This window comes from Benincasa hispida, chromosome 1 (assembly GCF_027475165.1).
Source record: "Benincasa hispida cultivar pf3 chromosome 1, pf3_genome.v1.1, whole genome shotgun sequence".
NCBI classification, from domain to species: domain Eukaryota; kingdom Viridiplantae; phylum Streptophyta; class Magnoliopsida; order Cucurbitales; family Cucurbitaceae; genus Benincasa; species Benincasa hispida.
This window is the reverse complement of record NC_143478.1, coordinates 87106053-87178141: the sequence shown is the minus strand read 5'-3', so window position 1 is coordinate 87178141 and position 72089 is coordinate 87106053. Positions and strand designations below refer to the sequence as shown.

The 72089-nt window shown below is 34.2% G+C and overlaps 2 protein-coding genes and 1 non-coding gene across 10 annotated transcripts; 2 read left to right on the top strand and 1 right to left on the bottom strand.

Annotated features, from left to right (window-relative positions):
- The first annotated feature begins 16674 nt into the window (after nucleotides 1-16674).
- Nucleotides 16675-16748, top strand: TRNAI-UAU (transfer RNA isoleucine (anticodon UAU)). The gene has a single exon. It is a non-coding gene; the product is annotated as a tRNA-Ile (tRNA).
- Nucleotides 16749-16805: 57 nt separating this feature from the next.
- On the top strand, nucleotides 16806-34747 carry LOC120079619 (protein IQ-DOMAIN 10-like). 7 transcript variants are annotated; one of them, XM_090315480.1, is made up of 7 exons: nucleotides 16877-16929; nucleotides 17513-17605; nucleotides 18776-18871; nucleotides 19653-19871; nucleotides 27371-27484; nucleotides 28959-29262; nucleotides 34541-34747. In XM_090315480.1, exons 1-6 carry the CDS (start codon nucleotides 16900-16902, stop codon nucleotides 29238-29240), a joined length of 834 nt encoding a protein of 277 aa, XP_090171606.1. In that variant the 5' UTR covers nucleotides 16877-16899; the 3' UTR covers nucleotides 29241-29262; nucleotides 34541-34747. The 7 variants fall into 7 exon arrangements, with proteins under 7 accessions (XP_090171611.1, XP_090171617.1, XP_090171607.1 ...); XM_090315485.1 differs by lacking the exon at nucleotides 34541-34747 and having other exon boundaries at nucleotides 16806-17059; nucleotides 28959-29524; XM_090315491.1 differs by lacking the exon at nucleotides 34541-34747 and having other exon boundaries at nucleotides 16814-17059; nucleotides 17531-17605; nucleotides 28959-29524.
- Nucleotides 30761-33812, bottom strand: LOC120087110 (transcription factor TCP3). 2 transcript variants are annotated; one of them, XM_039044029.2, is made up of 2 exons: nucleotides 31178-33812; nucleotides 30761-31094 (listed from the first exon to the last, which is right to left on the bottom strand). In XM_039044029.2, the coding sequence occupies exon 1, from the start codon at nucleotides 32511-32513 to the stop codon at nucleotides 31212-31214; it is 1302 nt and encodes a 433-aa protein (XP_038899957.2). In that variant the 5' UTR covers nucleotides 32514-33812; the 3' UTR covers nucleotides 30761-31094; nucleotides 31178-31211. The 2 variants fall into 2 exon arrangements, with proteins under 2 accessions (XP_038899957.2, XP_038900028.2); XM_039044100.2 differs by having other exon boundaries at nucleotides 30761-31076.
- Nucleotides 34748-72089: the final 37342 nt, after the last annotated feature.

Below are 72089 nucleotides of genomic sequence, written 5' to 3'. Positions count from 1 at the left end.
GCATGGCTTCGACCGCATGAATTCCAAAGCATGGTCGCAAGTGTGTTCTACTTAAGGTTCTTTTCTTATTATCTTTTATGCACTATCCTTTTGAAATTCTATTTGTCTGATTGCGTTCCTTTGCGATGCATCTATGTGTTGGATTTTATGTCCTAAAACTCGTCATTTGTAATATCATATTCTTTTTCAATAAAGTTGTTATTGAAAATCTTTAGTAAATTTAAATTCTATATTCATGGATCCAATAAACTAAGGATCTGAGGCTGTTAAGTTTAATTTGAACTTTATGTAGTGACATAAATGTGGATCAAGTTCAAATATATAGCCAAAATGGTTTATAGTATATGAATAGTTGGGCGCCTTATTCTGGGGACACTATGGATGCGGCCTATTTTGAAGTTAGTATAAATGATGTGATCCTAAACCGTTCATGTGGAGATATGAAAATGGGGGCATCCTATGTAAAGAGTTTACATAAGACTGAACCATGAAATAGTCACTTTTTTCGTTCTAAACGCCGTTTAATGTATAAAACTGACTATTTTGTTAATTAATGACCTAGGTAACTTAATCTTAATCTTGAGCTAACTATGAACTCCTGTTCACTCGAAATTGTCGTTAGATCTACATAGGTGAGGGCAGCTCATTATCGCTGGCCCAATAAGCCTCCCATTTCAGGGGTAAGATCAGGTGCATAGCTGGGAACATAGGGTGCAAGATAGAATTCACTCCTACCCGTTATAGGGATAGTAGATAGGTTGTTCCCTTTAGTACTGAATCCAGGTCTTGAACAAGGGGCCCCACACTCTCCTTAGCCCGAGAGGGGTTCGGTTTATAGGTTGAACCTTAAACCAATTGTTCATTAGAAGATCAATGGATTAAGGCTACTCTCGGGAGGCAAGGAAAGAGATATTCAATTAACCAAGCGAGAACCTAAGGAATAAGATGTAGTCTCGGGGGTAAAACGGTTTTTTATGACCCAGCCGAGATTATGAACAACCTGTGAAGGATTAGCTTACTAATCATGGTTATATCATATGGACACGAATATATCTATAATGAGGGGAGTGCAACTGATAACTTGTAGAAATACAAGTTATTTATGCTGCCTTATTCAGATATTGCAGCCAAAAGAGAAGGAATATGCGTCGATTGTATGAAAATTAGCTCAGAAATACAATAAATATAAATTAACGCAATTACACCCACTAACATCATTAAGATGGTAGAAAATGATATTTCTACTCTGTTTTGCAGGAAACCAAGTCACCGCTTGAGATCAAGGCTCAACGAGAAACTGAACAATACATCTCTGTCACATTGTGCCTATCAATCAACAATGAAGAGATGATTAACGCAATGACGACGCAATGCGACAGTCGATCCCGAGTTGAATTTCAACCGCATGCAGTAATAAAAACAACACCGCATGCGAGCAACCGATCGAAAGATGCAGCTGAGCAACGCAAACGCAAAGGATTGTGACATATGTACAACTAACCGTTGTGCAGATTTGATGGTCTGATTGCATAACAAAAGGAATATTTATTCCTCCATCTTTGGAATTTCCATAACAAGAAATGGGGTCCACAAGCCAAGAGTCAAAGCTTTTCACCTATAAATACCCCCCATAGAATTCAGAGAAGATATACTTGATACGAGGGCTAATTGATGCTAGATTATTGAGAGAAAGGCTGAGCTGAGTACTGATCGAAAGAAATCCGAGAAGAGAAGAGACAAGGTCGAGAGGTGAGTCTCAGTGCGATTCTGCCAGATCCCCGCCGTGAAGCTCTGTGCTTAGATCCTTGCTACCGGTTGAGCAAGCCTGAGAGGGAAGCTCATCCTCCCACACGATCCATCCACGCCGGCAAGCAAATCTCCATCCAGATTGGCGCTAAGACGTTGGTGCTTATTTGTATTTATTTCTAACTCTATTTCATCAATTGTATTTCATTCTCTTAATCCCTTCATTCACAAATCATGTATCAGACATTAAATAGTGTTATGGAATGTCTCGATCACTTTCATTTCCACTTTTCTGTCTATTTCCGTTCCTCCATTAATTGTTTTCTCCATGAAGTTTTCTTAATACCTTGGTAATTAATATGGATTAAACGAGTAACTTAATCTGTGTTAAAGAGATAAATGCGTTTAGCTAAGATGCTAGACGACATTTTCACCTGCGAGTGCAGAAGTGAAGAGTTCATTCTGATCTGTCGAGAGAAGGTTAGAAGAATGCGTTAACTAAAGCAAGTAGTACTTCCAGAGATGGAAGCAACCTTGCGTTCATTACGTTCGTCTCTGTTTCACCACAGAGATGTGGGAACGCGGCCGATCACCGAGAGGTGTACGCCAAGGGAAAAGTGGAACCGTACTTATATCTTTAACGTAAATAAGGAACTTGCGATGTTTGTATTAATTATCTTCTCTGTTTCTGCTTCACACATAAGACTTGTCACTGCATTGCATGATCTTTGTATAATCTTCACAGCCATCCTTGACCTCAGTATCTTGTATCATGAAACCTGTATCTTGTATCATCTTAGCTTAGATTTACTTTAACACAATTTATGTTATTATCGCATTTTTACCGCTTTACTTTAATTTATCGCATTTTTGAATACTTGCTCAAAAATCTTTTATAAATTGAAAAACCCATGGTCGCATATATCACAAACATAATGCAATAACCTCAAACAGTCTCTGTGTTCGACCTCGGATCACATCGAGAAACTTGCGGTGAAATTATACTTAGTTTCAACGCAAGGAAACTTGTGACAACGCATAGCATACTATAAGAACATTCATTAATAACGCATATCTAGAAGTAGTATCACATATCATCGCATAAAATCTATGTCATCAAGTTTATGGCATGGACTTGCATCATACTAAAAAAATATGCGTTACAGCAACTACGGGACTATAATGGAATGACCCGTGAGTTAACGAATGTTGATTAGCTCCATCTAAAGAGTTTAGCCAGCTAATCTTGGATCGTTGGAGCCCATGATCTATAGGTCCATTAGGTTCCCCTATTAACTCATATGGAATAAACTTAGAACAGTATGATCCAATTGTTCAAATTTGGTGAAGAGAGAGAAACCGACAAGTATATGTGATATAGCGGTCGGTTTTTCAGTTTAGAGATACAACTTTAATATTTAAATGTGATTTAAATATCAAGAATATGAATACGTTCATATTCGGAAGCTCGAAAATAATGGAAATGGTCAAAGATGTAAAAAGTTAGAGTTGACTTTTGACTTTGAAAAGTCACTTTGACCGACTTTATATTCAAATGTGATTTGAATTTCGAGAAAATGAATGCGGATTCATACTCGGGAGGTCAAAATTGGTCAACACGGAAAAATCATAAAAAGTCAAAATGTTGATTTTTCAGTCAAAGTTTGACTTTGACAAAATGACTATTTTGCCCTTTGACTAAAGTTAATGGGAAAATCCAAACTTTTATTGGATAATTTCACTGACAAGATAGTGGGTTAGGTGTTGGCTTATAGTGGAGACATCAAACCTACTTAGATAGTGGATTTTGAGGTGTTGGGTTTTTATGAATTTGTTTCATGCAAATTTTGCATGACATTTTTCTATAAATTTGGACTTTCAATTTGGAGAAAAAACTTCTGACATTTTGCCAAAATTGGTTTCTAAATTTGGGCTGGAAAAAATCACTATTTTGAGGAAAATGCAAAACCCAAACCCAACCCAAAAATCCATCTACTATTTTCCATCTCTTTCTCTCTCTCGGGTTCTTCATCTATCGGGTCCCACAACCTAGTTCTGAGTCCAGAGGATAGTAGGTCAGCTCTAGTGGTTGTTCGGTTTGTGTTCGAGCAGAGATAGAAGAGTTTAGGGAGCTTTAAAGGTAATATTTTAAAAAAACCCTAATTAATTAATTTAGGGTTGTTTGTATAATTTGTGCAATTAGAGTAAAATTGATCCTCATTTCCACTACGCATGTTTTTTTTCCATCATGTGGTATCATAGCATGTTTTAATTTTACTCAATTGCATGTGGTGAGTTTCAATTTATTAGATAAAATTGAGATTGGAAACTAAAATGGTTTTTAGGTTTTGGCAAATAAATTAAGTTTTTTTTTTTGTAGTATTAATTTGTAATTACTCACATGTTTATGAGCATTAATGTGTGGCCAAGGGTCTGTAAATTTGTTAGAGTCATTAGAATTGAAATTAGGTTGTAATTGCTCGGTTCCAGGAAAGAGGACATCTTCAAATTTGGAGAAAAAGGACTCACAGACCCAAAATAGCCACCAAACCTGAGAGAGTGCTCTCAGACCCGACCCGAGCAACGCTCCGACCCGGTTTCCCGCACGGACGCTGGCTTTGCACGCCTGCCCCGCTCGAATCCACCTCACGCGTTCGCCCGCCTCTACCTACCCACGTGCTCATGCGCCGACCCAGTTCGCCGCATGCCTGCCTGCGCGTCCGTGCGTTTTCCGTCAACCCGCCCCACGCTTCCATTGACTGCACCAACGCGCATTGACCAACCAGTCCAGACGGTCTGGACCGGTCTGTTTGACCTGGTTGAGCCGGTTTGACCAGTTCAACTTGGTTTTTGGAGTTTTTGGGCTGGTTCGGGGGTTTTTGGGCTAGTTCAAGAGTTTTTTTGGCCGATTCGAGTTGATTCAAAAGTGTTTGAAGCTGGTTCGAGAGCGGTTTTTTTGTACTACACCAAATTATTATTGTAATAATTTAGTTGTTAGCTTAATTTAAAAGCCAAAACCAATCCATTTTAGGGTGTTTAATTAATTATGCATGTTGATGTATGTTTTAATTAAATTTTGAATTTTATTGTGCATATAGTATGCCATATAGATTTAAAATCCCACCATAGGTTAACATGTACATGCATTTGATATATGTTATAATTGTTATAATGTATGTAGTATGCATGTTAAGTTTTTTAATATAAAGTGTTATATTAAAGCATGATCATTAAGTATGAATGTATGTTATAGATGTATGATTCTAGGGTTATAATGGTTATAATTTTATTTTATAATTGTTATAAAATAACCTAGACTTTAAAATCTATAAGGTAAAAGTTGCATGCTCACCTAGGATTAAATTGGTGCAATTTCAATCGGCTTTTCTAAAGAGTTAGCATAGGTCGATTACTTGTTAAACAAAGAGTTGTTTACTTACCCGGGGAGATCTTGTCTAAGGTTGGGGGTTCTTAAGATGACGGTTTACGGAACACCTCCTACCTGGAGATCAAACTAGCGTCTAAGTCAAATAACACTAGTTTTAATGAGCATGCGTGAGAGATGTGAGGTAATAAGATTTGTTTATCACCTAGACATCATAGGTTAAAATCCAGTATAAGAGTTATACATGGATCTATCACCTAGACTTAGGTATGTTTAATTTAGCCAAAATATATCTCTAAGTATTTTTTTTAATATATACCGTAAACCACTATAGAACACTTCAGCTAGAGAGAAGTAGCATACTTTTAGCTCTAGTGTCCCTAAGAGTTCACATTGTAAGGTTCATGCAGGGCTTTGGGCCGTGCTTAGGAGCGGACTCCCTTCGGAGAGTGTTTGCATGGATCAATATCAAGGTGAATAGGGGAAGTAGTTCATAGTAAGTGGGTGAGGGGTATGTAACAACATATCCCACAGTCTCTTCCACTAGGTCGCACCATGAGATTCCTATAATGTGCCTGCATGTCCGCCCTGGAGCGACATTTCCCTTCGAAGGGTTGTATTATAGGATTCAGAACATTGCGAACTCCAAATCTGGATAGGCTCTCTTAGATCAGTTTTCATATTGACTTTCCACTTTCGAGAGCATGTTGATTCTGGTTTCTGAAATCCAAAAATGGAAGGTTACACTTACAAGAATTACTAAGATGTTAGTATATTATCGACCAAAGTAGCGATAACTAAAGTGCTATAAGAATAAAGAGTTATTCTGGGTTAGCATCTAGTCAAGATTGTCTTGGTTCAAAAGAGGAATAATCGATTGCCCTTCGGTGGAGGTTACTCTAAACTTTTGAAATATCGTTGCAAAATTTAATAATGAAGGGTACATTATTAGTTTTTGCTAAATTAAATTGGTTTCTTTGTGATTATAGTTTTTCTAAAAGAATATGTTTATCTTTTTCAGCATGAATTGCTCAATAATTCAACTCTTAGCTTCCGAGAAACTAAACGACGATAATTATTTGGCATGGAAATCAAATCTAAACACAATACTAGTAGTTGACGATCTAAGATTTGCCTTAACTGAGGAATGTCCTCAAACCCCAGCCTCAAATGCTAACCGAACTATTTGGGAAGCATACGATCAATGGGTCAAAGCCAATGAAAAGGCCTGTGTTTACATTCTTGCCAGCATGTCTGATGTTTTGGCAAAGAAACGTGAATCCTTTGATACGGCTAAAGAGATAATAGATTCATTAAGAGAAATGTTTGGGCAACCATCATAGTCCCTTAGACACGAGACAATTAAGCACATTTACACAAAGTGTATGAAGAAGGGGACCTCTGTTAGAGAACATATCCTGGACATGATGATGTACTTCAATATCGCTGAAGTAAACGGTGGACCCATTGACGAGGCTAATCAGGTTGGCTTTATCTTACAATCTCTTCCAAATAGTTTTATACCTTTTGAGACAAATGCGTCTTTAAATAAGATAGAATTTAACCCCATTACCCTTCTTAACGAGCTCCAGCGATTCCAAAACCTTACTTTAAGTAAGGGGAAGGAAGTGGAAGCAAATGTTGCCACTAAGAAAAAATTTATAAGAGGATCGTCCTCTAAAAACAAAGTTGGACCCACTAAAACTCAAATGAAAAGAAGGGAAAAGGGCAGGCTCCCAAGATAAGAAAGGGAAAGAAGGATACAGATAAAGGAAAATGTTTCCACTATAACCAAAATGGGCATTGGAAGAGAAATTGCCCGAAGTACCTTGCAGAGAAGAAAGCTGAGAAAATGGCATAAGGTAAATATGATTTACTGGTCGTTGAAACATATTTAGTGGAATATGTTACTTCAACCTGGATACTAGATTCAGGAGCCACTAATCATATTTGTTTCTCGTTTCAGGAAACTAATTCTTGGAAAAAGCTTGAAGAAGGTGAGATAACCCTCAAAGTTGGAACAGGAGAGGTTGTCTCAGCTGAAGTGATAATGGGTAGAAATGCACTTTATCATAGTGCTAAGTTCTTAAACAATGTTGGATTGCGTTGATGAAATATGTTACTTTACGTCCATTAAGCATCAATTTCGTAATATGGCGGTCGCATGCGTTCAGCGCATTAGAATAGTTGATTTTTGTATTTTTGTGCAAAATATGCGTTAACGCAATGCAAAGATTGCCATCATAAGAATTCATTGGTCGAGCGCAACTTCACCGCAAGGCTTTGCGTTGATCTTGCTTGATGACATCATTTTTAATCTAAGCTACAAGTCCATGTTCTCGTTACCAGTTCCCTGGCAACGGTGCCATAAAATTGACACGCAGATTTTAGGTCTTTATCATCATACAAGCTCATCATAAACTTGTAACGCATGTATGAATATGAATGAATAAAATTAATCCTCTTATGTCATACAACACATGGATGATTGTGATGATATGCGATACTACTTCTAGATATGTGTTATTAATGAATGTTCTTGTAGTATGCTATGCGTTGTCACAAGTTTTCTTGCATTGAAACCAAGTATAATTTCACCGCAAGTTTCTCGGTGTGATCCGAGGTCGAACACAGAGATTGTTTTAGGTTAATTGCGTTATATTTGTGATATATGCGAAGTTTCTCGGTGTGATCCGAGGTCGAACACAGGGATTGTTTTAGGTTAATTGCGTTATATTTGTGATATATGCGACTGGGGGTTTTTCAATTTAATAAAAGTTGTGTACAGGTATTTAAAAATGCGATAATAAATTGCGATAAAAGTAAAGTACGATAAAATAAACCTAAGCTATGATGATACAAGATACATGTTACATGATACAAGATACTGAGGCTGAGACTGACTGTGAAGAATATACAAAGATCGTGTTATGCGGTGGCAAGGCTTATGTGCGAAGCAAAAAAAGAAAGGATAATGAATATAAACATCGCAAGTTTCTTAATTGTGTTAAAGATATAAGTACAGTTCCGCTTTCCCTTGGCGTACACCTCTCGGTGATCGGCCGCATTTCCCACATCTCTATGGTGAAACAGGAACGAATGTAATGAATGTAAGGTTGCTTCCATCTCTAGAATTACTTCTTGCTTTAGTTAACGCATTCTTCTAACCTTCTCTCGACAGATCAGAATGGCATCTTTACTTCTGCTCTCACAGGTGAAAATGTCGTCTAGCATGCTTTAGCTAAACATATTTATTTCTTTAGCACAGGTTAAGTTACTTGTTTAATTCACCTAGGGATTAGGAAAACATCGTGGAGAAAGCAATTAATGGAGGAACGGAAATAGACATAAATGTGGAAATGAGACTGATCATGACAATGAATTATAAAATCAAGCGTCTGATACATGGTTGTGAATGATTTAGACTAAGAATATGAAATACAATGGATGAATAAGAGTTAGAAACAGATACAAAAGAGTGTCAATGTCTTGACATCGATCTGGATGGAGAGATTGCTTGCCGGCGTAGATGGAGTGAACAGAAGGATGAGCTTCCCTCTCAGGCTTACTCAACCGGTAGAGTTGATCTAGGTACAGAGCTTCACGATGGGGATTTGGAATGATTCGCCCTGAGAATCACCTCTCGACCTTGTCTCTTTTCTTCCCAGATCTTCTCCGATCAGTGTTCAAATCAGCCTCTCTCTCAATAGCCTCGTATCAATTATTCCCCGTATCAAGTATATCTTTCAGTGAATACTTTGAGGGTATTTATAGATGAATGCTTTAACTCTCTAACTTGTGGTCCCCACTTTATTGTTATAGAAATTCTGGAAATGGTGGAATAAATATTCCTTTTGTTATGCAATCAGTCCGTCAAAATTGCACAACAGTTAGTTGTACACGTGTCAAAATCCTCCGTGATTGCGTTGCTCATTTGCATCTTTCGATCGTGTGCTTACATGCGGTGTTGTTTTTATTATCGCATGCAGTTGAAGTTCAACTCTGGATCGATTGTCGTATGCGCCGTCATTGTATTGATCGTCTATTCATTCCTGAATGATAAACGCAATGCGACATAGATGCGTTAATCTTTCTCTCTTGAGCCATGAGCGCATACGGTAACTGGATATCCTGCAAAACAGACTTGAAATATTCTTTTTTACCATCGCAATGGTGTTAGTGGGTGTATTGACAACAATTTATAATTATTGTATTTCTTAGCCAATTGACGTAACTTTACTCTCTTTTGGCTGCAATATCTAAATAAAGCAGTATAAATAACTTGTATTTCTAAAAGTTACCAGTGCTCACAAACATTCGCCCAAGAAAGATCGCCGCAACTTGGTCAGCGCAACATGGTGGGCGCATCTGGGTGAAAGGCCAATTAAAAACGATGGGAAAAGCTGATGACAGTCGAATCCAAATTAAGTTGACAGCCGATAACGGTCACAAAGTACATTCAGCTTTATTGGTGATAATTATTCGGTGCATCAATCAGGAATTAAAGTTGTCCCATCTATATAACCAAAAGAGAGAATCTGCCTTTCACCAGGGATGCTCTATAAATACCAGGGGTCTTCTTCAGAAAAGGGGTTAACCAATTGATTAGTTCACCGTTTAGTTCACGCCTCTGTTCATAGTTTCCTTTCCATTTTAAGGCGGGGCAATAGAAGAGTGGTGGCACCAGAGATCGCTCAGGGCAGCTCGAGAGAGAACCGACTCTCGCGAGAGCGAGATTATATTTTGAGCACGAGTAGATACAGTGTAAACGCCTGGCAACAAGAGATTGTTACCAGGCTCTTTATTCTATACTTGCATTGTTATTCTGTACTTCATCTTCATACTTATACAATGGAAGTTCTATTTCTACATCTGTTCACTCTCTTAATATGCATGAGTAGCTAAACTAGTCGAATGGGTTGAGAAGAATTAAGCCAACATGACTTAGGAAGTTCTTTGCTTGCGATTGTCTTGCTTTATGTTGTGCAAAATACCCTTTAGAGTTACTCGAGAGAGAGAGTCTAAAGAAATAACCTAATGTCTCGAGAGAGCTAGGTTAGAATCTGGACTCGAGAGAGCAAGATTAGAACTGCATAAACAAGAGATAGGGACTTAGAGATAAGCTCTGTTTGTCAACCGGCATCGCATGCATCCTAGAAATGGGAATGATATTATGTGGTTGCATATTTGTGCGGATGTCATGTTGTCATCGCATAAATAGAAATAGAGGTTTATGTGTAAACCCTGTAGACTTATCGCATATATCGCATGCGTTCTAGCCTTAGAAGCCGTGGTATTCGCACCAAGAGGAGGTTTACTGTTGTATGCATGTTTCATGATCGCATAGCATGAACGTATTCTAGGGAGTGTTAGCCGAAACCCTTCTCAACCCGTTCACCGCATATTCATCGCATCTCCTGTTTACCAACTCTTGTCAAACTCCGCCGCATTTATTTACTTTTCATCAACGCAAACAACAACCCAATACTTTATTTATTTATCCAGTTACCACAAAGTCTTTATAAAAATTACCAAAGTAATTTGTTTTCACAAGTCCTTGGGTTCGACCCTGAACTTACCAGGAAACTTAGAGGAATTTACACTTGAATTCTGTTGGGGAAACTTGAGTGCACAACGCATATCATCCATATTTCCACTTCATAAATACAAGCATCAAGTTTCTGAAGTTGTTTTTTGAAGATAGATATCTAGTACTTAAAAAAATTTTGTATGCACCTCTTATGAAGAGGAATTTGATATCTATTGCTTGTATTATAGAACATTTATATACAATATCTTTTAATGAAGCGTTCATTTTTTGTAAAGGTATTCAAATTTGTTCTACTACACTTAAAGATAACTTATATAAGTTAAGACCAACTAGAGCAAATGTTATTTTAAGTACTGAAATGTTTAGAACATTAGAAACTCAAAATAAAAAACAAAGGTTTCTTCCAACGCCTATCTATGGCACCTAAAACTTGGTCACATCAATCTCAATAGGATTAGAAGATTGGTCAAGAGTAGACTTTTTAAGTCAGTTAGAAGATAACTCTTTACCTCCATGTGAATTCTGTCTTGAAGGAAAGATGACCAAAAGATCTTTTACTGGAAAAGGTCTCAGAGCCAGAGTACCTTTAGAGCTCGTACATTCGGACCTTTATGGAACAATGAATGTCAAGGCTCGAAGTGGGTATGAATATTTCATCAGTTTTATTGATGATTATTCAAGGTATGGTCATGTTTACTTGCTTCATCACAAGTCTGATTCTCTTGAAAAGTTCAAAGAATATAAGGCTGAAGTTGAGAATGAATTAGGTAAAACAATAAAGACACTTCGATCAGATCGAGGTAAAGAGTATATGGACATATGATTCCAAGACTATTTGATAGAAAACGGGATCTACAAGACTATTTGATAGAAAACGGGATCTAGTCACAACTCTCTGCACCTAGTATGCCTCAGCAGAACGGTGTATCAGAAAGAAGAAACCAAACCTTATTAGAGATGGTTCGCTCTATGATGAGCTATGCTCAATTGCCTGATTCCTTTTGGGGATATGCACTTGAATCTACTGTCCATATTTTGAACAATATTCCCTCTAAAAGTGTTTCAGAAACACCTTATGAGCTATGAAAATGACATAAAAGTAGTTTACATCACTTTAGAATTTAGGGTTGCTCAGCACATGTGTTGGTACAAAATCCCAAAAAATTGGAACATCGTTCAAAATTATGACTATTTGTAGGTTATCTAATGGAAACAAAAGGTGGTCTGTTTTATCATCCTCAATAAAACAAGGTATTTGTATCAACAAATGCCACATTCTTAGAGGAAGACCACATTAAAAATCATCAACCACGCAGTAAAATAGTGTTGAAATGCATATCATCTTAGGCCTTTTATTTAGAATTATGAGGGCTGTTAAGCAGAATATGTGGCAATTATGTTAGGAATTCATGAGAAAATGAGCTTGCGGCATTCAACATTGAAAATCTCGACTAACCCATTATTATGCGTTATTATGCATGAATTGTCTATTTTTGTAGCTAACGCAGGAAGTGGACGCAAACGCGGAAGTCGGACTACCGCATAGACGACCGCATGCGGAGAAACTCTCCATCGCAAAGATGAACGTGTTCGATCAACGCATGGGTGTTGCGATAATCAGCTACAATCATTCAGTGACCGCATTCGCGCATAATAGAGGGATTAATGTAAGGTTGGTAAAATGAATGTATCAACGCACATCTCAGGAAAATCAAAAGTTGATGTTGACATTTCACCTACCACGCCGTAAGCAGCAGAGAATCAGAAAGGACTAACGCATCGCGAATGTCAGAATTAGAGCAGTCCATTAATGTTGTCGGCGACCCAAGCTCTATATAAAAGCTGATGAGCAAAATTTCAACTTGTCCGGGGATTATCCTTGGAATCTAGGATTTTCCCTACGATCCAGACAAATGCGTGAGAAGAAAGCTTGAGAGTTCTTCATCTCCTTCATCCATTCCGAGTGACGACCGGAGCCTTTGACCGAAGCTAGATCTCAGGAGAGTCAGCTTCACTGCCCCTCCATGGCACCACCGGCAGCCTTGACACACTTCCACTGGAAGCAAGTCATTGCTTCCAGTCGGTCATTTCATTTTCTCTTCTTTTCTTATACTGTATTGTATTATGTTTTGTGATTAAGGAATTAATACATTATGTGTTTAATGCATTTCTATGTTTCCTTTGATTCCATCTCTATCTTTCTTTATGTAGTATCCTTAACTTTCATTGCATCACTTAGTGAGATCGCTAGAGTATCGCATACTTAGTCATGTGGATTAGAGATATAAAGCATGTAACAAACCACCGAGAGGTGTGCATTGTGTGAGTGTGTGATTAAACCTTATTTGCTTAGTGTGAAGCTGTAGCAACGCCTATCTATAGGCGAACACTATGCTTGTCTATGAGTAAAGTCAGCAACAACTAATTGCCTGGGAGGGTAAATGGTTGGTCGCATTAAGCAATGTAAGCATGTATTCACTAGAGATAGGAATAATCTTACATCAAACAGGCTTTTGCAGTTACCTTTTCTTATGTATGCACCCATCACACTTTTAGAGCGACTCGAGAGAGAGTCTAAAGAAAGAACCTAAGACTCAGGAGAGCTAGGTTAGAATCAATGCTCGGGAGAGCTAGGTTAAGATTGCATAAGCAAGAATGGAGACTTAGAGATAAGTTTTGTTTGCTAATACAAATCACGTGCATTTGTGGCGGGTGTGTATGGCATGAGTGCATCAGCTTACGTTGGCTAAGGTTGCCCTTGCGATCAAGCTCAGTATTGCAATGAAGAGATCTCCGTATTTTATCTATTTTTTCATCCATTTACTCCCTATCAATAGTTGGCGTGTCTCTACCTCTCATTCATATTCTCATTGTGTTGTCTGTTAGTTAGAAGTAGGAGTTGTGTTAGCATAGAAACCCCTCCATCATTCTTTTATTCAAGCGCCGCATGCACATTACCACATTCATCTAGCTACAAGTCCCTGAGTTTGACCTCGGATCACCCGAGAAACTTGTGTTCGTGTTATACTTGGCGTGAAGGCAAGAAAACTTGTGACAGGAATGCATGGTCATCGCATACATTCGTTAACGCATAGTTCATTCCAACGCATGACCGCGACACATGATAATCAACGCATACATTAAGAACATGCATCGTATATCGTGTTTCACCGGATTTTAGTTGTCGAGTAATTGACATCTAATTTTTCGTCATCAATTACTTTGGGTCTAATGTCTATATTTGCAACTGTCCCCATATAGTTATTTTTCTCTATTTTATGACATTTAATATAAATAATATTTATATTAAATTTAACAACTATGAATTTCATTCATAGAAAATATATTTGAATCACATTCAAATATTTATTCCTCCAATTAAACTAAAATGTATCAAATATATTATGTCAATTATATCATATATAATTAAATTCCCTCTTATTAATTTGAACAATTCAAATTAACCCAAAAATTGATTCTCAGTTAAATTCTTTTGAGTTACCAAGAGGACCTTATGAACCTGTAACTTGAAGCTCCAACAATACGTGAATAACTAATTAAACTCTTTAATTACATTATCCACCATTCGTTAACTGTCGAGCACTCCACTAAAGACTGACAGTTGCACTCTTCGCACTACAGATATATTTTTGTGTCCATTGGATATAACCAATCAACAGTACGATGACCCTTCACAAATTACTCGTAAGTACAGTTGGACCAAATTACCATTTTGCCCCTATAGTTACATCTAACTCCTTAAGTACCACTGATTCCTCTAATGAACAATAAATCATAGTCCCACTATGATTAAAACCTTCTTGGGCCAGAAGGGGTGTGGCACCACATTGTTCAAGACCCGGAATCATCTCTTAAGGGAGTAAGTTATCTACTTACCTCTGCTTTAGGGAATGAGTGAATTCCATCTTGTGTAGCTGAGTTCTCAGCCCCCTAATCAGACGAATCCCCAAAATGGTAGGCTTGTTGAGTCGGCGATCTGGCCACTCTCACCTTACAAATTAAAGGACCGCCCTTATAGGCAGGAGTTCACAACTCACTCAGGATTAAGGTCATGTTATCTATGGTCATCCTAGTGAAATGAAAGTCTCTATTATGAATGGTGTTGTGGTCCGGTCTTTGAAAATAAATATTTCGTGGTCCGGTCTTATACAAACTCCTTTGTAGAATATCCCCATGCGCATGTCTAATACATGAATGATCAGGATCAAATCATTTATAGCACTTTACAACATTTGTAACATCTACAAAGCGGGCCATATTCGTAGTGTTACCAAGATAAGGTACCCAGCCTTATCCATATACTACAAACCATTTAAGTTACCACTTAAACATGATCCACATGTATGTCTCCACATAAATGTATAAGTTACAACGATAACCTAAGATGTTAGTTTATTGGTTTATGGTTAATGCAACTAAAATATCACACATTTCATAGACAAAGTGAATATAATATCAAATATTATTAATCACATAAAAGTTTGTTCATACAAAGTTTACAAACTATAGGACCCTATGAGATTTAAGGCATCAACCCCAACACAAACGACTCCATTGATAAGAGCTCTTGGGAGTTATAAGCCTATTATACCCGATGTACTTTTGATCCACTAAGCGAGAGCCCTTCCGCACAAAACTCCCGATTCACTATGGTCGACTTTTGTCTCTGTACGACCAGTCAGTCCCACAGTAAGGTTGGCTTATACCATTACACTCATGAGCAGAATCTTAGCTTGAGCCTACCTTCACACACCTCTATTACTCTTTAGGAGGCATCTGCCTTAGGTAAACTACCTACCTTGCAGTGTCCTGTGGGGGGGGGGCCCCCCCCCCCCCCCCGAAAACTCAATGCGGCGGTTAGGCATCCTTAGACAAAAGAGTGGTCTTTCAAGATTGGTTGTGTGTCACCACCTCCCACCTATCCTACACATTCGATCAAGGTTGTCACTGTGAAGCTATAGTTAAAGTGCATTGGGTCTTACTGTCTAGCCATTGGTACTTTACATCTTCACAGAGAATTCAATTTCATCGAGCCCATGTCGGAGACAGTGGGGCAATCGTTACACCATTCATGTAAGACGCTACTTATGTGACAAGGAATTTCACTACCTTAGGACATTTAGAGTTACTATTGCCATTTCCCGAGGCTTCCATTCAAAGCTTACAACACTTCTCCTTCTGACCTTCCAGCATCGGGCAGGTGTCAGACTCTATACATCGCATTACCACTTAGTAGAGTCCGCTATTTAATAAATAGTTGTAAAAGTAAACCTATCATAGAGTACTTCTTTAATATATATACCGTTTTTTTTATATACATTTTAAATTGAGTGACAGTCTTTCGTTCTCTTTTTTATGTCCCATGTCTTAGTTGAAAAAAAACTCAATCGAACGTTTTGTACCCATTTCATAAATTATGTTTTTGGATGTTGATCTCTTATACCATGGAAGTGGCACATTAAGTAAGATCACAACTATTACTTAATGGAAATCTCATCATCAAGGCTTCAACAAGGTTGTTCTTTTGCAGTATGTCTTTGTACATGGTATCCTTTTGTTGATACCATTAGTGATGACAAAGATCTCTCATAGCAGAGTATAATATAAACGGATTGATTTCATAAATAGATGAAGTTTTTTCACAATAATAAACATCATCATGTTCCTAGGAAAATTACCTAAAATCTCATATAGTAATTCATACTGCCACGGGGAATACAGATGTGTTACGCTCTTCACCTTTATTATGTTAGTGTGCGGTACAAAAGCCTACATTTGAGAGGCTTTGCCTATAACATTGATAGCGCTGACATAGGACCTTTTGAATGCACACTCTTAGTATAACCATGTATTTCAGTGCCTGGTTTTAATATAACCATGTATTTTAATGCACACTTTTATTATGATCATAAAATGAGATTTTGAAAACTGACTGGTAAGAAAAATAACTATGAAATTATTAATAAAAGATGGTCCCGTAGCTCAGTTGGTTAGAGCGTTGGTCTTATGAGCCGAAGGTCGCGGGTTCGAGCCCCGCCGGGACCATTTTTTCAACATTTTAATTAAATTTAAATAATATTACTTATTTAAGCTAACTTTGCAAACAGCAAATTTCAGCTCCAATGGCGACCTGTTTTCTGCTTTCACACTTCTTCCTCACTCCGCCATCAGAGAGGTGACCCTTCATCTTCCAGAGATGAAACAGCGGCTTCGTTTTGGTTGCGCTGTCAGTTCCAAAACCATGTTCATCGATCGATCCATGTTTCTCTCTATTCCTTTTCTTGCATTCTACTTAACCTTCTATTTCTACTCCCTCCGACACCTCATGCCGGACGCTATCTGTTGTTTCTCCTCTGGTAAACTCTTGTTATTTTTTAACATTATTTTTCTTCTATCTCTCTACATTTTTATGTTCTATTTTTTGAAGCCCAATTCAGGAAGAGCAATCGTCCGGTGTAATGGTGATGACGAGGGAGGCGTATTCATTTAACTGTTGTTTTATGTATTTATTTTATTGTTTCTTATGGTGTCGATCAATTCATGGTTATTGGTTCTTCTGCATTTGGGGATTGGGGGGGAGGGGGGAGGATTGCGTGCATTGTTCATACTTCAGAAAGCACATAATCTGTTTGTTGTAATGTCTGCGAAAGTTATGGATATGTGACTTTTGTAATTTTCCGTTTTGATTAGCATTCATATTGGTTTATCTCTGTGCACCGTACTTTAATCTATTTTAGAATGTCTGTGAAGACTGAAGAGTAAGAATATGAGACTCTAATTTGTGCACTTTGCATTTCCATTTTGATTAGCATTCTGATTGGATACAGATGAGTCCAGCAAATTGTTTTTGGACAATATTCAAGCAACGGAAGGTCAAACATTTTACGAGCAACGGAGAACAGGTAAGCTTTCTCTTTCATTTGTTCTCTTTTGAAGATAGGAATGAAGGCTATAGAAATATTCTTTCAATCATTCTTTCTTGTGGTGGTCCTCCTATAAAGTTGGGAAGGAATTGAGGTTAGGATGTTGTTGGAAGGATATCCATGGCAGAAAACGAAAATAAGAAAGCTGGGAAAGTAGTATGGAAATGTCAAGGAGCACATTAAGAGCTAATTCTGATCAACTAATTCATCTCCAATTCTCCATGCATTTCCGTATATTGCAAAGTTTTACATCTTTTTTTGTTGGGAACTTAACAGAAACGTCGACATAAGAGCATAAAAACAAAAAAAAAATAAAGAAATGAATTGATTAGGTTGGTTATGAAGATTTCTCGTTCAATAAATTTTTTTGGTCATAAGGCTTTAATCTCATACTTTGTACTTCGTCTCTGTTAACTAACTTCTGATGAAGTTCCAAAGCAGGACGATTAAACTTATTCATACTTAATTTTGACGTTTGATACTTTCCAACACTTGGAAGTATAAGCTTCCTAATCTATTAGTTATTGCTCTACCACAATTCTCTTTCAATATAATTTGTACGTCAGTTCTGAATGAACTATGATTTTCTGAAGAGACAAGTTAATACTGTTGTGAGAGTTAAATTTTTTAAATTGTTTCCATGAGAGTTAATTTTCACAATTATTACGAAAAAAATTGTAGCATTTTTTTGCTAGGAATTTTCCCCTTTCTTTTGTCTATTTCATCATATTACTGAAATATTTGTTTCTCATAAATAAATTCATAACAATTATTGAGGTTGGTAGGTTGTTAAAGCTTTATCTGTCTCTTACCTTTCTTTTCACTGAACCCTTACCTTCCTTTTGACTGAACTTCTCGTGAGAACAAATTGAGAGAGAGAATTTATTAGTTTAACAAAAATTTAGTTAAATTTATACATTTGCTATAAAATTCTACGGTAGCCAAATTGAGCTTGGCTCAGCGGTATTGCATGTGCTCCGTCCCTAGAGGTCGGAGGTTCAATTCCCCATTCCGCAATTGTTGTATTAAAAAAAAAAATCTACAGTAGTACAGTGCCAAGCCTTTGTTATTATCAAATTCTAACACTTGAACATGTTTTTGTCAAAGTTCCAGTTACTGTAAGTTGCTCTGTCCCTGTTCTTGGATCAGGTACACGTAAAGACAGGAAAATCCAATGGTTTCCCTAATGAAAAGAGTGAAGATCTAGCTGCAACTCGAATTCAAAATGCATTTCGCACATTTACGGTATATTGCATGTTTTTAGTAGCTTGTTACCCATCAATTTTACTTTTATTTGATTGAGCTGTTTCCCGTAGCTTTACCATTTTGCTTTATGTCAATTACCAGCTCGCTGGATCCAATTTGTTGGCTAACTTTTGCCCTTATTATAATTTATAAACTCCGGAGTTGCTTCCTTAGAGAGCAGATTCCTATTCGTATCCTGTCTTTTGGCAATTTCTCGATACCATTATTTGGAAAGTTATTCGTACTTCTCAGTTCATGGTTTTCAATTCACCAAATAAATTAAGAAAGAGCAAGCAAAAAAAGATATCAGCAACAATAATAAACTCATAATCTTCTTATTTCTTGTGAGCTAGGAAAGAGTCTTGAAACAAACTACTTTGATTCTGATTCATGATAACCTTTTATTGAGGCTTTCTTTCACTCAACTTAAGATATTATAGTTTGAGATGCTGAAACAACATCTTACATTCCAGGCATATTTAGAGTTCAATTTTTCCAAATTTGCATCATTCTAGTTGGTTGATATAGGATTGAACAATGATTTATATTTAAAGATGAATTCTTCAGGCATTATCTTGTCATTTTGGGCCTTCGTTACCCTCAATACTTATGGTTGCCTAACATATAATTTTGTATGATGTTGATGCGGTAGACTTTTACGCTAACCAATGGAGAGTCCAACATTATGTATGATTTATTTGGGATACAAACATGTAACTCAATGGTAATCACAAATGTATCAATCATTTTTGATGAAACGGTTTAATCTTTTGTCGTCCAGGCCAGAAAGGATGTAAATAATTCGAAAGTGCCAGAGAGATGCCAGGATCTAATTCAAGGTGAAACGGCTACAAAACAAGTGTTAAGCTTCATTCATTCATGGAACAGAATGCAGCAAGAAATTAGAGCACGTAGACTCTGTATGGTCACAGAATATCGAGTCAAGCAAAAGAAACTGGAAAATCAGCTGAAGCTTGAGGCTAAAATTCATGAACTTGAGGTAAGTACCATTGACTTTCCTCCTTGAACTATTGAACATTCTGATTGAGTCTCAGTTTCTTCCAATGAAGTTGAACAAAATCTTTTCTGGGTTTGAATCTTAGGAGATCACTGTTATCGCTTTGATTGCTGCTTAAAATGTTCATGCTTACGTAGTTGTTATGGGGAATGACATAATTATGAAATGTTCTACTTGTTATATTACATTTTGTTTACTCACTTATAATTATTGAAAATAAAAGGGTGGAAGAGAAAAATACCAAAGTTACGTGGAAAACCCTAGACCAAGGAGAAAAAATCACGATAAGAGTTTTTTATTAATTTTCTGATTCACAGTACACACTATAGGGACAGGTATAAATAACCAAATAGTAAGAAACCCTAGACTGTAGACACCACATAAAAAGACCAAAACGCCTTTAGGGCTAAACCACAATTTCAACACTCCCCCTGAAGTTGGGGCGTAGATGTCAATGAGACCCAACTTGCTAATACAGGTGTCAAAAGTCTGTCTAGTTAACCCTTTGGTGAGAACATCCGCAACTTGTTGACTGGACGGAACATAAGGGATGCAAATTCTACCTATATCCAGTTTTTCTTTGATTAAGTGTCGGTCGATCTCAACGTGTTTGGTTCTGTCATGTTGAACCGGATTGTTTGCAATATTAATGGCAGTCGTGTTATCACAATAAAGTCTCATCGGGTCATGACTTTCCTGGTGTAGATCTACGAAACCTTTTTCAACCAAATCTCTTCAGAAATACCCAAGCTCATAGCCCTATATTCGGCTTCGGCACTGCTTCTAGCCACGATACCTTGTTTCTTACTTCTCCAGGTAACTAAGTTTCCCCACACAAAGGTACAATATCCTGAGGTGGACTTCCTATCTGTAATAGAACCAGCCCAGTCTGAGTCTGTATAGGCCTCGATGCACCTTTTATCATGCTTTCTGAAAACCAAGTCCTTTCCAGGTGAAGACTTCAGATACCTCAGAATTCATGTAACCGCCTTTAGGTGTCATTCATACAGAGCCTGCATAAACTGACTGACCAAGCTAACTGCATATGATATATCAGGTCTGGTATGTGAAAGATTTATCAGTTTCCCCACAAGCCGTTGATATCTCTCCTTGTTCATAGGAACATCATCTACTGATTCTATCAGATTGCAGTTGACTTCTACCAGCGTATCTGTAGGTTTACACCCTGTTATTCCAGTCTCTCTCAATAAATCTAGAGTGTATTTTCTCTGAGACACTGAGATCCCTTCCTTCGATCTTGCTACCTCCATTCCCAGGAAATATCTCAAGTCATCGAGATCTTTGATCTCAAACTCATCTCCCATTTGCCGTTTCAACCTGTCAATCTCTGTTGAATGATCCCCTGATAGTATAATATTGTCAACATAGACAATCAAGACAGCTATTTTCCCCGGTGCTGACTTCTTAGTGAACAAGGTGTGATTATAATGCCCTTGAACAAACCCTTGAGATTTAACAAAGGTGGTGAAACGATCGAACCAGGCTTTAGGAGACTGCTTTAGGCCATACAAGGACTTTTTTAATTTGCAAACTTGATTGCCGAATTGTGCTTCGAAACTTGGAGGTGGGTTCATATATACCTCTTCTTCTAGCTCACCATTCAGAAACGCATTTTTCACATCCAACTGATGTAGGGGCCAGTCTTGATTAACGACAACAGAGAGAAGAACACGAATAGTGTTAAGTTTTGCCACAGGTGAGAAAGTTTTTGAGTAATCCACTCCATACGTCTAAGTGAATCCTTTTGCAATCAATCTGACCTTATATCTGTCGAGAGTTCCATCTGACTTGTATTTGACAGTAAAAACCCATTTACACCCTACTGTTTTGTGACCTCTCGGAAGACTAACCAGATCCCACGTTTTGTTAGTCTCAAGAGCCTGCATTTCCTCCATAATTGCAGCTCGCCATTTAGGAATTTCCAGAGCCTTGTGCACATTGCCTGGAATCATCACAGCATCCAGGCTGGTGGTGAAAGCTCTAAATCTCGTAGACAAGTTACTATAAGACAAGAAGCTTTTCATAGAGTGTTTGGTGCACGACCTCGTACCTTTCCACAGAGCAATTGACAAATTCAAGGTAGCATCAATCTCACTGATCTTGTCTGTCTGTTCATCTGTTGTTCATTTTCAGTCCCCTGAGCATCACTTGGCGCTTCATTACAACCATCATCCCTGACTTTGCCAGAGTTCACTACATCACCTTTAACATACTCATTATCATTAAGACTAGGGGTACCTTGAGCCTGAGCTGGTTCTGGTTCTGACTCTTGAACACCTTCCGGCGGGGCAACAGGGGGAACAATTTCGGGAACTATTTCCTTTTGGAGATGCTTCCTATAGTAGGTTATCCAAGGCACTTGTTTTGTAGGGAGGACGGGTCTCATTTGTTTCAGGAATAGGTTCAGGAATAGGTTCATGAAACAGGTCTAAAGGAATAGAGTAAGTGGAAGTGTTAGCCTCTTCACTCGAGGTCTCCCCCTGAAGAGTACTAACGGGAAAGAAGGGTTTGTCCTCTAGAAAGGTAGCATCCATGGTGATAAAATACTTTCGAGAGGAAGGCTGAAAACACTTGTAGCTCCGTTGATGGAGTGAATACCCAACAAAGACACATTGTTGGGCCCTAGGAGCAAATTTACTCTGGTGAGGACCGTGATTATGAACGAAAACGGTGCACCCAAACACCCGAAGAGGAACATCTGGGAAAATGCGAGTGGATGAGACAAATTCTTTAAAATGCTCTAAGGGGGTTTGGAATTTGAGCACACGAGAGGACATCTGATTGATGAGATGAGCTGCAGTAAGTACAACATCTCTCCACAGATATGAGGGTAAGAATGCAGGTATCATGAGGGATCGGGCTACTTCAATGAGGTGGCGATTTTTCAGTTCGGTCACCCCATTCTGCTCAGGAGTATAGGCACAGGAATTCTGGTGGACAATACCTTTAGAGTTTAAAAACTCACGAAGGGACTGATTAACAAATTCACATCCATTGTCACTTAGAAGAATGACGATTTTGGTATTGAATTGGGTTTCAACGGTGGTGTAAAACTGTTGAAAGACCGTCATCACTTCAGGCTTGTCGGTAAGAAGGAACACCCATGTAAGACGGGTGTGATCATCTTAGAAGATGACAAACCACCGTTTACTTAACACCGTTGTGACATTCGATGGACCCCAAACATCACTGTGTATCAAGTGGACGGGCCGAGAAGGTTTGTAGGGTTGTGAGGTAAATGACGCCCTAGGTTGTTTTGCACGAATACAAACATCACAAGGTAAAGATGACACATTCACATTTTGAAATAAATGGAAAAATAGATATTTCATATAATGGAAGTTTGGTTGTTCAAGACGAAAATGTCATAATAAGAAATCAGTTTCAGAAATAGTGAGAGAATACAGTAAACTAGTGCTAGATAAACTCCTAGAAGAAGCATCCTCGGAGAGGGAGTAAAGCCCCCTATTGTGTCGGCAGTGCCAATCATCTTCTCCGAGCTCAGGTCCTGAAACGAAACATTATCTGGTGATAAAACGACTTTGCAACTCAAATCTCTGGTTAATTTATTGACTGATAGCAAATTATAAGATATCTTTGGCACATGTAAGACATTCTGTAAAATCAGTAGTTGAATTGGAGATAAGTGACCCTTTCCGGCAACGGGGGCAAATGACCCATCTGCAATTCGTATTCTCTCATTTCCAACACTTGGATAATAGGAGAGGAATTGATCAGATGATTCAGTTACATGGTCCGTTGCTCCTAAGTCAAGAATCCAGTACTCATTTCCCTCAACAAGGAAACTAAAAGACTGAGGAGTACCTGATTGTGCAATACTGTTGGTCCCAACTATACCTGGATCCACATGGCTAATCATCGGGGAGGCATCATCAACTGTTTCATCCACAAAGGCTCGACTGGATTTAGACTTATCATTTGAGGGCGCTGCTTGCCATTTGGTGGACGACTGTGGAATTTCCAGCATTGATCTTTTTTGTGCCATGGTTTCTTACAGTGTTCACAAATCGGTGGAGACTTTCCATTCTGTTTGTCATTCTTTGGTCTAGCTGACTTGACTCCAAACGCAGCAGAGTCCAAGGTGGTGGTTGCGGTACCGTTCATAGTGCTAGTTCTATCCTCTTCTAACATGATTTCTGAGCAAACTTCCATCAAGGACAGCATTGGTCTTTGTCCCAAAACTCAGCTCCAGACGCCATCAAAGTTTGAGTTTAAGCCCGCCAAAAAATCATATATGCGGTCAGTCTCCTCAATCTTCGAATACTGAACCCCGTCGACTGGGCAATTCCAAACTATTTCGCGACACAGATCCATTTCTTGCCACAACAGTGACAATTTATTGAAATAGGATGTTACGTCAAGGGTACCTTGTTTGCACTCGTGTACTTGTTTTCTCAAAGTATAGAGGCGCGAAGCGTTTTGTCTTTTCGAATATAGCTTCTGGATGACTTCCAAATATCTCGAGCTGAAGTTGAATACAATAGGGGCTTTCCAATCTGGGTTTCCATACTGTTTATCAAAATTGAATGGAGGAAAGAGTGCTCCCCCTTCCAAATACGTTCCTGGGGATCCCCAGGGTTTGGTCTTGGTATCTCTCCAGTTAGGTATCCAAACTTGTGTCGTCCCTTAAGGACCATTTTCACAGATTGAGACCAAGAAAAGTAGTTTTAGCCATTAAGTTTTTCTCCAATAGAAATTCCTGTAGAATTACCCACAGAACCAGACATTATGTTTGTAATAGGTAAAGCAAGGTAAGCGGTTACCGTTTTTGGTGAACATAATGGAAAGCCTGAATACGTATCTAGGTGACAGTCAGCCGAAGGAATTGTCGTGGATCTAATGGCTAACCCGAATGCCGAAATCTGCTGCTGCAAGTGTGCCAGTTGTCGTTGTAAACCAATCGTTCCGCCAAAACCCACCGTGGGCTGTTGTTGCCCATAAAAACCCGAATGCATGGACTCTGTTGGTGTGGAAGAAGCGGCTGGCTGAGCAAGGAAGTGGCCCTAATGAACCGGCTGGGCTGACTGAACCGGGTTTGGTTGGACCAGCTGGTTCAGCTAGACCGGTTGGTTCGACGCCTGGTTTGAAGGAGCAGTCAATCACGTGCCTGGGTAGGGTTGTTCGGTCGGTTGGGCGGCGTTTAGCTGTTATTCAATTGGTTGTGATTGCAGAGCTTGGAGATTTTCGGCGATCGACTGTGGCTAAGCGTTTTCGAAGGTGGCTAAGACGCTCAACGATAGCAACTGCTGCATTTAAAGGCACAAGAGAGGTTGTCCGATTTGTGGAATCCTACTGTAGGGTTGTACGATGAAGGGAAGGAGGCCAGCGGCGATTGATGGGCTATGCGACTGAATCTGATCGATGGGCTACACGCGAGTTTGGTTCTGCAATGGCCCAAGTAACGATCGTAAATATTGGTCAACGACAACCCTAATTTCAACACTTTGGGAATTTTCCACTTGATTTGCATCTCCTGCTAGGTTTGACGACTGAATTTCTTCAATCCCTGCCACGATCTCATCACCATGCTTCGATACCATATTGAAAATAACAGGGTAGAAGAGAAAAACACCAAAGTTATGTGGAAAACCCTATACCAGGGAGAAAAAACCACGATAAGAGTTTTTTTTATTAATTTTCTAATCCACAATACACACTACAGGGATAGGTATAAATAACCAAACAGTAAGAAACCCTAGACTGTAGACACCACATAAAAAGACCAAAACGCCCTTAGGGCTAAACCGCAATTTCAACAATAATCCTTTATTTAAGATAGGCTAAAAAAATCATTGGGAAATTCCTTTATAGCCGAATTTTAGGAACAAGTTGGACGATGTTCTTTTCTTTTAAGAATTAGAATGTCTACTTCAACATGTGTGTAACTATCACATTATAGATTCTAGATTGTTTGTTTTTGTTTTTTTTTGTTTTTTGTTTTTTTTATTATTTTTTTAAAAAAATGGGTTTCTAAACGTTCATACAATGCTAATTCACTTACAATGTTTACATTTGCAAATGTTCTATTTTAGTCCTTATACTCCCAAATATTGCTTTAAAACTTTACGTAGAAATGATTTAAGTTCTAATTATTCAAATTTTCTCGATTATTTAACTAAATTCTGAAAGTTTTTTTTTTTTTTTAAGATAAAAGATAAATTCTAAAAGATGTTGAGCTGAAAGATCCATATTTAGTCTTAGGTTAAAAATAATTGCACCTTGGGTAATTGAGTTAGTATTAGACACGTTTAAAACAATTGTTTAAACATATCTGAAAACATGTTTTCATCAAGTCTCTTATTCTCAAATTTTTGTTTTTAGATTGTGTACCAAACATATCCTTAAATATTGAATTACTTAACATTAATTTGATTGATTGATTAGTATTGATTTTAATTTAAAATTAGTACCTGGTGTTCTATTACATTACTTCATCTTTATCAATCAGTAATTCATCCAATTAATAAATTACTTAATTTTTTAATTAATTTTTTCTTTTTTTTAATATTAGTTTCTTTCTTGTTCCAATTATCACATCACGGAGGAAAAGAAAAAAGATCTCAGACCTTGTCGTGTTTAAACATATGTACACATTTTGCGTTTGGGCAATATTATTCATTTTGCATAACAAAATCTTGAACTAAACAGTTGGAGATTCTACCATTTGCTTTTATTTATTTAATTTGTTTTAAAAGGAGATTGGGCTTTTAAACCAGAGTATTTTGTCTTAACCATATAACCATAAAAAGTCAGATAAAATCAATTAGTAAGAAATTGTTATTAATAGCCAAGGATGCGAGTTTTGGTTCACTGTGCATACGTTCACAACTTCTTTTCGAAAATTATAATTTATATCAGGGTTCTAGGTACACATTTTAAATATTTTCTAATTAGTTGTTTTTAGCCATCTGTATATTTTACTGTTCTCGATGTTAAAAATATTATTTGAAATTTATAAATTTCTTGTACCAATTACTATATGAATATTTATCAGAGTCCCTTTTGTGCCTTTTTTATTTCATTATATGTTTTTAAAGTAAGCTCGCACGGTCAGGGTTTTTTTTAAATATATATACACACACACACATAAGAATTTTAGTCAAAATTTGAAGTCTAATTAGTTACTTACAAGAACATGTTTTTTCTAAATAAGTTATCATTCTCCAGAGAGAGACTTTTGATTTTTCTTTCAAGTACTATATTTAATATACACACACATATATAATAATTTTAGTCAAAATTTGAAGTCCAATTAGTTACTTACAAGAACATGTTTCTTCTAAATAAGTTATCATTCTCCAGAGAGACTTTTGATTTTTCTTTCAAGTACTTTATTTACAGGCTATAGCTAAAGGGTATCTTGTAAGTTTTATCTCCAACTTAATTGCCATTTACAAAAGGGACTACATTGCCTGTTATGTGATGTTCGACCATTACAGGCAGAATGGTGCGGTGGGTCAGAAACAAAGGAGGAAATACTTTTCAAGATTCAGCAACGAGAAGAAGCTGCTGTAAGACGGGAGCGGGCTATGGCTTATGCATTCTCTCATCAGGTATGCTACATCAATCACATACGGACCTAAATTGAATAATGCTCTTTTAATTATAGAAAATTGAAATCTAACGTTTATAAATATAGTTGAAAAGTGAAGAAAACATTAGATTTATTTAACAAATTGGTTCTTAACATTTGTTCTTTATAATGATTTTTTTCTGTTATGGTTACTTTTCATTGAAAGTAGTTTATACCACTAAGAATATTCAACTGTTAGTAAGTTGTATCAATTGTTCCAGCTAGGATATATATCAACCATTTAAAACATACGCAAAGAGGCCAGAATCTCCCAGTCCTAAATATCTCAATTGCTCAAAGCATATGATCTTAATCAAAAGGTCATAAGTTTGAATATCCCACTTCTATATGTTGTTGAAAAAAAAAAAAAAAAAAAAAGTTGATTATTAACTTTAAGCTAATTTTAGTAAAAATTTTGGTTTTGAATCATACATCATTAATATACTTTAAACCTTCCCTAGTAAACTATTCAATGACTTTGAGTGGTAAAAGATTGATTATAATTTGACCTTAAGTAAAAATTTTGCTTCGATTTAAATTTTATTTTGGTCCAAAAAGTTGCAGTCATTTTCCTTTGGTCCTAGTATCTTCTACTTTTGTGTTTGTTTTCAATACTTGGAATTTCTTTTGGTGCATATTATTAAATATTTTACATTCTATTTAACAAAGTTCATAAACGTCATGTTTCGAATTTAATGCAGACTCGAGAAATAACCTAAAACATGTCTGCATGGTATTAAGCAATTTTTTTGTAAAAATATTTTAAATATTTGATGATAGGGATCAAAATGAACTTCTAAAGTTTGAGTGTACTGAACAAAACATTAAAAAGTATGAAGGTCGAGATAAAATGAGGAAGAAGTTGTCCTTTAAAAAAAAAGGAAGAAAGTTGAAAGACAAATAATTTTAAACCTTTATTAGTATCTTGAATTAAATCACCTATCGACTTTAAGTTGATTATTAATTTATCTCATATTAAATGTTAGTTTATTGACGGGATTTCTTAACCGACTTAAGTTGCTTAAATTATGCGTGCTCAAATTATCGTATCATTAAAGAGACTGTATTAGATCACCACCACTTTTTAATGCTCAAATCATTCGATGATCAAAAGCGCACTCTAAGATATTTTTATTTATGTAGGTTTTAGTATTATATAAAAATAAAACTGACATTTTAAAAAGAAGTGTTGAACTCATTTCTGTAAGCTGATTTTCTGCTATAAATGTGGGATCAAGTCAAATTTACCAATAATGAAGCAAACTGAGCATAATATAAATCAATGAGACTCCAAATAAGTTGGTAAACAAGAGGCATATTTTACTCCTGTTGGCAAATAAGAGTTCCTCATCAAATTGAAATCAGTTCCTGTATTTGTCTGCAAATAACAAAGTCTTTTAAAGGAGTACTGTGACTTTTCTGTTATATCATTTAATGGTGAACCCCATCTGCAGTGGAGGGCCAATTCCATCTTAGATTTGAGCCCGGCTTCATACAGCCTTGACAAAGAAAACTGGGGATGGAGCTGGAAGGAGAGATGGATTGCTGCTAGACCGTGGGAGATCCGAGCTAATACTCATCCCACCATTCCAAAGAAGGTGCAGACGAAGCAAACAAGCAAACTCAATAAAGTGACATATCAACCGGGGTCGAAGGTCTCAAACTTAGCCAGACATTCTTTGTCAAACAGTGAGGGGAGTTCAAAGGCCAGAAATTCTGCTATACCCAACTGCTGAAACAAGCTACAAGAAGCTGAAGGTCATTTTGTATTTAATCACACAACCCACAAACCACAGCTGACTAATTCAATGATATGAATTTGGTAGTTCTCACTATAATTTCACGCGGCTTGCTTTGTAGTATGAATCTCTACTATTATGCCTAATAAGAGTTTCATATCTTCCATGAAAAAACATGCTTTGTATTCCATCATTTTCTTCCTCCTAGACATTTCCTTGATTAGTCTGCTATTCTCAAGAAAGAAGAATACAAGGTGTCTGAACCTAAGAGGTCTCATTTACACTTCCCCTGCTCTGGGTTTATTACTCTGCATATACTGAATTAAAGAAGCACCAACTAAAGCTGAGCATTGTCACTATCTCCACATGAGACAATTTTTTTATCTAAGAGTCTGCATATAGAGGAGAGAGAGAGAGAGAGAGAGGAACATTCCAGCTAGATTCTGAAATTTAACAGGGTTGGGGACCATAGGCAGATGGTGAAGGAAAATAATTTGGTGGTATCCATCTGTATATTCTTCTATAATTGGGGTTTTTTTTGTGTTCATACCCTTCTTTCTTAGTTGTCCGGTAGATTTACTCCACTCTACCCCACTTGGTCTAACAGCCACGCTATCTATCACGTTCATATTGAATATGGTGCAATATTTCAAATTCCTCTACCACAGGATCTTATTGAGTTCTAATCAGTTTCCTTTTCTCTATCAAAACCTAAAAAACATTGTTTCAGAAGGAAATACTATCCCTTATACCAATACTGAGAAACAGGAATCCAATTCTAGTAACTTGAGCAAAGCCGGATCCCTAAGATTGGTATAAGCTCCAACTTGAGGTTCAGATAAGAACGGAATCTTAGTTTCAATGGGCTTATCAGAATCAGCTTTCTTGTGCTTTCCTGGTCACACTAAAATTCAGATTCTAAGATTATCATTCAAGGAAGCTTAAAGGAATGTTTGCCAAAAATATTTTGCCAATTTTGTGATCAAAATTTCTGAATTTGACGCTCAGTATTAGGAGGCAAAACATTGGACTTGCTGAATTTTTTAGTTCTACAACTGTCTAGCAATTATCTACTGTTCTAGGAAAGTGACTTGTCATTTGCCAATTTGCCCCATAATCCAATCAATGAAAAAGAAGTGAAAGATTTATTCTCATAATTCCTTCTGCAGGTTTTAAGGAAGTTGCTGAGGCAAAACAAGTTTCTCTTAGATTCACTAAAGCAAACATCATAGTTGCAGGAAATAGCAATTAGCTTATGCAATCTAGACAACAGCTTAGCTCCTTTAACCAGGTAAAAGGATACCAACTATTTTCCTATTGTTTTTGGAACAAGAAAGCATCCACCATCTTTAACCAAAGCTGATAAAGCATAATAAGGTCAAGATATGCCTAAACCTTTAAAATCTAGTCTTTTCCCATAGAACTTTGCTGTTAATGTTATGCATAGAATTCAGGGGACGGACCATACCAGAAACAGGCTCAGTTTCCTGCATAAGGGGAAAGTAGAACATGCCAAAGAAACTAAAATTGAAATATCGATTTAAAAAAAGTAATCAGAATAATCATAGTCTTGCTACAGAAACAAATAAGAAAGACAATTCCATCGAAGAGATTCATCAAAGATTAGACCTGAGAGGTTTTTTTTTAACATAAACAACTGACAGAAGCTTAAATAAACCATGGACCATAAGACCTGAAAAGGTACTCAGATTCACTACTTCCATGGTAAAGGCCATTGAAACAAAACGACCCAAAATTCTGCCCTCTTGAAAACCATGCGGTGGCTTGACGCTGGTGCTGCTAACCTTGGCTTTTCTAATTGAAGATGCACACCTGCAATAACAAAACGGTCTAAAGTAGGAGAGATGCTGAGGTTAGGACCAATGGTGTTGAGGATTCAGATAAATTTTAGACGTGGGTTTTGAAGTTAGGACCTGTAAAAGAGAAAATCTTGGGATTTCGATAAAATCAATGGCGAGAATCAGAGGAAGCAGAGGATGGCTTGTCTGAAATGCCATCGTGCTCCTCCTCACCCTGAATTCGTGTTGGAATGTGAAACCCGGAGAATCCGCCTGAGGCGAATCCTAAGCCTGAGTAGGAGGATAGGTGGATTGATGGTGGCATTTGATGCTGTTGATGATCATTGGCTGTAAGTGATGGGTCAATCCAAGCGCGAATTGAAGGTGTGTTACTGGACTGAAGGGGTCCCCTCTGAGAAAAAAACTGGTTTTCTCCAAATAATGGCTGCATAAGTTGCGAAGGCGGCAGTGCAGTTGGCAACTGCGGCGAGTTGAACACATATCCTGCACTCCTAATCCCACCTCCGCCATGACCACTGCCGCCGCCACTACCAGTTTCTGCACCAGATGCGTTCCAAGAAGTTATCCTTGGGAACCGGCTAATCTCCGCCGGATTGAGGCTGTTGTGTTCAGACCAACCAGCGGTGGTCACATCAAACCCGCTTAATGGGGCGGTGCCGGAAAACAGGACATGCTCATTCTGATGACCTTGACTCTGGTGCTGAGCATGATGATGCCGGTGAATAGCTATTGGGTCTTGAAAAGACTGCAAAGAAAGTCGCAGATCTTGGTTCTGGCTACTCGTCCTGGAAAGCAAATCTTGTGGGTAATTCTGGAATTGAATCGACGAAGAAGTCGTCTCTGCCGCCGCCGCCGCCGTGCCTATAGGGAAGAACGACTTGATTGTATCAGCAATGGAATCCGAGTCCAGCGACGGTGGGAGAAAGCTAGAGGTGCTGCTGTTTGGGCCTTCACCCATTTGGCTATGCTGCAAGTTTTGCAGAGGAAACTCTGAAACTCTACTGTCGCTCCCCAACACCGTCGCTCTCCGGTTACCGGTTGAATTGAACACATCGCGTTGGACAGAAAGAAGATTCTCGTTCTCGTCATTCAGACTCTGCTGCTCCTCCCGCTGTGTGGATGCGTTTCCTGTGCTCGGATGCCATGCAGGGAGCTCGGCGAGCTCATCAATGGCGGCCTTGGCCTTTTTTATTAGCCAGTCTACAGCTTTACTGGGTCGGTCATAGCCGAGGCGGTCTTGGACGTCGTAGAACTGGATAGCGGTATGGGCAGAGAGACGAACACGGCGGTCTCTTGGACCTTTGGCTGTACAAACTTTGCTGTGACGATCTTTTCTTCCAGTGGAACGAACAATGTGGCCTCCTTGAACCTCCACAATCTCCCCACCGCCGCCTCCGGTTCTCATCCCCAACCTTGACGACGTCGATGTTTGGCGGTGGCTCTCTCCCATTTTTCTCGCATATTCGATGCTCTGCTCGGCGAAGGTGGAGGAAGAGGCGGCAGGGGCCGCCACCGGATGAGGAGGAGGAAGCTGAAAGTAAGAACGTTTTTTGGGAGCTTGCTGCTGGTGGGGTTGTTGTTGTTGTTGTGTCTGTGAATCTAAAACTGCGTAGTAATTCTGTAGATTTTGGTCTTCCTGGTGAGTGTTTTGAAGAAAAAGATGCTGATTCTGATGCACATTGAAAGGATGTGGTTGCTGCTGATGGTGGTGGTGGTGGTCTTGACGGTGATGGGGCGGAGAATCTTGGTCGTCTTCCTCTGCTTTTCCTTCTACATGCCTCGAAATTAGAATCTGGTTTTGATGATGATGACGGCGATTTCCTTGAGGATCCAGACTCGGATTGTTTTGCTTTTCTTCTTCCAGCTTTAAACGGGCAGTGCTTTTTCCTAATCTTAATAGCTTCTTCTATCTTCTCTCTCCTCTCTCTCTCCTTCTTCCTTCTGCAATTGCTGCTGCTGCCACCACTCTGAAACCTGTTGCTTCTGCTGCTGCTGCTGCTGTTGCTGATGAAGCTGCCGCCTCGTCTGCCTCTCCCAAAAAGTTCTGCCATTCATTTTTTTCACTTCCATCCCCCCACCTCGTCCCCCCAACTATTCTGCAAATCAAAAACCAAACCCACAACCAGAAGCCTAAACTCAGTAATTCCAATTCCACAGCCTAACCCATCTCTCTCTCTCTCCTCTCTCCTTCAGCACAGCTTTTGAGAGTTATGTCTCTTTATGTGATAGATACCCACTTGACCAGGCAAACCCCAGATGACTTTACAGAACCCCCCACCCCTCTCCAATTCTCTTTCTACATAGACATTTTATAGAGAGAGAAAGTCTGTTTGTTGCTTCCCTCCCTGCCTATGGAAAATGAATGGAACAGTAACAGTACATCAAAGTGCTATTGGGGAGAAAAAAAAAAACAAAAAAACTAGAGATCCAATTGAGGTCTTTAATGGCGGCAGCAGCAGCAGAGGCCACTCGCAACTTAGCCTACTGTCCTGCTCGTAAAGAAGAATTTAAAGATCTGTGCCAATATCATTACTGAATTTGCTGCGATACTTTGTACTCTTGTACTCCCTCCCCCCAATAAAAGATTATTTTCTCCAAAATCTTCTTTTTTTTTCTATTCAATTATTGGTTTATTTAACTTTATGCTGTCTAATACCCCTTCTCTCTCCCTCTCTCTACAAAACTTGTGTCTTTGGGGCAGTTTATTTCCATTCAGTTTTTTCTTATGCCTCTCTGACATTAGATCTTCAAATTAAATTCCAACTTCAAAAGGGGGTTAATAATTGATAGGAACATATTGAAAATTCTGACATGGGGTTTCTTCACTAGTGGAGAATAATTAGTTCACGTTCAAATTGGAATAACCTTTTATTTTTTATTTTTCTTTTATGTTCTTTCTTTTTTAACCAAAGTAGAACTAAGGTAGAAAGATTTAAATGTAGGCGAGGTAGAATCTTGAAATGCGTATACTTTTAAGTTCTACACAAGTGGCCAAATACTATTGGTTTGATATGGTTCGTTTTTTCAACCATATGGTAGTAAGAATTCAAATGCCTAACTTTTTAGATATAATATCTAAATCAATTGAATTATCATCAGATACAATGTTTTGTACTTCCCTAGTTCGTTTATTTGCATATATGTTATTGTTATTTCGTGAATAATATGTAATGAATGATATTGAAGTTTTAATTCCATTTCTAGCGAGAGTTGCTGAATATTAACTTTTAACAGTGCGTTTTTACCTGTTTTGCTAAAAATGTTGTTACTGACTGTGTGTTTGAATCCACGATTTCAATACTAGTGTGAATAATGGGTGCCAGAAAAACATAAAAATTTGTCTCTTCCATGTACGAGGGGAAAATGAATTGGGCATGCAATTTATTATTGTTATTGTTTAGGGAAAGAAGAGTAAATATTTAGTTAGGTATGGTTGAATAGAAATTAACTGAAATAGTTATTATTTCAATTTTACAGTTAGAAAGATTGGGAAGCATTGGTTGTTAACTTTTTGCTGAGCTTGAGCTTCACAGGTACATATTATGTCTGAATCCTTTGGTAGATTGTGTAGTGTTGAATCTAATTATATTGTGCATTTGCATTGGTTAAATATTGGCCTCTGTTGCTCACTTTCTTACACCTTTTCCTCTCATTATGGTTCTATGTCTATGTCTTTATCTTCTTTCTCTCATCTCTACAACACCTTTAAGTTGCTTTTATGGTTCTCTCTCTATCTCTTGCTTCATTTAAAAGAAACAGTTTGTCTTTTTTTTTTTTTTTCTTTTTTTAATCAAATTTTCTCCTCCCTACTGGCTTTTTTTTAATTTCTTGGTTTCATTGAATTTGAAAGACTCATCTCTACTTAATTCTTTGTTCTTTTTTCCCCTTGTCCATTCTCTTTTTTAATTGTTAAATTAAAAGGGGAACTTTTGTTTAAAAGAAATATGTGTATACTTGCACTAGGTTTCATTTTATATTGTTATTTTATAAAAATAATTTTTATCCCTACACTTTATTTGAAGTAATACTGTAATAGTTTAGGTCTCGTTTGACAATCACTGTTTTTGAAAATTATGTTTATAGACACTACTTCCACTTCAAATTTCTTTCTTTTGTTATCTACTTTTTTCCAATGATTTAAAAAACCAAACCAAATTTTCAAAACTAAAAAAATAGTTTTTTAAGACTTGTTTTTGTTTTTGTTTTTAGACTTTTGCTAAGAACTTCAACTGTTTTCCTCAATAAAGATGCAAATGATCGTAAGAAACGATGAGAAAATAGATTTAATTAATTTTCAAAAATAAAAAACAAAAATCGAAATGGTTACCAAATGGGGTCTTAGCGGTGAATTAGTCTATTTATTTTATAAAGAAAACATTGATGTATATATTACACACACAAAGATAATACATACATATAAAAGAACCCTCTTGACTACGTCATTCATGACACGCAACTAATTGCCAAACTAAGTATAGTTTAATTGGCATAGCACTTGTAATATCAACTTCAAAGTCAGAGGTTGAGTTTTATCTTTTATTTGGCCGCTGAGTTGTTTCTCACATTTTAATCCTTTACATTTAAAAAATAATTCTAAATCTTTGAACGAGTTAAATTGACCAACGGAAAAAAATGAAAATGTTAAATTAAATTAGGGTTTTCAATACATATAGCTAACATACCTAATTATGCAATTGCAGATTTACTTTTTTAGCTCTCAGCATATGAGGGAAGTTTCTATTGGTTTTTAACTTTCTAAAAAAGTTTTCTTTCCAGAATCTATATAAGTAAGAAAAATATCTCAAAAAATCCAAACAATATATTCGATTTATATTTACATTTTTTAATATAATTATAAACACACCAAAAAAATAAACCATGGTATATGTGATGCATATTTACAATTTTTACTATATTACTTGTAAATTCGACATATATCTGAGATCTCAATAGATAGGTAATCGATTTTCAGCTAGAAAGAATAGAAAATAAATTAAATCACCTAAAATAAAGGAAACATTAATTTTAAAAGAGAGAGAATTTAAAAAGATAATCTAATAATAATAATTAAAAAAAAACTCCAAAAGAAAAAATAATTAGAAGCTAGAGAAAGTGTATTTTTAAAAAAATATTATTGTAACTAAACTCACAGCCTCTTTGGAATGATTTTAAAAAAAAAAATCGTCGGTGGAGTCATCAGAAGAGGTGGCCAGAGGTCGGTTGTCGGAATTGATTGTCGGAGGCTAGCTATCGGTGGTCACTAGAGACAGCGTCCGAAAGTTGGCTAACAAATTTCATAGATTAAATTAGGAGGAAAAAAAAAAGTAACTCATAAATTTTAATAGTATATGAAAAAATCGAGTAGGTAGTCTTAGCTCCTAGATCCTTAACCCAAACCAGTGTTAGACTTAGGATGTCTAACCCATTTAATCTCAATTCTCGAAACAAACCCACCTAAAAGGAGAAAAAAAAAATCTATGCTAAAGAAACAGATTGCATTGAGTTAGAAGCTTGGATTAGATTTTCGCTCATAGTCAAATGGTTATAAAATTTAAAATGATTACACTTTTTTTTTTTATTATTTTTTAGTCAGAAACTTTGAGGTAGCATCTTCCTTTTCTTTTTTTTTTCCTTCAAATTTTAAAAAATGATATCCTGAGATGAAAATGCATTTTAGAACCTACCAGTGTCTAAAGAATTTGACTATGACTTCTACCACTAAACTTGCTATTCTTTTTTTTTCTTTTTCTTTTTTTTTTTCTTTTTCTTTTTTTCCTTCTTAAAAAGAAATGTCATAATTAGATAAAAATAAATCAGTTGACCTTAGCTTCGCCTACTGGCATTTAGATTTGTAGCTTTACCTTTTACTAAAAGTCTTTCTTATCTTTTAAATAATGTTTCTATTAGACCAAAAATGCATTCCTTAAAAAAGAAAAAAAAAAAATCTTCTCCTTGGATTTTTATCTATAGTTTACTATTGACAAGTGATCTTTCTTTATTTAATAATAGAAGATTATAATCTTAGTTTAGTTTTTTTAGTTCAACCTAATATTTTGAAGTTAATTACTTCAAACTTTTGACCACTTAGTTGTTGGTGTAAATTTAAGTTATGTGAGTTATATTCAAATCAAACTCAATTGTTTTTTTAAAAAAATTATTTAATAAAAAAATTAAAATATTATTTTAGTTCTAGTTTGGGATATATTTAATGTTCATTCCAATAATTTTTAATGTCCAATTTTAATTTATGTATTCTAAATAAATCTTAAATAATTAGTTTTTATCGAAATTTGTTAAATAATAATGCCAATTTATATGCAAGATGATATACTATGGGGATATGCTTTCAAACTTTACCCTTTAAAGTTTAGGGATAATAAAAAATGTTTGAAAAAATTAACAACAAATTAGTTGTAGATACTAAATTAAAAATAATTGAAATGACATAAAATGAATATTGACATTTTAAAACATAATTATTAGGAGGTATTTGGCTTACCGACATAAGTTGAGTTGAGCTGGTATAATATACAAACTCATTGTTTAGCCCACCAACTTTAAATATTAGTGGAGTTGAGTTGGTTTATTTTATCAACTCACCCCAATTCTCCATTCTTTTCATGTTTTCAATAGCTCCACCCATCGACTACTGTCACACTCCGAGACCTAACTCCAGACTCCAACAACCACCTCCGATGACCAACTCCTTGCTTCGACAACCACCTCCGATGACAAATTCTGGCAACGAAATCCGGACTCCGACAACCACCTCAAATGACAGCTTCGGCGACCAACTTCGAGCTCCGATAACCTTCGTGCGACTAACTCGAACAAACCAATTCTGGCCTCCGACAACCACCTTCGATGATCCAACTCCGACGATCACCTTTGCACTACCAACTCCGACAACCAGTTGGCTCCGACAACAAACTCCGATGACCAACTTCGAAAACCACCTTCGTAAGCTTCGACAACCACTTCTGACTATGAACTCCAATGGAAATCACCTTCGATGATCACCTTTGAATGAGCAACTCCAACGACCAACTTGAGGCTTCGACGACTAGACAAACTCCGAAAATCAACTCTAATATCACCTTCATGCGACTAACTTTGGGCTCCGACGGTCACCTCCGACTACAATCTCTAGCGAAAATCATCTTCAATGATCAACTTCAACGGCCACTTTCGCCCGACCAACTTCGAGATTCGAAAACCACCTCCAATGACACTTCGACAACCAACTCCAATAACACTTTGACAACCAACTCTAATACACCTTCATGTGACCTACTTTAGGCTCCGACTACAAAATTTAGCAAAAATCATCTTCGATAATCAACTTCAACAACCACTTTCGACTAGTATAAAAATGATGACTGTTAAAGTATGTAATAGGGTTGTTGATTATATAAAAAATATTATTTTGTTTACATTAAATGTAATATTTATACGTAATGAATTCACATATCAAATGAGTGTTAAGAATATTTAGACGAAAATTATATATAAAGTTGAAAATTATGTAACATATAACAAAAAAAACCATAAAATGAAATTTTTTCCTGAAATTTTTTCCAACAAAAATTAGTGAAAAATATAAATTTGTTCTATGATGATCCTCCAAATTTAGAGGAAATGAATAATGAAATTCATGGAGAACAATTAGCTAGCATCAAAAGTTTTGATTTCGCTTTAATTTCTCATTTTATTTAACCATATTTCTACAATAAATATAATGAGTTAGTTGTTGTTCATTACCCAAAAGATAAATAAAGAAAGAAAGAAAAAAGTTTTAAAGATAGAAAGAAAAAAGTTTTAAATATTAAAAGAAAAAAATTGCAATCCATATTTTATTCATACAAAAATGAATAGAATTATTAAATAAAAAGGTTTCAAAATAAAAGAAAAAAAGTAATAAAAAAAAGCATTTTAGTTAGAGTTCAAAAAATTACATCAGATACCGAGACATATGAACTTCATTCTGCACCCCAAGCACAGACATATGAACTCGAGATATATATAAACTCTAGACATTCTATTTCAATTCAGCGTCCCAAACAATCTCTTAAAATTATAATTTAATCAAACATCATGAATTGACATAATGGTAAATACGAGACATGATCTTGATAAAGGGTTACGAAGTTGAGGTGGGTTCAATATAGTGTTCACCTACTTAAGATTTAATATCTAATGAATGTTATTGACACCTAAATATTATAGGATGAAGTGGATTGTCAGTCAATTGAGCGTAAATTAACCATCACATACTTTTTTTCTAAAAAAAACCTATAATTTAACCAAAAATTAAAGATTTTTTTTTTTAAAAAAAATGGGTGGATGAAGTTTCCCAATTTGGGAGGACAATGGAGCTCCCATTTCTCTTGTTGTACACGTCATTTCAAGTTTCCCAATCTTACTGTCTTGAAATGGACACTTCAAATCAACAGCCAATAAATGAAAACTTTTTAAAAAATACCAATTTACTTTCCCTATAATTGAATAATTAACATTTATAGATACTCACTCATGTTACTCTATTTTACAATTTTTTTTTTTAAATTTTATTTTACACATCTCCTACTGCCTTTTTCTTTTCCTCTAATTTATCTTAAATTTTCATTCGATTTTTTTTTAATTTTTATATTTTCTTATCTTTAAGGCACATATATAATTTTGGCCTTAATGTTTCCTTAATATTTCAGAAATGACACATTTATCACAATGATATGGAAATTTGGCGATGAAATATATCGATTAAGCCCATGATTAACAAAGTAGGTCATCTTCTACAATTAGAAAAAAAAAAAAAAAAAAACTTTTGAATTAGATATGTTATTACAAATCAAAAAATCAATTATGGGGTTTGTAGTCTTATATAGGTAAGATTGGCATGTAATATGAACTTGGTGATTTTTTTAAAAAAAAATTATATGAGTATTTGTGTCAACTCTTTAAATTAACTCATGAATAATCACATAGTTAATTATATGCATTCTTATATTACATGATGTTTTTTAATTTTTAGGAAACAAGAACTTGATTGGAAAAAATATCGAAATTAAATTAGAAAATAAGTCTTTTAGTATGCATGATTATGTTTAAAAATGTTTGATTCTATTTTTTAGGGTATTTTTTTCTTTTTCTTTTACCAACCACAGTATATATATATAATTTAGGCACACATATATTTGTATATTTGTAATTTTTTTTTTAATTATTAGTAGTGGTATTTTTCATCTAATTAAATGAAGAATGAAACATTAAATCTGAGTCCAATGAAAATCCAACTAAATAGTTTCAATGAAAGAGACTATTCAATAAACATTAACAATAAAAAAAATGCTGAAATCTATTATAGAGAAGTCTATAGTAGACTGGTACCTCAATTTTACCTAAATAATACTTTTGTGAGTCCTTTAATTTTATTAACAATGTTAGCAGAATATCACAGTTATAAACTAATAAATTGAAATTTTTAAATATTCTAGACCTATAAAGTTGTACTCTTGCATGTAAAATTTACTTGTGTCAAAAAACGTAGTTACTATACCATTTTATTTCTTGTTTTTAGTTTTTCAAAATCATGCTGGTTTTCTCATCATTTATTTACAATGGTCTTGTCTTTTATAAGAAAAACATTTGATTTCATGGCCAAAATCTAAAAAACGAATTAAAAAAAATTATGCTTCATTTGATAACTATTTAAGTCTTATTTGGCAATTATTTAGATTTTATTTATAATCATTTTGTTTTTTGTTTTTATTTTTGAAAATTAAGTCTATGGATACTATTTCCATCTCCAAATCCTTTATTTTGTTATTTACTTTTTACCAATTGTTTGAAAAACTAAGCCAAAATTTGAAAACTAAAAAAAAATAACTTTTAAAAACTTGTTTTTGTTTATGGAATTTGACTAAGAACTCAACCATTGTATTTAAGAAAAATGCAAATTATTGTAAGAAATGAGGATGAAATAGGTTTAGTTATAAAAAAAACAAAAAAAAAAAAAAACGAAATGGTTACAAAATGGAGCTTTAGTTTCTTTATTTTTAAAACTTAAGCTTTATCAACACAACTCTACCATATAAGTTTCAAAATTTTGTTATCTACTTTCTTACTATATCACGGATACCTATTACTTTTTATTTTTAGAATTTGATGATCAATTCAAGAGTTCTTTTAAATAAAGAAAAAAACTACAACTAAAAATTAGAGAGAAAACAAGCATAGATTTCAAAAATAGAAAATTTATAAGAAAAATATTAGTTAATGGAGCATTAAAAATTTATTATTATTATTTTTTTTAATTTTCAAAACTTTGTTTAAATTCTAATAGAATATCTAAAAGATAGATAACAAAATAAACAAATCTGTAAGTGAAATAAGTGTTTAAATTTAATAATCATATTGATCGAGCGGTTAACTTACAAATGGGTAAATTATTGTTGTACTAAAAAAAATTGGTAAATTATGTAAACTTGGAGGGTTTTGTATGATATAACCCTGAACAAAGACTTAAATTTACCAAATTGAGAGTTCTTTTATAGTACAAAATTGAAAGTTATTAAAGTTGGGAGCCAAATTCTGTTTATATTATTGCATATTGGATAGTTTGGTAAAAGATTTTGACAATGGTCAATTTTATTAATAATGTATAAATGATAGGTACGACATGTCGGCTCACGACTTAGCAAATCCATTGTAGCATTGCTATTACCAAGGACTACTTGTCGTTGTCCCAATACAATATTTCAGCCTCCAAGAACAAAAAGAACATGAAAAAAAATCCCAAAACCCAATTCACCATATCAATTTATTACATTTTACCCCCTCCCCCTCTTTCAAGTTGCTAAATTTAGTTAATTTCTCATAAAAATTTATAATTTTTTCTCTTTAAATGTCTTCCATTTCGGTTTCATTTAACTTTTTTCTTGAGATTGAATCTATTCGAGACTTGAAATTTCAACTAAAACACCGACCATACATTCAACATTTTGTAGGCCCTTAAAGTATCAAATGCACACAACTATTACTTTCTTTTAGAACTGCATTATTGGTATGTTATTGTCTATCGAAGTAAATGAAAAAAAAAAAAAATGAAAATAGACCCTCAAATGTGACATACTTATTGATAGATAATAAAAAAATGTTTTTCAAATTCTTTTAGTAGATACCCTTCTTTTTTATTCTTGGAAAAAAGAAATACATATATTGAGATATATAATTGAAATTAAATTGCATATGTTGATTAAATAATTTTTTTGCACCACAACCACAAGAGAGTTTATTGATATTGTGTATTTGGGAAAGGATTGGATGTTGCAGCAAAGATTGAGTTGTTTGGTGAAACCTTGCATTGTCCTGTCCCTTTCCTCTCTCTCTCTTATGTTTCTCCTTTTTATTTATTTATTTATTTCAAATAACTTTCATGATTTTTCTTTGAATATCTATTGATATGAATATTTTGTTGATATTTTTCTTGACTGTTTCAAAAGTTTACATAATTTACCAATTTTTTTTGGTTAATTGAATATCAATGTTTTGCATCTTTTAAATTTGTTTGCACTGAGAGACAGCTATGTAATATTTGATTTGTATTTTATATGTAATTAAGATATTGTAATTGAAAATATAATTTATCAAAACAATTACTTTTTTTAAAAAAAAAACCACCTGTAAATATAGACATTAGACCTAAAGTATTAGTAGATATAACATAATGTAAACAAATTACAAATATGATCAAATTTAAATAGTCTATCAGTGATAGATCATATTATTGGTAGGAGTCTATTGGTGATAGACCATATTACTGTTAAACGTTTATCGACTATAGAAGTCTATCACTGATCGACTTGAGAGTCTATCAACGATAGAAGTCTATTGCTGATAGACTCGACTATATTCGTAATTTTTTTTAAAATGATGTTATACACTTGATTATATTCCTAAAAATGCTACCAATTACAATTATCTAAAAAAAATAAAAAAAAAGTTTTTACTTGGATAATGTTCTTTTTTTCATAAAAAAAGAAGCCATTATTTTTCAATTAGGCTTGTTTTCATAAATGACCGACATGTTTTCAGTAAAATATCATTTTTCAAAACCAAAAAAAGTTTTTTACATGTTTCCAATCTTGAAATGTTTGATATATTTTGATAAATATATCCTAATAATAAGAGATAATATAGAAAAAAATTTTCATTACGGATTTCTATTTTTAAATGACACAAAATTAGTGAAAAGTAAATTATTTTAGGATATATGTTTGGGGTGATAATGAAACATATAATTACTTGAAAATTGTTTTATAAAAATTATTTTAAATGTCAAATTACTAAAAATATTTTTAAATATAATAAAAATATCGACATTTTATTAAATTTATAAATATTTTGATTCATTTTTCTATATTTATAAACCATTCAATATTTTGGTCATTTAAAATTAATTTTAATAGTATGAAAATTATGTTAAAAAGTATAAAATATTAATTTATTTGGAGTAATTAAATTTATGTTTTACGGTGATTTTAACTATTTTAAAATTACTTCTAAATATGGAGTTAGATTATCCAATTCTATGAACTTTATCAATAATATTAAAATATAATATGAGAGAGACAAAAAAGAAAGGGAAAAAAAAAAAAAGTAGGGATCCAAATTGATATTATTAATAATTTGTCAGAGAAGGTGAGGGGTAAAAGTAAATATGTTTGAAATAAATCTGCCCAGTGACATGAATTGATGAGAAAGAAAGAGTCAGATGCCTTTGTTGCTATCTACTTTGTTTATGTCTATTTGGAGCTTTCATATCTTTTCTTTCTCTACTATTACTTTCTCAATTTAATTTTAAAGTAGTCTATATACTTGATTTCTTGTTGGCTATTATTTATTTATTTTTTTTTAAGATACTTTATAAATTTTCAAAACTTCCATAAAAATCAATTAATTTAGATAAAAGTTAATTTTGAAGGATTATATTTAAGATTTATAAAAAGTATATTGACTGAAATTAGACAATTAAAAGTTTTAAGGACTAAAATGAAATATAAATTAAATTAAATACTAATTTAAACATTTTTTAGGCATCTATTTATTTATTTAAATTTCACATTATTAGTTCTGACTTCTAAATAGTACAAACAAATAATAATTTTGTATTTTACACATTTAATGCTACTTAACTAGGAGATAAAAAGTGAAGCCTAAAATTGAAAACTACAGTCAGATTTTCGACCACTTCATAAATGATACCAAATTCAATATGCTAAATGTACATTCAAATCTATTCTAAAGAAAAATTTACATTCAAAGCCAAATCGAAATTTGTTTAATTAAAAAAACCCGAAAATCAAGTCATTAAATTAGGAAATTTTACGAGGTCCACACTCACTTTATTCCTATCTTTTTTTCGATTACTACAAGAATGCTTTGTTTGATAACTATTTGATTTTTTGTTTTTCTTTTTGAAAATTAAATCTATTTCATCAACATTTCTTACAACGATTTGCATTTTTCTTAAATGCAATGGTAAATGCAATGATCGAATTCTTAGTCAAATTCCAAAAATAAAAACAACTTTTTGAAAGCGGTTTTTTTAGTTCTCAGCTTAATTTTCAAAAATAAAAACAAAAAATGAAATGTTACTAAACGGGATCTTAATAGTTTGTGTTGGTATAAAAAAATGGGTATGCTTGTAAATTATAAGAGAAAATAAAGAGAGTTAAAATGAATATAGCTCCAATGACATAAAAATTAGAGTAATGATTTGGTGTAGCCTAGGCTGCACCTAACTCTTGACTCCCTATATCTCTACCACATAAGAAAAAAAATAGAAAAAAATATTTTTTAAAAAATAAAAATGTCATGTGACAATATTTTATTAGATCATATTTGGGATGCATAGGTGGATTCAAGGGAGCCCCTAGTTTTTCTCTAAATATTATTAACTTAAAGATTAGAGATTCAATTCTCATATTCCACAAACGGCTACAAAAAAGTCAAGAAACGAATTAATTGAGAGCGTTAATAATTTAGCAATTTTTTCAATTGTGGGTTTCAAAAGTGAAGTCTTAAAGTTAAAATTGACTAACACAGAGTATCTGATTTGATATTATAAGATCTTGAAACACGATTTTACGTGGAAAAGTAGAATAGGGGATAAAACTATTTTACTTCACCTATATTTCTCATCTAAATCAAAATTAGGTTACACAATCTTTAATACAAAATGACAGTTTATTTAGGTGGGGGAGTCCACAAATTGAAAACTATGAGATGCCTATTGCTCTTATTGCATTGTTTGATAATTATTTTTTGGCCACATTATTATGTGTGTACCAATCCGTAAAATATTAATCGTCAAATTTGACTTATGACCTTTTAAAATATATTATATTAAATGGGAAAAAACATTAAATTTAAATACTATTTTGACGTGAATTTCCGTGGATTTATTCATATCTCTTGAGTTGTCTTTTTAAATTCTATTTTATTTTATTTTTCAACTTAGTATATAAATCATTCGTGTTCTTGCTATTATTATTTTTTATTAATTATTATTTAGTTGAAATCTAACACAGACACGTATTTTGTTCGTATATTTTGATTAGTGGATATCCAGTAAATAATTAATAGAAATTAATTGGAAGGATACTCTTTATTTTTATTTTTATTTTTTTATGTAACGTTGAAAGTTTGAATCGGAATATTAGAAAATGAGGGACCAAAAATGGTATTGGTACACAAAAAATGAAGGATCAAAACTGAATTATTATCTTCTTTTTAAAATAGGAAATGAAAACGAAATTATAGTATTTAAATTCGTGCCTATTTTGGTCCCTCAATTTCTGTCAAATAAATTCAATTTCTTTTTAAAACTAATTAATATATTATAGGTAAATTAGAATATTTATGTTTAGTTGGAACCTTAAAGCTCGATAATAATTTCATCTTTTAGCGTTCTTTTCTTTTCCTTTTCAATTAGGGTTTTCGTTTTTTTTTTCTTTAATATTTGAATTCTTAGTCAAATTTTAAAAACAAAAATAAGATTGTGTGAGAATAATTATTTATTTATTGTTATTTTAGTTTAGTTTTTAAGATTTTACTTGAGTTAAAACATCAATAAAAAATGAATAACAAAACTTAGAAATTTACGAGTGGAAAAGATGTTTATAAGATTAATTTGAAATGGAAAAAACAAATGATGTTGAAATGAGGCTTAAGCTACATATTTGCGTAATTTTTAATAATTTGAAAGTCTATTGACTCAACTTGTAATAATTTTAAGATTTTAGAATAAAATAGACACATATCTCAAAGTTTAAAAAGATTAAATTTATTATTTAACCAATAATTTTTTCTTAACGGGAAAAGGAAATAAGCTAAAAATCACATTTGGTTCCTAAAATTTTCACCAATGATTTAAAAAACCAAGCCAAATTTTGATAACTAAAAAGTAGTTTTCAAAAAAAATTTGTTTTTGGAATTTGACCGAGAATTCAACTATTGTACCTAAAAAAATGCAAATCATTGTAAGAAATGCGATGAAATAGGTTTAATTTTAAAAAACAAAAACAAAAATTCAAATAGTAACTAAATGATGCCTTAGTTATTGAACTTTAATATATAACAATTTAGTCTTTATACTTTTAAATTTTGTAACAATCCAGTCTCTAGCACGAAAAATCTCATCAAACTTAATTGTCTCTCATTTTTTTCACAATCAAGATTAAATTGCTAAAAACTCTAAAATTCAAAGACTAAATTGATACTTATTAAAGTTAAAGGACTATTTTGTTACAAAGTTAGAAGGAAAACGAGTTGCCCACTAAAATTTTGGAACTAAATTGATATTTAACCAAATAAACATTATGGTCAGTCAAAGGAAATTACATAGAAAATGTGAAAATGAAACCCCAACACACCCACCAAAAAAAAGGGGGGGAAAAAACTTATCCTTTTTAATTATATATGTCTTACACATGCACCATGTAGGCTGGCTAGTGCTAGCTCATGATCCAAGAAGATTAGTAGGGACCCCTCCCAAAAGGGTAAAAAAAAAAAAAAAAAAAAAAAAAAAAAGAAAAATTCTTCATCTTCATCTTCATCTTCATCCCACCTTTAATAATTTTTAACCTAGATTATTTGTTAAATTATTTGGTACTACACTTTTGAAATTAAAGTTGTTGAAGAATTGTACAATTGATGGGCTCGTAAATGTTGAGAGTGTATTTCGAATAAATTTTTCGAAAGTACTAATATAAAATATTGAAATATAGGTGATCTTTTTTATATATTAAGAGTATGTTTGTGTGTGGCTTTAATTAGATGTACTTCTTATATTAATAATAATTGATCCCTCCCTAAACTCTAAACCCTAATAATATTACGTGCAAAAGTACTTCTAATAATAATCTCTTTCCCATCTAAATTAAACCATTTTGATAAGAAAAACACTTTTGTTTATTATTATTATTATTTTGGGCTTTTACTCTAACAAACTTTCAAGTCAAAAGTTGATCATAATTTTGAAAATTTGTGTTGAAAAACTATGGTTAGGTGGCTTGTAACTGCAAAGAGAAGTATTTTTATTCTTTTAAGTACTTCGATGAATGTGTTTACATATAAATGTTTCTAAATTTTATATGTTACTAAAAGGAAAATTAATTAAATGTATACAAAAGTGAAATTAAATAGCGAAATTGTGTGGAGAGAGGTATTAGAGTAATATAGTATATGCAAAGAGAGTAAAGAAAAATGAATCAATTTATTTATAAATCCAGTAAAATGTTAGTATCTATCAATGACAGACCACAATAGATGTCTATTACAGGCTGTCATGATAGACAATAATATTTTGTTATACTTAAAAATATTTTCAACAGTTTTACCATTTTAAATAATTATTCAATACTATATATAATTGTTTAAAATATTTTTGAATTAAGAGGTAATTTTTATCTATCTATCTATCTATATATATATATATTTTGCAAAACAGAAGTATTGATAATAAATAAAGAAGGTTGGATAAAAAATAATTTTATTATTTAGGCATATTATTATTAGAAAAATATTTTATTCATGAAAGGATAAAATGATCCTTTATAGATAAGTTTTACCTTTAATAGTTGATTGATTAAGTGCATTAAATTCACTTGTCATTGAGGATTGGTTCGAATTGATTTGAGAAAAAAAATATTTTTTTTTAAAAATATTTTTATTTAAATATTTTTGATAAAAATTTATTAAAATAGATTTGAAAAGTTATTTTGACTCCAATTTCTTCCAAAATGACTTGTTTTTTTTTTTTTAAAATTAAACACTTGAAAATGTAACCCAAATACACTCTAAAATAAAGAAGTAACTCAAACTTTAAACAATGTCATTTTACATTAGGAAAATGAAAAAAAAAAAAAAAACATTTCTATTTGGTTTCTAGGTTTTAAAATGTTACACTTTTAGTCTTTTAAGTTTCAACTTTGACTTCAATTTAGTTCATAGATTTCAAAATATTATAATTTCACTATTGGGGTTTGAATTTTATTTCAATTTGGTCAATATATTTCAAAATTTACATTTTTAATCTTGATTTTTCACTAAATATTCACTATTAGTCTTCTATGTCAATGTCTATTAAATATTAATTAATTTAAAAGAATTAATTTTAAAGTTTCACTTCATAATTATATTACATTACCATCATAATTAAAAATAAAGTTGAAAAATATAAATCTTGAAATTTAACCAGGAAATTGAAATAAAATTCCAAAGAGTGTAATAATTTAAAATTTAACGATGAAATGGAAAGTAGAACTTTGGGATTAGAAAGTATTTTTTCCGGAAATCTTAGCTAAATTAACTAAAAAGAAAAAAATCTATATTAAATCTGGCGTAGATATTCCAAAAGAGATTTAAATAGTGAACCGTGAAACGAAGAAAAAAATAATAATAAAGTAAAAAGCTGTTGGCCCAAAAACACAATTTTCAAAAGTGGATAATAAAAAACAAATATCGTTATCGTAATGAATGTGAAGTTCATCAACATGTATACACAATAATGCCAGTATATGTGTGTATATATATATATATATATAAAAGGACCGTTTTTAAATATAAAAAAGTAAAATAAAATATTTATAAAATATAGTAAAATTTTAGAATTATTAATGATAGAAGTTGATAGTTGATAGTTTTAGATATTAAAATTTTGCTATATCTTATAAATATTTTCGATGTTTTTACTATTTGAAATAATTTTCTATTAAAAAGAAAGAAAGAGAGAGGAAAAAAAAAAGGTTGTCCATCATGTAGGAAAACGTTTGGAAAAAAAAAGGTGACAAATTTGTTGGATTTGGATGTGATTTTGAAAAGAAAAATTGATGAGAGTGTCATTTTCCCTTTTTTTTTTTTAAAAAAGAACAATAATCACTAAAAAACAACATAGAGAATGCTCCAAAGATGGCCTTCTTCTCATGCTTCCCCTCTCTATGAAAGCTTCAGTGAATATGTTTCTTTTTTATTATTTTCTATTTTTCATTTTGGTTTTTCTCTCTCTACCTTTATCATTTTGTCCAAATCCTATTTTTTTTTTCTTTTCCTTTTCTATTTGCTTAACTTCCTCTTACTACGTTATTTAAAATAAGAAAATTATGAAGTATGACGATAGTTGTAATTATACTTTTAAACTTTCAATTATAAAAATTAGATCCTAAACTTTTAAAAATGTGAAAATTAGACTCTAAAATTTACAATAAATGTAAAAAATTGGACCTACAAATGGTAAAAATGGAACCTTTAAACTTATAAAATTATACAATTTATACGATGATATAAGTCTGCGGGTCAAATTTTAACCTTTATATAAGTTTGAGGTTCATTTTTAAAATTGAGATTTTAAAGGTATAATGATTTAAATAATATAATGTCACCTGCAAATATTTTTTCTTAAAAAATATGTTTGAAGATTATTTTTCATTAGTTACAAAGTTCAGGTTAATGATTTTATTTGGAAGAATAATGAATCTTGTAGTACATTTCTTTTAATTAAATGAATTTGAATTTTATGAGTCTAGAAATAATTTTCTTATTCTTTAAGTATTCTGTAGGACATGAACGAATTATTTAGGTTTCATCTCATATTCATTTATTTTATTTTTGGTTTTGAAAATGAAGTTTATAGATAATATTACTTCCACTTATATACTTTTTAAATTTTCTTATATGCTTGTTACAAATATTTTCAAAATTTTAAGTCATTAAAAAAAAAATAAAATTATAAAGAACTTATTTTTTTATTTCAGAAATTGACTAAATATCCAAATATTGCTTTAATAAGGGTAAAAAAAAAAACCATTTTAAAGAATATAAGACTAGCTAAGAATGAAGTAGTTATCAAACGATGTTTAAAAGATTTGTTTAATTATCTGCTTTCTTTTTCTTAATCGATTTTTTTTTTTAACAGTTTCAAAGATCATATTAAGCAACTTACAAAATTGTTAAAGGTTGTGTTATACAACTATAGACAAGTTTACAATTTTTGATAAAAGTGTCACTTTAATTATTCTTAATCAAAACATTTTTTATGCAATAAAATTATAGGAATAAAACATAATATTGGAAAATTTACCATCTAAAAAAGAAACTTAAAAAACAATGATTTAAAAGATTTTTAGTCTTTTAGTCTTTTAACTAGACTAGATACATTATTTTACTATGTCATAGAAAACAATGGAGATTTTACACAAGTATTAGAACTAGAAACAAAGACTTGAACATCTTTGTACACCTAACTACCATAACTTTAGGACAAATTTAAACCAATTAAGTATGTGATTTATTAAATTTAATGTGAAAGATAGTAAATGACATGGTAAAAGGACATGTGAAGAGTACTAAGACTATAGTGGTATGTTGCTATCGATGTGGGACTTTGACACATAATCAAATGTCCTTTTACCCTTCCATCTCTAAAACTCCTCAATTTCTTCCCTCTTTTTCTACCATTTTCACTTTCTTTTTCCCCACCCCCTCACTGTTACCTTTTATCAATTCTCGAGATTATAAAATATCTGCCTTATTTTATTAATGTACAAAAAAGGCACATATATATATGCTCAGATACAAAGGAGTTACAAAGTAGTTAGAAAGTAACTCTAGTTAATGTACAATGGTTAAACTAACCAATTGACTAGCAAACTCTAATACTCCCCTCAAGATGGAGTAAGAAATTTTACAACACCCATCTTAGACAATAATGGAAGAAAAAAAGATGGAGAAAGAGGCTTGGTAAATGCATCAGCAAGTTGGAGGCAAGAGCGAACGGGCATCAATTTGATAATGCCTTTAACAACATGATCACAAATAAAGTGACAATCCAATTCAATGTGCTTAGTGCATTCGTGAAACATAAGATTTGATGCAATGTGAATAGTAACATCATTATCGTAAAATATTAAAGATGGTCTCATTGGTGGTGGCAACCAAGGCACTATACTCTGCCTCAGCAAATGATCGAGACACAGTGCTTTGTTTCTTCGCTTTCCAAGACACAAGAGATTCTCCCAAGAATATACAAAAGCCAATGGTAGACTTTCGTGAATCTAGGGAAGAAGCCAATCAGTATTAGAAAATGCTTTAAATTGGAAAGAAGAATAAGCCTGCAAGAAAATGCCTTGTTCAAGAGAAGATTTCAAGTACCTCAACAATGTATGTACAACATTCAAATGTGGCTGTCTCGGCTTAGCAACAAATTGGCTAGGTTTATGGACAACAAAAGTGACATCTGGACGAGTGATAGTTAATTATAAAATTTTTCCAATCAACCGACAATACAAGCTTGGATCCTCTAGTAACATGCCTTCATCACTACTCAGCTTCACATTGGATCCATAGGAAAAGAAGATGGCTTAGATGCTAAAAGACAAAATCTTCTAACAAATGCAAGTCATAATTTTGTTGAGATAAGAAAATGCCATTTGTTGAACGAGCAATCTCTAATCTAAGAAAATACCGCAAAGAGCCTAAGTCCTTCAATTTAAAAACATCATTTAGATGTTATTTTAAACAAGTGATCTCAGTGATGAAAATATCATCAATGTAAACCAAGAACGCAATGAAAGAAGAATCAGAACCACGAACAAAAAGAGTAGTCACTCTGGGACTGTTTGAAACCAACCTTCAGGATAGCATGAGAAAACTTATCAAACTACTATCGGGATGCTTGTTTCAAACCATATATAGATTTCTTGTCACATCCCCTCATGAGCTTACTTCTTAAGTCCGACAGAAGGCGTGAGAATGATAGATACCACACTTTTGTGATACCTACTGATCATTTGAACTAACTCATCTTAGTCGGGAATAAAAATCAACTTCAAGTATGATTAAATTGAAAGATTAAATTGAAATTAAGTTCCATATAATTTAAAAGTTTTTTACAAAATATTTACCCAACCCATTCAACAACTACTTTAATTAATATTTTAACTTGTGGTAGAACTTTTATTCCTATAGCAACTCGGACTCTTCAACTACCTGTGAAGAAAAACATAAAAGAAAAGGGTGAGCTAGAAGTCCAATGAGTGGTAAACAACTTACAGGGTCTCTTTCAACCCTTAGAGACAAATAGCTTAAATAACATCTTCACATGGCGAGGTTACTATATAAACCTCAAGCTTGAACGACGCGTTCCCTGTTTTACCTACACATAAGGTAGATAATTAAACATATCTCTTATATTTCTATGTGCACATAGATTCCCCTTCTATGGGCTTAGAAACTAGACCCATCGGTCCTCTAGCCATCCCATACGAGGTTTTTTTCACAGGCTCAAGAACTAGGTCTAATGACCCCTTAACCATCCCGTGCATTTCTGCCACAGACTTAGAAACTAAGTCTTTTAACCCTTTGACCATCCCATGTTGCGTACTCACATCATCGTAATGAACTATACATACATCCATAACTATAAAACTCATAAGAAACCTTTAAAGAATACCACTCACTGTTTAATTGTAGAGATTTTTCCTTTTTCCTTGAGTTTCCTGGTTTTCTCTAGTTCCTTTCTAGATCTCAAGCAAGTCAATAATCAACTTAGAATCGTATATTTAGGGCTAAAATAATCTTAAAATATCCTTATGACCCTAAACTTAGCTTCCAATTCTAGCTGATATGAAACTAGGCCTTAAAACTCTTTTGGATAGCAGTTGGGCACAGGGTAGGTTTTCCCTAAGTAGTTGGATGCATGGCAACACCTTGTGAACCCATGGATTCCCTCTGATCAACGCATAGACTCAATTTGGATGCATGGCATCAAGATCAAGGCATGGGCACTCCTGATTAACACATAGACCTTACCCCAAAACCCTAATTCTCCCTAATTCTCTCCTTTTGAGTCTTCTTTGAAGAAAATTTGAGTTGTGAGTTGAAATGAAGTTATCTTGGGGTATTTATAGGCCCTCAAGAGTGTCCTCGTCATCCTTCATATGCCACAAATTCATGACACCTCCCTTTTTGAGTGTCTTCACTACTTTGAGCCACCACCTAGTTCCTTGTCACCTTCTACTTGCATGCGAGCTTGAGGTGTCTTCGCCATGCATAACTTCTCCTTGAGATGTCATTCTAACCTTTTGCTTGTCCTACTATAAACCCACCTCATCCTTGGCTTGGCCAAGACTTCACTTGGTTGAGCTATGTACCCCATTTTTTATGGAATACACAAGCATGCAACGGAAGTAAACTGAATTAATAAGCACTCTAATTACATTTAATTTGAGTTCTAAAAGCATGCTTTCACAAGAGGGTTTGAAATAAACATATATTTGATGAAATCTTCCAATTCTAAGCTGCTCTTCACTCCAAATCAGCTCCAAATCGACAGTGAACCACCAAGAGATCTTTTCTACTATTCTCAGCCTTGAATTTGAGTGGTGGAACTCAGATTTGAGTAAATTTGGTGAAGGTTTTTGTGGGTTTGAAGAGGGAAGAAGATGAAGTGCAGAAACCAACTTTCAGCATTCAAAATCTCAGTCCATCCTCTTTTTCTTAGCAAAATTGGAAGTGTTTTATTACTCTTCAGCATGCAGGCACCATCAACAAAAGCTTTGGCTAGCAGCTACTTCACTTTTGAAGTGGGATTTATGTGAACTTATGGGTAGGATACATCCTACTTGCTTCAAATGTGGGAAAAACCCACTTTGAAGTTCAATTTCCAAATTTCTCAATTTCTTTTAATTAATTCTGAAATTAATTAAAACTTGATTTAATTAATTCTTAATTAATCAAATATATAATTACAAAATCCAATTTCGCAAATTGAATTTAAAATTTGAAAATTAATTTGATTTTTAATTAATTAAACACAATTAATTAATTTAATATCAAATATCAAATTAATCACACTCTAAATATATAACATGAATCTAATTCATTTAAATATTATATACTCTCCAATTTTGTTTAATTTCAACCAGCTAAACGTTAATTATATCGAATAGAATTAAGCAAACCTAATTTGATTTTAACTAATTCAAACTCAAAACCCTAGTTTTAATTTGAACAATTCAAATTGATATCACTCCAAATTCACTCAATTTAATAGTTCAAGGTGTTCATGTTTTATGAGCTAGTAGAGGGACCTTATGGACCTACAGATCATGAGCTCCAACGATTAAGATTAATTGACTAAGACTTTAAACCGAATTAATCATTACTCGTTAACTATCGAGTCACACCACGATAGCTAGATAGTTGCACTCTCCTCACTGTAGATATATTTGTATCTATATGATTTAACCATAACCAGTAAGTTGACTTTTCACAGGTTGTTTGTAATACTGACTGGGTCAATGTGCTGTTTTACCCTTGATATTATGTCTTGTTCCTTAAGTTCCAATTGATTCTCTAATGAACAATTGGTTTATGATCCAGTCATTAAATCAGATTCTTCTCGAGCCAGTGAGAAGGTGGGGCCCCTTGTTCAAGACCTGGATTCAATACTTAAGAGAAGAATTTTTTTCCTATCCCTAAATCGGGTAGGCGTGAATTTCATCTTGCACCCTATGTCCCTAACTATCTACCTGGTCTTACCCTTGAAATGGGAGGCTTATTGAGCTGGCGCTATTGAGCCAACCCTCACCTATGCAAATCTAAGGATAATCTCGAATAAACAGGAGTTCATAGTTAGCTCAAGATTAAGATCGAGTTACCTAGATCATCTAAACAAAATAGTTAGTCTTAAACAGTAAACAATGTTGTAAAGTAAGAGTGACTTATTTCTTGCCCGATTTTATGCAAAATCATTGCATAGGACGCCCCCACTCCTCATGTCATTACATGAACGAATCTGGATCACTTCGTTTGCAGTATCTTTACAACAACTTGTAATAGCCACAGAGTAGGCCGCATCCAATAGTATTATCAGAATAAGGTACCCAACCTTAATCATGTACTATAGACCATTTTGGCTATTTACTCAAACTTGATCCATCTTTATGCCTCTACATAAAGTTCAAGTATTCATGTAATAGCCATGGATCTTAGTTTATTGGATTTAGACTCTATTAATGCAATTAATAAATTCAATACCTTTATTGAAGAAATGTTAAATAACATCTTTTATTTGATAATAGAATATGTTTAACTTTTACAAACTATGAGTTTTAGGACATAAAACCCAACAATTTTGTTGTCAATCCGACTTTGCTCTCTAAGTTTCAAGTTAACGCATGGTAACATATGTTGGGCGCATGGTTGCTTCACCAACCATCCTATATGCGTCGAAAATCTCCCCCTATGCGCCCATGTGGTGTAATTAACGCATGGTTCCTTGACTATGCTATCAACTTGTCTTCCATCTTATAATATATTCCTTCTTTGGCTTATAGCAAGGGTATGCACCAACTCTACACTTTTCCCTCCTAGGTATGTGTCCAACTAGGGTTCTTGGGCGTCCTTGGTATAACTATTTCTTAAGGGATTGTCTTGTGCTTCCATCTAGCTTCACATCAACCTAAAATGGAAACCACAATGTGCCCTATATATCAAACCCTAGCCTTATGTGCTAATCCCTAGTCTTATGCGCCTAACCCTAACCTTATATACCAATCGTTCCTTTACTTCCTTCTTCCTTGGTTTCTATCTTCTTCTCAAAGCATAGATTTATCTTTCAAACTCAAAGGCTTAGCCATGTGTCCTCTTGTCTTACGTTTCCTCCAAGCATGTGCCCACATGGTCATCTATGCACCCAACACTCCATCTATGCATCCAACACTTTATCTATGCGCCCAACACTTCATCTATGCGCCCAACACTTCATTCTTTAGGGTTTCCTCCACTTTTAGTGTCCCACTTATCCATCACTTAGCCAAAATCTCTCCTTTGAATACTCTATGCGCCCATCATGCTTTCACTACATAGTCTCCTTCGTTCGTAACATAGCCCCTAAGTCTTATAGCATAATCCTATAGCATACCTTCCAACATCCCCTAAACATCCAAAGTTTATCCAAAATATCCCCTTGGGATGCACCTACTATGCGTTCAACATACGATGCTATGACTTACTATGCTATGACCTACTTCTTCTACTACACCATGCGTTGAACTCATCCAAGATTCTCCATCCTCTCCTATGCTATGAATCTAACCCTTATTCTCATAACATAGTTTGGACACTTAGTCAAATTTTTTACTCTAAACTATTATGCCTCAAACACTTAAAAAATTTTCTTCTTCCCAAGACATAGTTTTAGGTACTTAGTTAAACTTTTCCCTTCCAAAGCTTGAACTCTAAGCTATTCTCTCCATCTAAGGAATCCTGTGAAGGATCGAATGTTACATTAGTGGAGCTTATGAACCAATTTCTCCCCCTTAGGTGCAACACAGTCATGTTTATACCCCAAAGGAAGATCCATATATGCTTCTTCTATAAGATCACTGTGCAAAAATGCATTATTCACATCTAGTTGGACCAAAGACCAGTTCAGAGAAGCAACCACATTAACAATACTTTGGCAGCCACTAACTTGACAACTGAAGAGAAGGCTTCAACATAATCAAGACCTTCTTGTTGAGTGTATCCCTTAACAACCAAGCATGCCTTGTACCTTTCTATGGTTTCACTAACCTTGAATTTAACTTTGTAAACCCATTTGCAACCAATCGAATGTTTGCCAACTGGTAGAGATACAATGGACCAAGTATTGTTAGTTACCCTAGCCTCCAACTCATCTTTCATTGCTATCTGCCAATGCTCATGAGGAGTAGTGTTGCTTTTCAAAATATGCAATGACTTTTGAACCATACTACGATCGATATGCGTTATTAATAATATGTGTCTTAGTGTAATGAGCATGCGTCAATCACGAGTTTTCTTGTTCTCTTGCCAAGTATAACAAGATCACAAGTTTCATGGGATAATCTGAGGTCTAACATGGGGACTTACAGCTAAAGAGGGTTGTAAAGTAATGTGTTTGAGGCGGAATTAAAAAAGAAATAAAGTAAGAAGCATGCAACTAACTACTATGCGATGAATCAACTAATGTGACTAAACTAACTAAACAGACAGTGCACATTTGAAGAATAATTCCGAGAGTCTTTAGGGAAACAAAAACTTTAATGCATTCAGAAATGCATGGGAAAAGTAGGGTTTGAGGAAATCAATGTCACATCTCTAAGTTTAGCCTTATGCAGAATCCTGGCTCGCATCATTCATTTGTCGCACACCTCTCGGTGGCTAGTTACATTTGTCACATCTTTATAACGCATAAATGACGATGTGCTGTGCATAAAGTTATTTCTATCTCTAGAAACACTTCTTACGTTGCTTAGTGAGCTCTACAACTACTTCCTCTCTCGAGCAGTTGGTCATAGCTACTTGACTCAATGAGTGATCAAAGGCAAGCATTCAAATAATTATACATTTAGAAAACAGGAGTGATCTCTAAAGGTATTACTTGGTTCAATGCATTAATCATCCCCCTTACCTCGTGAAGATTAGCAACACATGGTAAAGGAGAAAACGATGGTCAAGATAAGGAAGATAATGAAGATAGACATGATGATAAATAGATAGATGCGTTGATTACAAAATGTATTAATGTCTTAAGCCAAAATGTAATTCAACAAAAGAGATAGGATAAAAAGATTAATAACTAGCTTTCAGCAATCTCTTGCTTCCAACAGATGTGTGTCAAGGTTGCTAGTGATAGAATGATAGTGTGAAGTAGAGAAGGTCTTCTCAGACTCTTACTTCGGCGTAGTTTCGATCGTCAATCGAAGGTGATCTATGGAAGTGAAGAACCCTCAGAGAAACTTTTGAATGTGCTATTTTTTTTTATCACAGATTTTCCGCCCGAGACAGAGTTCCTGGATGCGTTGCCATTGATGTCAAAACTCTATTTATAGAGCCATCTTCTGATGACCTCGGGGACCCACAATGGATAGTCACCATCCCTGACAAGGTAGATGAGGATGTCAGTGATGCTATCATGGTCATCATTCTGAAGTTGCAGTAGGAGATCCGTTGGAATAGAAACAGAGATCCTGGGGCATGCGATCAATGTTTCTTCACCATGATCAGCATATGTGATCAAATCCTGCAATAACTTCGAAATATACACTTTAACGCACGTTAACTCATGGCATATGATCATTAGTGTTTTTGTGTGCACGTCAATGCAAGTAGCATTTTTAGCATGAATTTCTAGCATTATTGACACATGATCTACCTATTTACCCTCATTTTTCTAGATAAAAGGCTACAATAACTTGTATTTCTACAAGTTTTCAAGTAATTTGATGATAAAAATCAGGCTAAAAAATGGATGAAACTGTTAAAGAAAAATTCTTATAAGAAGAAGACAACTTATCATACACCAAATATTTGTGCAATGGGAATTTTGATGTTGAAGGAATCAATGGCTGAGACGGTAAAGACTACAATGAAAGTCTTTCAAGTATGATGGAGGCTTAATAGAGTGAGTAGATCGTCTAGGGGCTGAAATAGTGACTCCATGGAGGGAACAACTGACTGATTAGACACAACATCATTAACAACCACTTGATCAGTGCATAAATCTGTCTCAGGTAAAACAACATCATTAATTGTATTTTTGATATATTGTGACAAAGATGCATCCTCATTAAAGGTATTAGAAGGCTCATGTACATTATTATGGAAATTTTCATATATTACTATATGAGGAGTTTCAACAAAAGTAATAGAGAAGTCAAAAGAGGAAGGCAAAACAAGATAAGGAAACAAATCAACTACATGGCCTTGTTGAGTGATCTTGTGAGAAGGATATATGGTTTCATGAAACACAACATCCCTTGAAACGAAAAAAAAACCCTCTTATTTTCAATGTCATAGAGCCTATAACCCTTTATGTCAGGAGGATACCCCATGAAAATTGATGAAATGGCACAAGGATGGAACTTTGATATGTTGTTAGGGAGTGAGGCAACAAAACTAAGACAACCAAATACTCAAAGCATAGAATAATCATCATGAGATTGATTCAATCGACAATAGTGGGTATGTCAATTCAAAACAGGGGAGAGGGTTCTATTGATAAAAGGCGGTCAATAAACATTCTCCCCAAAATTGAATAGGAATACGAGACTGAAACATCAAGGCCCTTGCAACATTTAATTAGTGTTGGTGTTTTCTTACAACAATTGAATCCTGTTCAGGATGTCCTATATAGGAAATTGATGAATGACACCTTTGGATAGGAAAAAATCAGCGAAAGATAGTTCTGAAGCATTATCAGACCAAAAATATTTAATCTTGATATCATACTGAGTCTTAACCAAAGTAAAAAACTATGGAACAATCCCCGAAGTATCAAACTTATTTTTTATCAGGAAAACCCATGTATATCTTGAAAAATCATCAACGATAGTCAAGAAATATCTAAACCAGTATGTGGGGGAAGGATAAGGTCCCCAAGTATCACAGTGAATCAAATCAAACATCTTATTTGCTAAATAATTGTTGCAATGAAAAGATAAACGTTTTTGTTTAGCTAAAGGACAAATCAAACATGACTCATGAGAAGTAACTTTAAAGGAATCAATAGAAAATAAAGCCTTTAAAGCATTCAAATGTTTAGGAGAAGGATGTCTAAGCCTTTCATGCCAAGTAGCAATCGAATAATGGGATGTGGAACAAACAACAACCACTTTAGAAACCTAGCCAACTTGCTGCTCAACTTGAAACAAGTAAAGACTTTGCCAATTATCCTCAAAGACAACTTGTCTTGAATCATACAAGAAGTCCCGATAAAATTGACAATAATAGGTAATTACATAGTAAGCGCATTGATAGAAATTAAATTGAACCTAAAATCAGGTATGAATAAGATATCTTGAAGGGTAATATCAGTAGATAATTTCACAGATCCCATAAAATGGACATTAATCTTAGAATGATTTGGCAGAGATACCAAAGATTTGGAAACAGGGATAAGAGAAGAAAATAAGTCTCATTGATAACATATATGAGCAGTGGCCGCTGAATCTAAAAATCAAACATCAGATTTAAGTTTAGAAGTAGAGAAATTAGGACAAATACCTGCAACATGTGAAGTACTGGTAGATGACTCAGATTCAACCTTAACTTTAACCAAATGTGATTGCAATAAAGACAACAATCCTTGGCATTGTTCAGCAGTTAAAGAAGAAAGTGAGTAAAAAGAATCAACTTCCCAAGTGAAGGAGCCTTCTGATGAAGACGATGCCTAGGTGGACAACCATGGAGCTTGTAACAGCGATCAACAGTATATCCATGTATACCATAATGTGAGCAGATAAGTTTTTCTTTCTTCTTAAACATATTGGATAGGGAACGAGTAGATGTACCAGTAGAATTCAAAGATTCACGAGAGGAATTATTTATCAAAGAATTTTTAACCAGCAGCACAATAGTGGAGGAAACAAAGGAGGTCAATTGAGAAGACGGAATCGCGCGTTGTTCTAATTCTTGTATAACAAGAGAGAAGGTACGATAAATAGTCGGTTCAGACTCCATCAATAGCAATTGAGCACGAATTTGACTGATAGAGTCATTAAGACCCATAAGAAAGGTCATGACATGTTCCATCTGAAAGTAATTGACAAGTTCCTTGACTCTACCACAGATACATTGACCACAAGAGCACATCGGCCGGTAAGAAACTAATTCATTTCATAGAGATTTCAGTTTTGCATAGTAAGTAGTTACCGAAGTTTGATCTTGAGACAAATTTGGTCGTTTGCAGTGAAGTTGAAAAACTCTTGGACGATTCTTGCATTGGTATCATTATTGTAAATCAATCCAAGTCTCTTGGATAGAATCAAAGAAATTAATGTTAGCAGAGTTTTCTTTAGACAACGAATTGAGAATCCAAGTAGTGACTACACCATTACAAATTATCCATGAATTGAGCAATTCACCAGTTGGTCGTGAAATAGATCCATCAACAAACCCTAATTTATTCGTCGAATAAGGTCGATGATCATAGCTGGACTCCAAGAGGTATAATTCGTTTCAATGAGAAAATTGGAGACAAGAACGATATTGGTGCTACCGGAGTGGTGAAGAAAATAGGGATTAGCGTATTGCTCAAGAATGGTAGGATTCATTGGTTTAAAAGTTAATCTGGACGAAGAATTTACTAGAGCCAGAATTGTTGGCGGAATCAACAAAGAATTTAGCAGAACATTAGGGTTTGGAACCAACGAAGGATTCTCATCATCGTTGGCCATGGCATACACAAGAGGCGCAAAATCTCAAGAAAATGAAGCTGCGAAATTTCACATCTGATACCATATTAACTCTTGAGATTATAAAATATCTGCCTTATTTTATTAATGTACAAGAAAGGCATATATATATGCTTAGATACAGAGGAGTTACAAAGTTGTTAGAAAGTAACTTTAGTTAATGTACAATGGTTAAACTAACGAATTGAGCAACCAACTCTAATATTTATTTATTTATTTATTTTTTTGTGGAGATATTTTAATTCATAATCATTTCAATAATTTTTTTTAAAAAATTACATATCGCCGTTGTAGATCATTGTCACTATATTAACTATTCGCGACATATCTAAGATTTGACGAATCAATATATGATACTCTAGAACTCACATTGTACATCAAATCTAACATCTTACATTTTACCATTTTTTAGGGTTCATTTGGATTGACCTTGAGGAAAGAAAATGTGTTTTTCAAAAAATTCTTTTTTATTTAAACACTTTTGATAAAAATTTATAAAAATACATTTGAAAAGCTATTTTGTATGATTGCCAAATATTCAAATTTCTTCTAAAATAATTTATATTTTAAATTAAACATTTGAAAATGTATTTCAAACACACTCTAGTCAAGTTAATTTTTTTTCATAGAAAAAATAAATTAAAATAATTATTAGGTCATACTATGAGTTGGTTATGATGAAAAAACGAAAAAACTTTTATTGATTGGTTTATTTTATTTAAATAAACTATCTAATATGCGTCAACGTTGCTCTTATAAATATCATTTTACTTAATACCTCTTTTAAATTCTTTTATTTTTAATATGTTTACGAAGTAATTAATTAGAATCATCTAAAATCCTAACTTTTGACCAGAGGGTAAATGTAAATAATTTTTAAAAGATTAAATGGTGGGCTATAAATCAAAACAAAAATCAACATCCTAATATCTTTCTTTAAAGTGGAGTAATAGTATATGGACAAATTTCCATTAATATCTCTCACTTTTTCTTAATAATAAGAATGTCTTGCCTAAAAAAAAGTTTATATATATAGAATGAACTAGATTTTCCAACCTTGAAAATTCTACCACTCCAACTTCTCATTTGTAAGTCTTAGGAAAAAGACTCTTCTCAAAGACTTTAAAAGCTATCAATATCAGATTTTTCTTTTTCTTTTTTTTTTTCCCCCTCTCTTGTAAAGAAGGTAATATGTGAGGTATATATTTGAACTTGATTTTTTTAAATACCTTTAAAATTTTGGTTTTCACCAAAATTATTAAAATACATTAATATAAAAGATAATAATTCTAGCAGAACACTTCCTCTGGGCCTAGGCTATCGTGAGTTCAAGAGTAAGCAGGGCAGTTCGAATTCAGTCCACCCATCAAAGAATCATGCTATCCGACAATTCTAATCACTCGATCTATTCAATTCAAATTAGAAGGATTGGATTTGGTTAGTTTTATTCTTAAATTGAGTTGGATTGAACTTTTTTTTATTTTTGTTGGATTTGGTTGAGTCTCAAGTTGGCTAAAAAAGTTCACTTCAACCAACCCAATCCTAAATTTATATATATATATATATATATATCTTTGTTTAAAGTTTGACTACTTTGGATGAATGAATTTGTAAATTTTTTTAATATTTTTCTTTTAAAATTATCATCATATTTATCATTGTTTAAAGTTTGTAATAAATATCATAGTATTTGATATTTAATATATATTTTTTAGATTTTAGTTATTATTTATATATTGTAGTAAATTTACGTATTTTAAATAAATAAGGAAAAAAATAAGTTATAGTCCGACAACCTAACTCGAATTTTAAGGATTGTGTTGAAGACTTTATTTGAATTTTTTGGATTACTAACCCAACCAACAAGAATTTTCGAATTGGTCTAAAAAACACTTTCAAGCCAATCTAACTCAATCCAACCGCTAAGTTTTGAAAACTAAAAAGTAGTTTTTAAAAGTATTTTTTTTTTGTCTTACAATTGGATTAAAAAACTAACTCTTTTACTTAGAGAAAAGATTAAAACCAGTAGTTTACTAACCAAGGCTAACTTTTTTTTTTCCAATACTTTAATTAGTTGAGGGAAGTTGTTTTATTTTTTATTTTTTATTTTTTATTTTTTCTTTTAATCATATAAAGCTGCCCATTCACAATCTTATTCTTCTATAATCTATATTGACAAACGGAAAAGTTTTATTTAAAATTTATATTTATATTTATTTTAATCATATAAATATACATTTGGTTTGAAAGTTCTTTTTTTCTTTTTTATAAAAGGGAGAAACTTTCCGTTAAAAATTCAAACAAATCCAATAGACTAAAAACAACAATATTTGATACAAGACGATGATAAGGTCAAGAAGTGAGATTGTGACACACAACATAGTCGCTATTGTTTAAGATCCGACCAACCAAAATATGGGCCAAGTTGTTGATAGATCCCAAAGAAAAACCTAATGTGAACCTTGAAAATCATCCCTTGAGGGGAAAAAGAGATGTTACTAGCATGAATTGGGAATGCCATTCAACCCAAAGATTTGGGAAGCACATCTCAAATGCCAATCACGAATCATAGAGAAATGCAAAAGCTTCATTAGAAGGCAGATTATTTTTTATATTTTATTTAATAATTTTGATGTAATTTTGTTGTTTTTCAATTATTTTCTTTCTTTATCACATATTAAGTATGATTGTTTATGTATTTTACTATGATTTATGATGTATCTTTAGCATTTTAATTAGGAGATTATCTAAAGTATGTGCCAACAAGTTGTTTGGACAAATTACATTGGATTAAATTTTGGCTTTCGTGTTTCGTTTAAGTTTAACCATCATAATTTCTTGAACTTTTCAATTCATTTGTTGAGTTGCATGTCAAGAATTTTCAAGTAATTCATTTATTGAGTTGCATGTCAAGAATATTCAAGTGTGATCGATCATCCTATTTTAGGGAGTGTTCAAATCTTGGACTAAGAAACTTGTTCGTTGTCTCAAGAACTTTGATTGTAAGACAATCCATGTCTAGCTTAATACTTAGAGTTAAAATCAAGTTGATTTGGAGATTTCAGTTTTTGAGTATAAAGGGTTCACATACCCAATGGTTACTAGTTTCAATTTACTAGGTTTTTGTATCACAAACATCACATAAAAAATAATATATCCGTACTAGCCTTGGAGACCCAAAGAGGATGATCTTCAAACCAAATTTTGTTCCACAAACATTTGCGAGCATCAATGTTGAGAGTGTGTACAACATTATTAGAGACTCTTAAAATGTGACAAGTGTTTTTACTTATGCATACATTTGTTTAATAATTAAATAAACAAAACGTAGTACTTGTTATACATGATTGCAAAAATGTAGCAAGTTACAAGTGAATGTTCTTATTTATTTTGAAGTTGAAAGTGAGAATTCAAACTTCTTGGATAGTAGATTATCAACCGACCTTAACCATTGAATTATGCTTATGTTTAAATTGATCCAAGCAATTTATTTCAACTCTATGAGTGAAGAGATCTAATTTTTATCAAGGCTAGTAGTCGAATTATAAAACTAAGTTAGACACAATAGAATATGCTTCACCAAAGAATTTATGATAAAATAGGCCAAATACATGTTTTAGTTCTTATATTTAGGTGTTTTTTTTTCAATAAATTATTTTTCTAGTACAATAGAGATTGAGAGAATTTGAACTACAAACTTCGTGATTGTTAACATATGAATCGATTTTTTAATTTTAAGAGAGTGAGTGTATGTTGATTATCATTAAATTAAGATCATTTTTGTTAAAAAAAAATGAAGAAATTAGTCCATCACTTAACATTCCTAGTGGTAGTGGCAAGGAGTTGACTAAAGATTTAGGTAGAAACCATGAAAGGAATAAGGAAAAATGTCATTAGTTAATTGGAAGATATATAATCAATATTATGAAACGAGAATATTATAATAAGAACAACAAGAGCAAAAACAACGCAAGAATTGGGGTGTGAAGGAGAGAGCTTTTATTCTCAAAATGTGAGAGGTGTGTTTCTAAAGGTATACATACCTCTTATTTATAGTGTTTAATGGGGTAGGTACCAAGTAAATAGTGTTTAAAATAGAGAGATGGAGAGTCTAGTGGCTAACTAAGAGGAAGAATAAGTTAGTGCGAAGACTATGTAATTAAATGAAAATATAAAAGTCATAATATTTACAACACTCATCTTTTAGATTTTCATTATATATTGTAGAAAATAACAAGGTATTTAAGTAGGTTTTATTGTTTTTTTTGGAAATTTAAAGGCTCAATGGCATTCTTGTAAATAATGAGCAGTGACATTTTTGTAATATCCATTTCTTCTCCAAAATAAGGCTGAAAATCGTGTGACTCTTGTGAGGGGCTACCGAACTGAACAGAAGAAAAAAAAAGGGGGGAGCCGCCTGGTGTTGAAAGCTATCGCAGCCGACTGGAACAAAGACAGAGGCCGTCGGTCGAAGAGTCGCTCGGCTGGACTTGGGTGTCGGCTTCGTGGAAGAGCTGCGGCTGGTTCTTGTGTGAAGGAGCAACGGCAGGTTCGAGCTTGGTCGGACTTCGTCGATCTGAGCAGCAGCGTCGACTTGAATCCGGCGGTTCAGCGGTTCGTCGTGGTGGCTGCGTCCGGCAGCGGTTGCCGGCGGTGAGAGAGAGGCGCGGGTCTGCACGTGGTTCGTTAGTCAGAGGCGGGTAGCACACTATTTTGGGTTGTTTTGAAGCGGGTTGTTCTCATTAGACAGAGGTGACGTTGTGTGCGGATCTCTCGGTATCAGTGGATACTTAAAATTACAGATTGGTGATTTCGTTGATTATCTGTAATTTATAAAATTCCTTTATTGCTCATTAATAAATTAATTCAAACTGGTTCTCAAAGTGGATGTAGACCAATCTGGTCGAACCTCTATATATCTTGGTGTTCTTTACTGCTTTCGTTTTATTTTTTTTGATTGTTTGCGTTCTGTTTGGCCATCTAAGTTAGGTTCAGAAACCCTCACAAGTGGTATCAGAGCTCCGGTTGATCCAAAGAGGTTGTGTGGTAGTGTGTGCTGGCATATTCTTTGTTCAGGAATTTTTTGTTGGAATTAATTTGACAGTTGGCTTCGATGTCTACACGGTTCGAAGTTGTTAAATTTGATGGGAAAGGTGATTTCCGGTTATGGAGAAAAACGATTAGAGCTATTTTGGTACAACAAAAGGTAGCCAAAATCTTAGACGAAGATAACCTTCCACCAACAATTACAGAAATTGAAAAAAGGGATATGGATGAGATGACCTATTCGACAATAATTTTGTATCTGTCAGATAGAGTGCTTAGGCTAGTAGATGAGGCAACTACTATGGCGCAGTTGTGGAAGAAACTGGAAAGTCTTTATTTGACTAAGTCCTTGTCAAATAAATTATATCTAAAGGAGAAATTCTTTGGATATAAGATGAACTCAAGTAAAGGCTTAGAAAAGAACTTAGATGAATTTCAGAAGATTATAGTTAATCTCAATAATATCGGTGAGAAGATGTCGGATGAAAATCAAGCAGTTATTTTTCTGAATTCTTTGCCAAAATCGTATCGAGAAGTTAAGGCAACTATTAAATATGGACGGGATTCATTGTCCATGGATATAGTGTTGGATGCCTTGAGAATGAGAAATATCGAGATTAAAAAGGAACGCAAGGATGGAGAGTTACTCATGGCCAGAGACAGAAATGAGAAAAAGAACGGAAAAGGAAAAAAGTCGAGATCCAGGTTGAAATCAAAGGGAAAAAGCAAAAAGTGTTTCCTATGTCATAAAGAAGGACACTTTAGAAAGAATTGCCCTTTGAATAAGAGCAAGAAAGCATCAAGTAGCAAGCATACAGGGGATTCTAGCGCAGCAAATTTTACTGATGGGTATGATTCAGTAGAGGTTTTGATGGTCTCCAGCAGGGACATTCAGAATGCTTGGATCATGGATTCAGGGTGCACGTTTCACATGATTCCTAATCGAGATTTCTTGATTGACTTTCAGGAAAATGATAGGGGATCAGTTCTGCTTGGTGATAATGGTGCTTGTGATGTGAAAGGAATTGGGTCAGCTCAAATTGCAACACATGATGGTATGATCAGAATTCTTACAAATGTAAGGTATGTTCCAGAACTAAAACGAAATCTAATTTCTCTGGGCGAATTAGATAGAGCAGGTTATTCTTATAAATCTAAGAATGGAGTTCTGAAGATTATCAAGTATTCTTTGGTTAAGCTGAAGAGGACCTTGAGGAATGGTCTTTATGTGTTGGAAGGTACTGCAGTTTCAGGTAGTGCTGCTATTGCATTTGGGAAAGAAACAGATAAATCCATGTTATGGCATAATAGATTGACTTATGTGAGTGAAAGAAGTTTGCAAGCTCTTTCACAATAAGGTTTGCTTGGAGGAGTTAAAGATATTGAACTCCCATTTTGTGAACATTGCATAATGGGAAAGTCTATCAGAGTGAAGTTTAGGAAAGGAAAGCATTCTACTAAAGGAATTTTAGATTGTATTCATTCAGATTTGTGGGGTCCTATAAAGGTACCTTCCATGGGAGGTTTGAGATACTTTATGTTAACATTGATGATTTTTCAAGAAAGGCGTAGATGTATCCACTAAAATAGAAGGATGAAGCTTTTAGGAAATTTCTTGAATGGAAAAAGCAGGTTGAGAACCAGACAGGTAGGAATGTAAAATATCTGAGGACAGACAATGGTTTAGAATTTGTGAATCACAAATTTGATAAATTTTGCAAATATAAGGGAATTACAAGGCATTTCACTGTTACGTATACTCCTCAGCAGAATGGTTTAGCTGAGAGGTTCAACAGAACAATTATGGAGTGTAGAAGATATCTCTTGACAAATGCTTCATTACCCTTGAAATTTTGGGGGGAAGCTGTTCAAACAGCTTGTTATCTTATTAATAGGAGTTCGTCTTCCGCTTTAGGCCTAAAGACTCCTCAGGAGATATGGACAAGAAAAGCTCCAAGCTTGGATCATCTCAGAGTGTTTGAATGTTCAACTTATGCTCATGTTAAGGAAGGGAAGTTGAACAAGAGGGCACTAAAATGTATGTTTATTGGCTATCCTCAGGGTGTTAAAGGACATAAACTTTGGTGCTTGGAAGAGGGCAAAAATGCATTATCAGCAGAGATGTGACTTTTAATGAAATAGAGATGCCATTTCGTGTCAAAGAGCAGCAGAAATAGCAGACAGTTGATCAGGTTGATGCAGAGAGAACTTTGATTGATGAGGGAGCTTTTGGTGAAGAAAGCTCAAATGGTAGTGACCTACAGAACTATCAACTTACACGTGACAGGCCTCAGCAGGTGAGACAAGCTTCTACAAGGTATGGTTATGCTGATTTAGTTGCTTATGCTCTTACTTGTGTAGCTGACAGTATTGAAGCAGAGTCTCTTACTTTTGAGGAGGCTATTGTATCTGATTTTTAGGAACAGTGGAAGAATGCTATGGAAGCAAAATTGTTCTCATTGCAGAAGAATCAGACATGGTCATTGGTTTCAAGGCCTCCTAATCAGAAACTCATTCAGTCAAAGTGGATTTATAAAATCAAGCCAAGTACAGGAGGAGACAGCAAGCCTAGGTATAAGGCTAGACTGGTAGCCAAGGGCTACACTCAAAAGGAGGGAGTTGACTTTCATGAGATTTTCTCTCCGGTGATGAGGCATTCGTCCATTCGATTAATTTTATCTATTGCTGTTCACTTTGATATGTTTGTTGAACAGATGGACGTTACCACAACTTTCTTTCATGGTGAATTGGAGGAAGTGATCTACATGGCTCAACTTAAGGGCTATGAAGTGAAAGGAAAGGAAGACATGGTTTGTCGCCTTCACAGGTCCATCTATGGACTAAAGCAATCGCCGAGACAATGGTATATCAGGTTTGACACCTTTATTCTGAAGCAAGGGTTTCATAGAAGCTCATATGATGCCTGCGTGTACTGGAAACTATCTCAGAAAGGTACATATACTTATCTACTTCTGTATGTTGATGATATGATTCTGGTGTCGAAGGATTATTTTGAAATCTGTGATCTCAAGAAACGATTGAGTAGTGAATTTGAGATGAAAGATTTAGGTGAACTGAAAAGGATCCTAGGCATGGATGTGAAAAGAGATAGGGAGAAAGGTTTGTTAACCATTTCGCAAGAGAGTTATGTGCATAAACTGCTTGAGAAGTATAATATGTCTGGTTGTAAGGCAGTTTCGACACCTTTAGCATCTCATTTTAGACTTTCTTCATCTCAGTGTCCTGTTACTGAACAAGAAAGGTTAGAGATGGCTAATATTCCCTATTGTAATGATGTTGGAAGTATTATGTATTTGATAATTTGTACTAGGTTTGACTTAGGATATGCTATGAGTATGATAAGTAGGTTTATGTTAAATCATGGGAAGGAGCATTGGAATGCAGTTAAATGGGTGCTTTGATATTTGAAAGGTAGTGCCAGGATATCATTGTGTTTTAGCAGGGATTGTGATAAATCAACACTGTTGGAAGGCTTCACAGATGCAGATTATGCTGCAGACCTTGACAAAAGGTCTCTATCAGGTTACATTTTTCGTTTGTTTGGTAATATGGTCAGTTGGAAGGTTCTCTACAGTCAGTTTTTGCCTTGTCTACTACTGAGTCAGAGTATATTTCAGTGGGTGAAGCTGTGAAAGAGGCAGTGTGGTTGAAAAGGATAGTTGGTGAGTTGTTGTCGCAGGAGTTCATTTCTATCATCCATTGTGATAGCCAGAGTGCTATTCATCTTGCGAAGAATCCATCTCATCATGAACAGTCTAAGCATATCGATGTCAAATTTCATTTTATCAGAGAAGTTGTGGCCCAAAAAGATGTTGAACTGGTCAAGGTTCATACAATTGAGAATTTGTCAGATATGTTAAACAAGGTTCTTCCAACCAATAGGTTCAAATACCTATTAGATGGACTGAATATTAAATCTGGATGATAGGAAGATTGGAGAATCAGCTTGTCACTTAAATATTCTTGTTATGAGGGAGATTTGTAGAAAATAACAAGGTACTTAAGTGGGTTTTATTAGGTTTTTTGGAAATTTAAAGGTCCAATGGCATTCTTGTAAATAATGAGCAGTGACATTTTTGTAATATCCCTTTCTTCTCCAAAATAGGGATGAAAATCGTGTGACTCTTGTGAGGGGCTACCGAACTGAACAGAAGAAGAAAAAAAGGGGAGCCACCTGGTGTTGAAAACTGCTGCAGCCGACTGGAGCAAAGACAGAGGCTGTCGGTCGAAGAGCCGCTCGGCTGGACTTGGGTGTCGGCTTTGTGGAAGAGTCGTGGTCGGTTCTTGTATGGAGGAGCAGCAGTCGGTTTGAGCTTGGTCGGACTTTGCCGATCTGAGCAGCAGTGTCGGCTTGAATCCGGCGGTTCAGCGGTTCGCTGTGGTGGCTGCGTCCGGCAACGATTGTCGACGGTGAGAGAGAGGCGCGGGTCTGTGCGTGGTTCACCGGTCAGAGGCGGGTAGCACACTATTTTGGGCTGTTTTGCAGCGGGTTGTTCTCATTAGACAGAGGCGACGTTGTGTGCGGATCTCTCGGTATCAGTGGATACTTAAAATTACATATTGGTGATTTCGTTGATTATCTGTAATTTATAAAATTCTTTTATTGCTCATTAATAAATTAATTCAAGCTGGTTCTCAAAGTAGATGTAGACCAATCTGATCGAACCACTATATATCTTGGTGTTCTTTACTGCTTTCATTTTATTTCTGCTTATTGTTTGCATTCTGTTTGGCCATCTAAGTTAGGTTCAGAAACTCTCACAAGTGGTATTAGAGCTCTGGTTGATCCAAAGAGGTTGTGTGGTAGTGTGTGTTGGCATATTCTTTGTTCAGGAATTTTAGGTTCAGAAACTCTCACAAGTGCTGGCATATTCCATTGATAGTTGCATATTGATACAAAGTTTGAATACTAATTGAATGAATCTCACAAAAATTACAAAAATTGCTCTTGGAAATTCGAAGTCTCCCTCTAAAATATGAGTTTTTCTCCTCGTGGTCAAAGTTTTCTCTCTAAAAATGACCTCTGAAAAAAAAATGATATCCGATCTATAAATGTGATCTCTCCATTTTGTTGAAGAACTGAACTTATTTATACCAGCAACTTAGCATCGTAAAGCGCAGGGATGAATCACGTCAAAATTCAGAAAAAAAGAATCTACGCATCGAGTTATTGGCAGTTT

What these genes read in the sequence shown, in the direction of transcription:
- LOC120087110 (XM_039044029.2), bottom strand. Translation starts at nt 32,513, where the DNA reads ATGGGAGAGAGCCACCGCCAAACATCGACGTCGTCAAGGTTGGGGATG.
- LOC120079619 (XM_090315480.1), top strand. Translation starts at nt 16,900, where the DNA reads ATGAAACAGCGGCTTCGTTTTGGTTGCGCT. An exon ending in GGCTTCGTTTTGGTTGCGCT is followed by an intron (nt 16,930 to 17,512) that starts GTCAGTTCCAAA and finishes CATTTTGATTAG; the next exon opens with CATTCTGATTGGATACAGAT. An exon ending in CTAAAATTCATGAACTTGAG is followed by an intron (nt 19,872 to 27,370) that starts GTAAGTACCATT and finishes CGACCATTACAG; the next exon opens with GCAGAATGGTGCGGTGGGTC.